The following is a 70925-nucleotide window of genomic DNA, read 5'->3' as shown; positions in this document are numbered from 1 at the left end:
CAAAACAATTTAGCTATCAAGTTCTTCTTCGGGAACTACGAAGTTTTCTACGTACCGGTATCCACAGCATGGCGCACTACGGGCACTTCTTCCAGCAACCGTCGTAGCAGCTCCCAATCAGGTTCACTGTCGGAAAGCTCCGTTCCAGCCTCTAAGTTTTCAATGGATACCATTTTTGCTTTCTCAAATCCGCTTCTAACCGTTTTGCGAGACAACGCATTCCACGAATTCTTCGTCCAACCTATTAATTGCTGCCGTGTAGGCACTTTTATCTTAAACGAAAGCGTCGAAGTTGAAGCGCGTAGTTGTTTCAAAATGTTCTCCACCCAATTTTTCCGCATTTGTCTTTTACAGAAATCTGCCTGAATAAGGAACGCCTGATATAAATTAAGAAAGAGATTGCATAAGCTGACAAGTTCGGCTCGTAGGGCTTGAAGCGAAGGAGGATCATCTACTACGCGCCATTTTTTAAATTGAAATCAAAGTCAGTGCCTGGATTGTTGTCAGTACCTTGCCCATCACTATCCCATCTCCCTAAATCTTTCCCGACTATAAAAATTGCGAGGTTATTAATTGAAACCCCGTTCCTTATTCAGGCAGATTTCTGTTTTGGCGCAGGGTATATCGGTTGGCGCCTTGGGTGTTCGGCTCGACTGAGGCGGGCGTAACGTCGTTGTGGGTCAAGTTTTCGCCGCAAAAGCCTCATGAGCGTGTCAGAAACGACGTGCTTCACGTGCGCAGTAATCGACTCCAGTTGACTTCAAAATTAGCCGTCATTCTTGCGCGGCGGATACGTGCATTTAGTCATAATTATCGCCTCTAATAATTTAGCTGGGGTAGTAAGTTGGTAAAAAGGGAGAATTGGTTGGTTTCTTGGCCTGTCGATTTGTCGGTCCGTTGGCGGTTCTTCAACGGCGTGTCTGCTTCATATCGCAGTGCAATGGGATAGGCACCCAGCGTCCCCTTATCGTCCGTCTCTTGGGTCCAAGTTAGCAGCTCTTCAGCGCTTCCAGCCACATGGACGCGTCAACGTCGTGGTCGGCGTAAACGTACAGCTCCTTGTGGTTCTCCAGGCGGATGCAGAGGCCGTTGTCGTGGCCGCTCCAACGCACTGCCGAGATGACGTCGAACGGCTTGTCAGCTTCCTGTGGGTCCGAGCTGCGCTGCGTGCGGCTTCGTCGAACAGTCAAATGTCCGTCTGTCAGTGTCATGAAGCGCTTCTTCCAGCTGGGGAGAAGCCCTCCCCGCAAATGTAGATAGCCCTGCATGTCGCAATCCTGCGTGTCGTCGCCGTCATCGCTACTCAGCACGCTCATGGCTGTGTGCATGTAAGGAGAACTGCCCTCTGCCTGGTACGAACGCTGCGTCGACAGGTCGCTCGCCATGGTCCGACGGAGTGGCATCGGTCCCATCATCTCTCCGCGAGAGAGCGGAGCTTCCTTTAGTACCTTGAGCCACTGTTCGCGCGATTCCTGGTCTCCTGCCTGCGCATAGAGCACACGTCCACTGGAGCTGGTGATTTTGAGGCCGAAGCTGGTCATGTCCGAGAGTTCGGCCTTGGCGACGCGTAAACCGCCTCGAACGGGCAGGTCGAGGCATTGGGTGCCTCCTCCCAACACGTCCGAGGCGATGACGCAGCACTGCGTGTAGTAGGTGAGCGCTGCGCCGTTAAGTAGGAAGAATCGCTTTTTCCACGTCTTAAAGGACTGGCCACGCTTCCAGAGCCAACCGTAAAAAGCGGAGCCCTTGAGTTCTTGTATTGGGATGTTCATCATGGTGAGGCGGTCGGTGAGCGAGTTCGAGGCCGTTGACGCCGCCAGCGACGACGAAGAGGACGACGAACGTGTCTGCGAGAGAGGAGACTGCGCCAGCTTGCGCTTGCTGCCCCCGTTGGGACTGAAGCGGTGCTGGCTGTTGCGCATACTTGGGTGGCCGTCGGATGTCCCGGGGGACTCGTTGTCACCCAGGATAGGGAACTCGGAAGTGTTGGTGTCTACGAAGGTGTTGCCGATGGCGCTGCTCTCGCTTTGGTCCATCATGCGATGCGATAGGCGTAACGGAGCTGAAGGGGATCTGCTACAAAGTACGGGTACGTCCGGTTTCCTCAACACGAGTTGTTCGTGAATGTAATGCGAGAAAAACGACACGGGAACTTGTAGTCGGCAGAACTGACTATGGATGAGGGGAAAAAAAGAAGACGTCTGAACGCAGCCCAACTGTTTCGAGCGGGTTTTCACCCGCACTCACTATGCTGAAATTTTGTTTTTGTTCGGAGCTTTCCCCGAAATTCCCTCAAAATGCAGCATTATTATAAAAGTACAGTAATGTAGTCAAGGTTTTTGTCAAGTTGGGCCGTGAAGACGACAAGCAACTTTGCGATTCTGGTGACACATATATGTAGGCAACGCAGAACAGTGAAGCCACTCGCACTATCCGCTAATCGCCGTTATTAGTCGACGTGACTGAACTAACGCTCGCGTCGGCTATCTAATAAACGCCACGCAGTTACACCTTAAAAGTGAAGGGCGGTTTTTGACGTTGAAGGTAGTGGCAACAAGAGGAAATGGAATGAGGCAAACTGTGAAAGCAATAAAAACCGACGGCCATGATAACTGCGGGGGCTCTATGCGGGTCTGTTGGTTGTCGATTATCGACTTGATACGTCGACATTGAAGACCTCGTTTCCCGCTCGTACGCTTGTTGGCCTACCAGACTGGTATGGAGCCGTACCAAGTCACACAAAGTCCACTTAACTTGGAGTGAGCCATTCTGGATTTGGTCCAGACAAGATCTGGGCACTGTGGCAGAGGCAAGTTACGAAAGCTGCCGACAAGCGCAAAAAAAAGAGCGCAAAATATCACGTGATGTCGAAAAATCGCAATACGGTAATCGTCTCGTATTTGGTATGGCAATTAATTATGTTCCGGTATTATTAATAATACTTGTAATAAAACATTGCAACCAGTTACTGAAAGAACACTCGCCACACCTTATTGTGTGCTGGCTGCTCAGGCTCGGCGTCATGGATTACTGTATTCGTTTGTTCGGCGTTGCCAGCGACGACCATTTTGCAGGATTTCCCCTCATTCATCTCGGCGTCATGTCGCCATGAACCTCAACGCAGACGCGACGAAAGACCGCCAAAAAGGATTGCAGAGACAGGAAGCACAAACAAGTTGAGACTATAATTTAAAGTCTCAACTTATAATCTAAATACTGTACACGCCGCTGCCTGCGACGCGACACCGACTGATCTCCCACCGAGGAGAGGAGCGGTGGCGTCAACAGGGTTCAGCGAAGCCGGCCGGGTGGGTGGGTGTCTTCAAATTGAACTCCAAATTGGAGACGCTCCATTGTTGTGTACACGTGAATTCTAGTACAGTAATGCAGAAAATACCTTTGGTCCAAAGGTATAGTTGCATGTTTAATTGACAGCTGTGGGTAGCTCCTGGTCCCCCGCTTCAAGGGACACATCGGAGATGTTATAATAAGTGTGGTGAGATCTAACGAGGGCCCTCACACAAAACGTGCAGCGGCTAATACCGGTATATGAGCACGACAGTGCGTTGCCACTGTTGGTGACTTTTCTAGGTGACTTTTGTTAAATCACCCTTTAGTTTTTTTTCCGCCTTCGCTTTGCTCCAGCGGGTGGGGGGGGCAAACAATGAATTATATTTCTAAGTCGAGAAAAGCAGCATTACTATATCGGAAAATCTACTGACCAGGTTGTTTTTACATAGCCGTGCGACAAATGACCAGGGTATTGACCAGGTAATCAGTACGGTATTGACCAGAATGTAATTAAAAAGTAAATTACAATGATGTGCAAAGATTCCCCTTACCCTATCAAATCTTAAGATTTTGTACAACGGTGGGCGGTGAAACGTTCTCCTGGCCTCTCATTTCTCAATTTGCGCCGAAAGCCCACAATGAAGCGGAAACTGTGTAATGTGGAAGACGTCGACTCCGACGAAGACGACGAAGCTGTGTCAACGTTCAGTGGAGGAGGAGATAGTTCAGGCGACGACAATGAAGACACGGACCGGACGCAGCTAGCCCACGGCACGCAGTTAGTTCGGGAGGGCAGCGAAGACTCACTCGACGATCTCTTACTCCAGGAAGATTCATTTGAAGGGAAGGAGCTGAAGCGGCTCCACGCCAGTTGAGACGCTTGGGAGAGGTATCGAGTTAATTACTGCGAGAAGGAGAACGCGCATCTAGTCGTTCAAGAAGCAGAGAGTGTGTCGAAGCGCAACAAGCAGCTGCGTGAGTCCAAACGTGCGAAGAGTGGCCGGGGCGTCCGCTACTTACCTGACGACTTACCGCGGTGGCGACGCAGGTATATTTGCACCCATGGAGCGAAATCTCGGCGCCGTGGTATGGGAAAGCGGCAACAGTACCGACTTCGTGGTACTGGCGGTCCGTTTCGATTCACAGTCGAAAGTATTTTCGTCAAGGGCAAGTGGATTGTAGAGGTGAAGAACCCTATATATACGCACAACCACGCGCTATCCGAAATGGTGTTCGAAAACTATTCACATAATCGGCAGATACCGATGTGTGAGCCTATTGTTGAAGACCTCCGGCTGATGGTTCGAGTGGGCGGTAAAAGTTTGCGCATTTACGATTACATTCGTGACTATTCAAGCTACAAGGTGACGCGCAATGACGTGGCTAACCTCCTAGTCAAGATTCGCAATGAAATGCGTGGAGAAGCAGACGACGATTTGGCTGTTGCAGAGTTTCTTATAGCGTTTTGTGAAAAGGACAAAGACGATGTGGTTAGTGTGGACGATACATCTTCCGGAGAGACCGGTGCTATTTCTCTGACTACGAGACGTATGCGAGCCACGTTCGCCAGGTTTCCAGAGCTCTTGTTGGTAGACTGTACCCACAAAACCAACAGGTAAGGTTTTCATAGGGAATTTGCCAGGTTTCATTCCAGGTTTATGCCGGGTTAGACACCAGGCTTTCACATAGGTGATTGGCCAGGTTGAGTATCAGTTATAAACCAGGTTTTAATCCTTACTAATTCAGTTCACGTTTGTACCTTCAGATATGACTACCAACTTTGCAGTTTAATGGTTATGGATGCGTTCGGTCGAGGGCAATTCGTGCAGCATTCGTTAATTGAAACGAATTCCGACTGGCACATGCGCAAAGCTCTTATTCACTTCAAGACTGCCAACGTCGGTTGGGACGCACTCCGTGTCGTGATGGTCGATAAAGACATGACGGAGATCTCTGTGATCCGTGAAGCTTTTCCTGAAGCGACAGTTTTGCTCTGCCATTTCCATGTGTTGAAGTTTTTACGTGGAGTTGTCCGTGAGGCGCGCTTCGGGCGTTATTCGCCAAGTGAATACGATGCCATGGGTCATCTCTTCGCTAACTTGGTGGACGCTACTTCAGAAGAGGTCTACGCTAAGAATTTTTCTCTTTTAGAGACGTTTTCTTGCGCTCAAGGCAACGTGTCGTTTTGGAAGTACTTTTGTCAAAACTGGGATCAAAGCAAGGATATGGGGACACACTACAAACGTCAAACATTGCCGCATTTTCGTAACAATACGAACAACCGTATCGAGTCGAACTTTGGAAAGATCAAACTCGATCTTGACGGTAGTTGCTCAATGAAGGAGTGTCTGGAGTCTCTTCTTCGAACTCAGCGTCGATGCGATAACGAAAGTCTGGCAAGGGTGGCGTTTGAGGGGGCGTGGACACATTACGGCTACGATCAAGAGCTTAATTTGGTATTACGTCTGTGTACACCTTGGGTAGCATCTACGCTGCAGCCTGAGTATGAGCTCGCTATCTCCGACGTCGCGGTCCGGCTGTACACATTTAACGCAACCTCTGACAACACAGTGGAAGTGGAGCGGGGTTTGAAACGATACTCATTTAGCAAGGTTGACTGGATTGGTGATTGTGATTTTTCGACAACTCTCAAGCTTCCATGCCGCCATGTGATATGCTTTCGCCGCTTTGCTGGACTTGTTCCGTGTATTCCAGTGTCCTACATTCACTCGAGATGGTTAATTAAGGATTCGTTGTCTTTGACAAGCTTGCCACACGTGGATGTTTTCAATTACTCAAAGACTACCAAACCTATCGGGGAGTACAACGTGGATTCGGTGCTGGATAGTAGACAAAAATACAGCATATCAAGGAATCTGCTAAACCGTGTAGCACAGGAGCTAGCTGACTTGCCGATGCGACTTTTCAGCAAAGAGATGGAGTACCTGAAAGACTACCTGGGCCGACTGCGCACTGGTTTGCAACCTGTGGAGATACCTGCAGGTGAACCTGTGAAAAAACCTGTAGTTCAATGTGTGGAAAAACCTGGTACGCAACCTGCAGAGAAGCTATGTCATCAATCTGCCGAGCATTCTTTAAACGAGTTGGATGGAGTTGAGAATGGAGACGACGAAAAAGAAGATGAAGGCGAGGTCACGAATGACGCAGTTGTAGAACCTCCAGAACAAAATTTGGAGGTTCAACCTGATGAAAAACCTGGAAGTGAGCATGAAGAAAAACCTGTAATGAACCCGGGTGAGGTGTCTGTAAAGAAACCTGAGGAAGAACCTGTATTGTCATCTGGCAGTAAACATGTTACAGATCGTGTAGTAGATCCTGTTACGAATCCTGTGGGTACACCTGATGTGCTAGATGAGAATCCACCCAAGCCCATCAATTTGAGCAAGAAGGTGCGGCGGGCTGGGCGACCGAAAACAACTGCAGCGCAAAACTCCAAGAAACGAGCCACAGCGCGTAAGAAATTCAATACACGACTGGAGAAAGGCGGAGCGCTATCATTTGAGGACGTCGGGGTTGTTGCGCGCGTCCTTGGCGACATAAACATCAGTTTTACTGATATTTCCAAATTGCTGGATGTTTATCCAGTACAGTATGAGAGTGCTGCCCGTAAGCATCCAAAAGTTGGTGGAGATAAGAAGCCGATTCTGAGCGCTGCTCTACCGTTCCTACTGCCTGCTCCATTAGTGAAGAAATCCTTAGATGTAATCTACGAGTCTGGCGCAGCTCCGTTGCCAAGCCAAACCGATGAAGAACCCCGTCAAGATTACCGGTATTGGCAATTTTTCGCTGTATCAAGTCGACTGCATGCAGAGGGTATGGACAATGAAAGAGGCTGTTGTGATGGGCACGAGACTAGTGGAGTGGTTGAAGTGTGTACGCGTCCGAAAGAAACAAGCAGAAGAAGTTCTTAAGCGCGTTCTACAAGCGCATCCATTTGAAATCGTGGAGGGTAATATCGGTGATTTCGATTACTCTACGCTGTACAGACTCCAACCGAAGGACTGGATAAGCTCAAAGATATTTGAAGCAATGGGAGAGATTTGGAAAAGAAATCATAGCGTGACCGTGGTTACAACTGCAGGGTTTAAGCTCAGCAGAAAGGTCAAGGAGGTCGACGTGCCGGCTGGTTTGTTGGACAAACTTACGTCTATCACTTCCAGATTGGTGTTTATACCTGTTAACTTTGCGCAAGTGCATTGGACTGCGATTATTGTCAACACGACGACGAAGAGCATTTTTGTCTACGATCCGCTGGGGGACCAGGACTACATCACGTTTCTCACCAAGCTTCAGAGCAGCATCACTAAAGATCAAGCGTTCAGTAGCTTCAAACTGGTTTTGGTCGCGTCGCCGACGCAAGACGATGGAAACAGCTGCGGAAAATACATTCTGAACTTCATGTGGAGACTGCTTGACGAAAATGTGAAGAGTGCGCATGAGGACTCTGGACTCAATATCTTCCGGCTACGTGTGCTAGCAGCCCTGCTTAATCTGTAATACATTTGTTTACTCTGTGTAATTGATGTGTACGTATTCCCGTTATAGCGTAAGTACCTGTGCAAAAGACGCACCAGACATGAAAAGAAACTCGTCCATGAAAGACAGAGAGAAAACGTGAAGAAGCTATCGACGCCTTGAATAAACACAAAGTGCTCAAACCTGGTAAGCGACCGGCATCAACCTGGTTTCCAGCCTAAAACCAAAGCATTATTGGAAAAAAAAAACAAGTTCGAAAACCTGGCAGAAACCTGTTTGAAAAACCTGGTGTAAATCCTGACACCAAAATAAAAGGAAAGGATACAATCCATCTTATCACACCTGCACTTACACCTGGTGCGCAACCTGGTATGTAACCGGACACGCAACGAAGACGGAGCTACAGCTCAGCTTGCAGCCGGATGTCGTCCAAGCACCATGATTACTTTGGAGCCCGACTTCGATATAAAATGGACGCGCAGATCTCTTTATGAATCATTTAGTGAGTATTCAAGAGCTGCAGAAAACCAAAGAACATCCATTTATTTATATTACGGTTTTATTACAGGTCAATTTTATCTTACAGCCTGTTTTTACCCTGCCAAATTCAAATCAGGAGATAAAACAGGTTAAATTCGCGCGGCCATGCAAAAAAAAACTGGGCAGTATACTCGTTCTTACTATATAATTATATTGTTTAAGAATGTAACGAAGTAAAATGTAAAAGAATATGTTTACTTGTCAAACATTTGTCGGAAGAACGATATTGCTTGTGTAGACTCCATCTTCCTTCTCCTGTTCCGGATATTCAATGAGTGGTCGAAAATTCGAGCGTGATGTAACCCTTGATAGGGCGACGTACAGCTGGCCATGTGAGAATCACGGTGTAGCAAGATATAGCCCTAGATTCATAAGGGTTTGACCTTGGGCCTTGTTGATAGCCATTGCAAACGCTGGCTATACAGGGAACTACTTTCGACGTAGGCGAAAAGGAAACTCTCGAGCATCATCGTCACTAACAAAAATAATCCGCGGAATTAGAACATGCGGACTCCGCCGCTCCCCCGTCATGATTATTGCGCGTATAACGTGTGGCTTTAGGTCAACGATCCTCAGGCGCGTACCGCTACAAAGCCCCAAATCCGGGTTCATCATCATGACAGGAATACCTTTCTTGAGTATGAGTCTGTGGGGCGGGATCCCGTTAATGTTGACGGAAAAAAAATCCTCTTGTTCAAAGAAACCTCAATCATCGTGTGGTGTAGTGATTTCTCCGTAGTTGCGGATTATCACCCGTCGACAAAGACGTGACACCGCCCAAGATGTTCAAGCGACGAACCCTCGGTCATGTGAAGTACGGAGACGCCAAGGTGCAAGGGACTCAACGGCGTCACTTCCGTGCTCTCGGATGCAGTCCATTTGTCACTGAATCCAGGCTGTCCTTATTATTAATAATGAACTGGCCGGATTCGCATTCAGCGGACCATCTACGGTACGAACCCTCGGTGGCGGTTGGGATGAGTTCGCAGAAGACTCAACGACCCTTAGAAGACACATTCACCGTCTGGGACAGGGCGCGGGCCATTAAAGATACTCATGCGACGGTGCAGACGACGCTTGGCGTGCAAGAAGATCCATAACGGATCATTGCTCACTTGATATTTGTATACTTGACTAGGACTTCTTATTAGGAATAGACCCGAAAGGGTAAGCTTAAATACAGAACAGAATTTCCACTCAAGCACACAGAGCGACGTCCGGCTTCAAGGTAAGCGTCAGGTCAAGCTTGTTTGAGTGTGTTATGCCTGTCGGTGAGCTCGAAGCTATGTAGCGAGGGTTCATCCGGCAAGGCCAAGAGACTTTGTGTATTGGCCGATTACTATCGGGTGGGGGGGGGGTTACGTGACGGCTTATTGCTGCCTATTTGCACGACTGGGAGTGTTTGGATTGCCTCCCTTTTATTCTTCCAACCGAGTGTTGAACACTCGGTGATCTCGTAAAAGGCTTACCCGTGCCTGGTACCCTTCCGCTGTTGGGACCACGAGTATTCATAACACCTGCTAGCTTTGCTCGTGCTAGTAGCGTGTTCTTATATTTACTGGTTGGCCTATATAAGTAGTTTACAAGGTCCAGTTTGTCCCGGTGCAAGGGCAGAACTGGGGTCTTCAGGTCCGCCCGAACGATCGTTTACTATCCTAGTAGACGTATTGTTGTGGGAACGTCCTAACTACATTTGTAGCTAGAGTTCACGTGGGAATTCCAACACCACAACTGACGCGGGAACAGATTGTGACCATTGTGAACTGTTTGTATGGCCTTCCAGTTTACGAGCTGCCAAGAGAAGAGGAACATGAAGAAAAAGAAAACAAGAAACATGGCAAAAGGACAGCCGACGGTACCAGTTACGCCTGCCAAGTTTGGCGGGGCTCGCAACGAGAGTTCAAGCCCGGCTGCGCGCTTTGCAGCCGCCACCGAGCTTTCAGTGAGCTTCGACGACGAAGCGGACATCGGTCCTGACGCCCACGATATTGAAGATTACGAAGAACAGACGCCGGCTCCAGATCCAGGCACAGCGACGCCGGAGACGGCCACGCTATCGTCGGGGCTGAGTGGGGCAACCAGGTCCTTTGCGAGGAACCTCGCCGACGAGCTCGATGATGTCGCGGGACCGGAACCGGCCTACGAAGATTATGACGATGGGACCGAGGGTTCTAAACCTTCGGTGGCAAGTGCAAAGCATTCAGCACTGCTGAAGGCACCTCGCCCACCTATCAACGGTGATACACCAGCCGTCAAGCGTGTTTTCGACCGCGTACAAGCGCTGATGCAGAATGATGAGTGGATGCAGCTGTTCAAGCCCATCCCCAAGAGAAAGACCGACTGGCCTGCGCTTGCGCAGGAACTTCAATACCCGGTCAACTCGGTATCAACTAGCCAAGTTGCCGAGGATTCAGTTTCGCTACTGTTGTCGCTGGGCTTCGCGAACGAGACGTACCCATCGACGATGTCGCTCCAAAAGATTGGAGTCCACATGAAGCCGGAGCTGCTCTCCAGAAATGGAAGAAGAAGCTTCGGAAGGCGTTTGGCGCTGTTGGCATCAACGTCGGAAAGCAGCCTGTGAGTCGAACGATCATTCAAGATGAAGATCCGTCCACGATTCCACTGCCGCCGACACCCCAACGACTCGTTCGTACTCCTCCGACCAAGCGTGGAGCTGAGCGTGGTGCCTTTGGCACTACCGAAGCTTCACCGTACTTTCAAGACTCGCACATGGTTACGCCACGTTCGGAGAGCCGTATGCAGCGTGCTTACGCTTGCAACGAGGGTTCTGAACTGCCAAATCGTACAGTACAACAGAAGCTGGTCGTAAGAACTGGCCGTAAGAACGACGATGAGCTAATACAGACAACGACGGTAAAATCCGCCATACCATACAAATCCGAGAGGTGCACTTAAACGTTGTCACTTGATCCATAAACCCTTTCACTACCAGAGATTTTTTAAGATGGATAGTTTTAAATTGAACAAAAGAACTCATATGTGTAACTGCTGTAAATGTGGTGTAGGGATTTCCAGATTCGACCATACGCCAACCTACTTTAGGTCAAGAATCGGCTCAGTTTGATAGCCCAGAGCTTAGGAGCAAAGGATCACGGTAAGTACTCGGCGATCGGTCCGGATATGCAATCCGGATAGCCGCTGAGCTCAACGGTCGCCGGAACTCAGCTGAAGGGTCGGTAGAGATCCGAAACGACTACATTTCACTAGATATTTGTATGAAAAGCATAGGATTAAATAGAGGGAGCCGAAGGGGCTCCCAGAAGATAACAGGGCAGAATATTCCTAGTCCAAGACACGTATACACTTTTCCGGTAAGTCCCTGCATAGGGCTGGATTATGCCTGCCGTCAATACTCGAGAGACATAGCTTGTAGGGTATTGATTGGTAGCGCCAAGAGATTAGGTCGGTCCGGATAGGACAAAGTCTCGCTACGCGCGAAAGAAAGTCCCGCATACTCAGCGGGCCGGTACGTCGGATAGCCCGGGAGCCGTAACACTTCTAGCTGAGCAGCCTCTGCGCTCGGTGACCTGTAAAAGCGCTCGCGCGCCGTCGTCCATCCTTTGGTGGAGGACACAGGGTTGTGAACGAGCTCAGCCGAACCAAACTCGGCGGAGCCTCGGAAGTGATCTGAATTGGTTAGTCGGAACCGAGTGAAAGCGAGCCACTCGTCTGTCCCGGAAGGGCCGGACCGCGAGGGGACCACCCTCTGCGCAGGCCATACAACCGCCGACCTAACTCGGCGATTCGTTGTGGTTTGTGTAAGGAATCCACATCTGACGGTATTTGTGTGTTCTACTACACCACAACTGGTGCCGCGACCCGGGAACAGGAGTGTGTGCTTGTTTTTATAGGTGCCAGCTAACCAAGTTAAGAGCAAGAGAAGAGAATGAGAAGAGTGAAGATGGTCAAGAAATCAGCAACTCCGAGCGACGGAAGCCCAGCGACGGCTGGAGGATCGCCTCTCGCGGGGTCGGACCCGGCGGATCAACGACTCATCGCCATGACGATGGAGGTGGGACGAACCGTTCAGTTCGACGAGGATAGCCAAGACCAGGAGAGCGAGAACGGAGATGCAAGTGAAGGAGAGTATGAAGAGAAGGCCGAGACCGCTGAGCTCGGAGGCACGAAGACTACCGCCGAGCTACTTGGCGAGGTGGAAGAGTTGACGCTGCAGGTGGGACGCATGGGAGCCCCACGTCCTGTCGAGCGCAACTTATCCGCCGAGCTCGACGAAGGTGCGGACGATGAAGAAGATGAAGAAGAACATGGCGTTGCTCAAGGGGACCGTCCGCCCCTTATTCCGAAAGCGACGAGGAACGCCGATACGCCGAGCGCCAATTAAGTGTTGGCTCGACTCGGCGAGGAGATGAGAACGAGATCGGAAAGGATGATGATGTTCGCGCCTGTGGCGATGGCGCAGGCGAAGTGGCCGATGTTGGGTCCCGAGTTAACTCAACCGGTGCGTGCAGCCAACATAAATCAGTTGGTGGAAGAAACAGTGTTGCTGTTGAAGGCGATGGGCAATCGGTGCAACAGTCGACCAAACAGCCTCATCCTGTCCGACTGGAGTTTGACCCGTGGCGGAGCTGAGCTCTGGCAATGAAAGAAGAAGTTGAGAGTGACGTTTGGATTGGAGAAGGCCCCTGGTGGAACGAAGGAGGTGTATAGCCGAGTAGCCGAGCTCAAACCACTCGGCGAAGACCCAAGCAAAATTCCTTTGCCGAAGACCCCGGAGACGAAGAGACGTGAAGTGTTCCGCGCTACGCAAGGGACTCCGTACTTCGAAGATTCCCACATGCTGACTCCAATGAAGCTAAACCCGACTCAGCGAGCGCCGAGTCGTGGGCAGCGGAATGTTGGTCGTTACCGTGAATTGTATGACGCTGCAGACGAGGCTGAGGCTTACGAGGAGGAGGATGAAGACGACGACGCCTTCGACGTGAGAGGTAACCGTGAAGAAACCGTGAAGGACTACATCCGAAACTTGAGCTTTGACGCGGCTGAAGAGGACTCGACGCAGTACCTAGAAGTCCGAACCCACGCCTCGCTCGACAAAATCGCCGAGTTCGAAGGAAAGCGCTACCGCTCTGACGCGTCGCTCCAGTGGCTCAAGCGTTTCATCTACGAGATGAAGAGCACCAGGATGCCCCAAAGTGCCTGGTGCGAACCTTTCTCGCTATGCTTGGGACGCGCGGCGAAGAGTTGGTACAGGCAGCTGCCGAAGAAGACTCAGCGACGTTGGAAACTACTCAGCGAGGCGTTCCTGGATTATTATTGCTCACAGTTCGACCAATCCGCCCGCACGCGTTACTACTCGATGAGACGTAAAGTCAACGAACCGATCTGCGACTTCCTGATCCGACTCAACAGGTATGCTCGGACAGCCAAGATCCAGTACGAGAAGGGTGGCGCCGACGCGGCTGACCATGTCGAACACTTCTTGCTGCATTGTGGTGATGACGATGTGATGGATTCAATGTACCCCTTGCAGTTGGAGGACATCAGTAAGGTGGAACAGATAATCAATCGTCGGATCATCGGCGAGAAGCGCAAGAAGCAACGCGACCGACTCGTGATCGCACGAGGCCAAGATGACAAGCGGAAGGATCAGAGCCGCCGAGATGAACGCCGAGATGGACGTCGAGATGAGAAGCGTAGTCGCAAGGAAGAAAACCGCGACCGCCGAGTCACTGTCGTTGACGCTGACTCCGACGGGGAGGAACTCATCGATCAGAACCCGCCGAGTCCGTACAACTCCGAAGACGAATGGGATGATGAGGACCAGTCCGGAGGACACGACTCAGCGGAAGACGACGACTACATAGACGCCGGCGTTTCCAATGATAAAGGAAATACACCGGACCGCCGAGAGAACTCGGCGGGAGACCAGAACGGCTCAAATCGAAGTTGGGGAAACTCAGCGAACCGACCTCCGCGACCGTACAACCAACGAGAACAGTCGAACCGTGGAGATGGATCACGCGACAACTCTCAGCGTGGCCCTTGTGCAGCTTGTGGAAGAATGGGGCACTCGGCTCACTACTGTCGACGACGCTGCAAATTCTGCAGACAAGTCCATGAAGGCGGCCAGTGTGAGCTGTTTCGCCAATATGAGAAGCTGGCTGCGTTCGTAAAAAACTCTGTCGACAAGTCGCAAGTGCCAGAAGACCTGCAAAACCTTTACGCGCCGAGTGATTTAAACTCGGCGGCCCGCCAACACTGACTGGGTTGGAATATGCCGGGCTGCCACAGTCAGCTGAGCCTGCAGTTGAGGCGAACTTCTTGTTTGCCTTCGTAGGCGAAGCAGGACGGCCCGAGGGAAGAATAGGGGATGGCAATTGGATGTGTGAAATCGACGGAATTGAACGTGAGCTCGGTGAGTTAGATGACGACCACCGAGCGATTGCAAGTGTAACTCGGCAGTCAGACCAGGCTGTGCATCGTACCAGAATCATGAAGCTGCTTCCGGGAGAACGGCTGGGATGGTGGTCAGCACAGACGTTTGATCGCCGAGTTAGAATGAGAGCTCTCGTATTGGGTGCAGTGAACGACCGAAGGACCAAGATATTATTGGATACCGGAGCAAATGTCTCGGCGATTAGTGAGTACTTCGCGAGGAAGCTGCGTCTCAAGAGAGTGGCCAGCCGAGATAAGCGAGTCGACATACAAGGAATAAGTAAAGGCAGAATGGTGACAACGTCGCGAGCAGTCGTGAAGGTAACACTCGGCTGGGAAGTGGCATACGAGTTTGAAGTATGGATAATGCCTCATCATGCCGAAGTCGATTTGATTCTCGGCACCGACTTCATGATCCCAGCTGGGATCCGTCTGGATCTGTACAACTCGGCGGTCAAGCTACCCGATGAGATGGTGATCCCACTCATCCGATCAAGTAATGCGCCGACCAAGACCGAGTTCGGACCAAATGTCCCATGCGGGCCACCAGACGGGTTAACAATCGAAAGTCGAATGACCGCTGAGTTCAAATTGCCCAGGCGACAACCCAGTGAGTCGACGCATGACTTGTGGGTGCGACGGACGAAGGGTTGGATTCCAACAGTTGTTTTTAATCGCCGAGGAAGACCAACCCATGTCCTAATTACAAACGTACGACCCAAGTCAGTCTGGTGCCCACCTCAATTTTATGTGATAAAATGGCAACCACACGGAGTACTAGCCAATGAGGATTATGTCCGCGTGAGCTCGGCGAAGTATCGTGACTGGCAGATATTGGCATTTGAGTCAGCGATGGATAAAGATTTGCTGCCGAAAGAACAACGACTGTACGAAGACTGGTTGTCACACCAGCCGCCAGCTGTGGAAAGACGAAAATACCCAACTCCGACGGCGGTGGAAAAACGACCCCCTCCAGGGGAAAATGGACCCGAATTAACATGCGCCGAACACTGGAGAAGGGTCGAAGCTGATACAGTAGCCGACGAAGACGAGAGGCGTCGCGGTAACGCCGACGCCATATCGATTTCAGGGGTGACAAGGGGTGACCCGGCTATAAACTCAGCGTTCAAGCTGGAAGACGTCCGAGCGGATCGTACGCCGGTGCTACACGATTGCCAAGATGTCTCCTATCAGCTGTCCAAGTTTGATGGAGATGGCGCCATTTCTGACGTCAACACGAACTCAGCGGTTGAAGAAACAAGTGCAGTAAGGGCCAACGAAGACGTGTCGACAACTAAAGACTCAGCTATAACGGAAGGAGACCCAGAAGAACGCTCCAAACACGTCCTGCGTGACGCCCAACCCGTTATTGACAACCGAGCCAAGTTTGGAGTTAGTTGACCAAGTATTGTGGGCGAGGTGAACTCAGCTGTGAGCACTCTGACCACTATAAGTGTTGGGAGTAACCATGTGGTGACGGCAAACTCGGCGCTCGGAGAACCAGCCGCAAGAAATGACTTGGGAGCTGTTCCGGTGTGCCATAGGACGACCGACTACGCGATGAACGAGTGTGGGCGCGTGGATGTTTTTCCAGCCGTCGTAGCAGACTCAGCGGTACAGTGCCCTAGCGTGATAACTGCGAATTCCAAGCTGGAGGTATTCCTTTCAAGAGATGCTGAGGATATCAATGAAGGACTGAGCTGGAAGGCGAATGCCAGTAGCAACAGTGATGAAGGTGAGGGTGGAGCCGAGTCTGGCGTCGATGGGTTAGGTTCTGCAGCCGTGGTGAACTCAGCGATGGGTACGCCAAAAGCCTGCATTTTTCAGTCAGCGGTGGTGGACTCAGCGTCAGCAGATTGGAACACTGAGAGTGCCTCCGGACGTGGCACAGCATGTCGTCAGGATATCAGCTATACCGAAGACGCGTTTACATGCACGGAAGTTAGTTCTGCCGTCACAACCAACTCAGCGGGTCAGCACTCCGACATGACAAAGGATTATGATAGTCGGGAGGTATTACTACCTGAAGGAATAAAGCCGAACGACGACCCAGCTACGGCGGACTCAGCGTTGAAGACTATGGAGACTGAAACCGGTTCAGAAGTGGTTAGACAGCATGACGACGATACCATCTACCTCGGAGACAAGTTGAACACGAAGGAGTCAGATCGGCCGTCGCAGTGAACTCAGCGAATACGGGCCGTGACGCGGACGACAACTATGATGTACCAGAGGTATCACTGTTGGAAAGTACTATAGCTGAGGTCGGAGTAACGAACTCAGCGGCGAGGGTGTTCGACCCCGGCGGAATTGACTACGGTTTTGGACAAGCTGAAGATGATGAGTGCAACTTGACGAGAGACCCGACTGAGACTCTAAGACAACACTACTTGGCTATCGCCGCGACCGAAGACGAGCAAGAGGATGATGTTGACGATGGTACGACCAACGCCTTTGAGCGTAGTGGGACAGATCTGGAATTGACGGACTACGCTCACGAGCTGGCTTTCCTTCCCTACCTCACTGAAGTTGAGCCTACCGAACTCGACTATGGCGCTGCAAACGTCAAGTCGAGTAGTCATACGCCAGCACAGTCGGCTAAATTGGTGGCAGAGCTACAAAAGCACGAAGGGATAATGATTTCAAGCGGTAATGCCCTGCCGCCTCCAGCGTACGAAGCATTGTGCGACATCGACGTTCAAGGACACGCACCCATTAAGCAGAGAGCTCGGCGGATACCTCTCCGCCACTTGAGCAAACTTTACGAGTTGTTGAAGGGGCTGCTTCGAGCTGGGTTGATATCATTCTCGGGCAGCCCTTGGGCCTCACCAGTGGTGATAGTACTCAAGAAAAATGGTGTGGATATTCGGCTATGCATTGACTATAAACTGGTTAATGCGGCTACGACGCCGATGGAATACGCTATGCCACTGGCTGATGACCTGCTTACCGAATTGGAGAGTTACTTGTGGTTTTGCTCGCTCGATGCTGCGAGTGGATTCTGGGCAGTCTTGATGACACGCCGAGCTCCGCAGATCTTAGCGCTCGTCTGTGCACTTGGGCACTTTGAATGGTTACGAATGCCGTTTGGATTAAAGAATACGCCTATCATTTACCAGCGACTGATCGACAACGCTTTATGGGGATACGTTCAACCAAAGGGAGGATGGCAGTTGTTTGCCGAACGAATGACTATTGCTGAAGCCGAGTCGGGAACTCGGCGAGTCGAGCTCGGCGGAGTCAGTAATTCAACAAAGAGTCAGCTGACGAAGTTTGAAGCTGACCACCAATCACAAGTTGACTGCGATCCGGTCCAAGACCTGGTCAACGGACCGGACGGCGACATGTTTGCTAATGGAGAACCAGACCAGTCTTCCTTGATTCCGGTGTTCAAGCGGAGGTCGTTTGTCGATGATATCTGTTTTGGAGGGGAGACGTTCGACGCCTGCCTGGAGACACTCGACCGATTACTAGCCCGGTTCACAGAATGTCGAATTAGCATCAGCTTTACCAAGAGTATCTTTGTCCAACCCAAGGTTGATTTCCTATCGCACGAGATTACGCCGAGTGGCATACGCGCTGATGCGAAGAAGATAGCCGCGATCGCCGAGCTCGCCTTCCCGAAATCAAAGAAGGGGATGCAAGCTTTCCTCGGTGCCCTCAACTATTACGGCCGATTCATCCAGAACTTGGCTGTTTACGGAGCAGTACTATATCAGCTCAAGGATACGGACTTTGGCCCTGGGGGTGACTTGGCGTCAGCAAAAGCGTCATTCGCCGAGCTCAAAAGACGGGTAGCAGAAGCCCCAATTCTGCGTCATTTCGACTTGGCGAAAGAAGTCCATATCATGTTGTACGCCAATGAGTGGGCACTGAGCAGTACATTGATTCAACCGCACGACGACAAGCTGCACCCAGTTCGCTTCTGCGGACGCGTACTAAAGGAGAACGAACTCGGCTATCATCCCGCTGAGAAAGAAGTAGTCGCGCTGTTGCAATTGCTGAAAGTGTGCTACACTCTCTTGGCGGGAAAGACGCTTCACGTCTACACCCGTTTCTCCACGCTGGAGTGGGTGTTTAAGTCAAAGTCGCTGTACGGTCGCGCAGTCAGTTTCGCAGTTATGTTGTCGCCCTACGATTTGAAGGTGAAACGAGTACGTGAGCGAGATGTAGACTTCGCCCAGTTGCTCCAGGCGTCGATAACCCCGTTCATCGGACTCGACGATTCCTTGAAGCACCTGGCACCTCCCTCCAAGAACTCGGCGAAAGTTCGAATGGACCCAGCGCTGTTATATGCCCGAATACCAGCTGACTTTGCAGGATGCGTGCTGTCATTTGATGGCTCAGCGAAGACAACTAAATACGGCGGGTATGGCAGTTGTTCGTGGATACTGTGGCGCCTTCCGAATTGGGACATTGAGATTGCTGCGAGTGCGTACCTGTCGTCCACCACAGTCAACATCGCCGAGTACACCGGCATGAACAATGGAGTCTTGGCGGCGATTGACCGAGGGATAACCGATCTGATTATCGTGGGTGACTCCCGGCTTGCAATCCAGCAGTCCATGGGGGTGATAGCATGCAAGAAGGAAACGTTGCAAGTGGAACTAGCTCGGCACAAGGATCTCACGAAACAACTCAACTCGGTCCGGTATCGACACATAGCGCGACACTATAACGCAGCGGCTGATTATCTCGCTACAGAAGCACTGGAAGCTAAAGCTGGACGAGTAATTCTTGGGACGGATAGGAAAGGAGAGCTGAGAATGAATAACCGCGTAGCCGAAGAACTGTACGCCACAGACAACCCAGCGGAAACACCGATTGTCACGGCAGTCACTCGTAGCCGAGTACGCCGAGTTCACTTTGAGGACGAGCTGGATGAAGACTCGGCTAGAGCAAGAGGAGGAAGTCAGGATCATGAAGCCATGTCTACCAATCCTGGAGAATCCGCGTTTGAAAGCAGTGGAGATGAATTCGAACAAGTCAGCAGGGCGTCGGCTCGGCGGATTAACCACACGACCCCGAATGTCGAAACAGGGTCGCAGATGGAGTCCGCCCAGACAGCTCAGAATGCCAACGACATTGATCCAGTGACGGTACAGACTGAGCGGAGACGACGAATCGCGAAGGCACAAGATGAAGAACTCAGGTGGGCCGATCTGAAGGCGTACCTAAGAGGAGAATTGGAGGACCTTACACACCGTCGAGCTCAGAATGCCGGCAAAGTCGCAGAAGTCTTTGTACTCAGCGAAGACGGCCTGTTATACCGCCGAGATGAAGCCCGCCGACTAGGCGAACTCAGCGAACCGAACCTCTCATTGAGATTGGTGATTCCGTCAACCATGGTCGACGAAATACTTCATAACTGCCACAACTCGATCGAAGGAGGGCATCAAGGCATCGTCAGAACGTATCACCGAGTCAAAGCCGACTACTACTGGATTGGTCTTTACGCCGACGTGGTGAAACATGTTAGGGCCTGCGAAGACTGCAATACCAGTAAGAGCAAGCCACAGTTGAGAGGTTACTCGCCGGGAAATGTGGTGTCAGACCATCCATTCCAAGTCGTGTCAATGGATTTCGTGATTCCCTTCCTCGAACTCAGCGGGGCAATACTGCACTGCTGCTGTTCCAGGACCACTTCACGGGATTCGTTATCGCTAAGGCTATGAATGACACCGGGGCACTCGAAGTAGCCAAGGTATTTGAGGAATGCGTCTTCAGGCAGTTCGGGGCTCCGTCTCTGATACGGCACGACCGAGATCTAAGGTTTATGAGTGAAGTATTCCAAAAGTTCTCCGAGATGATGCAGTCGAGATCAATTGCTACGCTGAGTTACCGACCACAAGCCAACGGCCAACAAGAGAGGTCAGTCAGGACAATGGTTCAGACTATACGGGTCTACGTGGAAGACCCACTTCAAGCCGACTGGGATGACATCGCCGAGAAGATGGTACACGCTATCAACAACTCAAGAGATTCGACTCGGCGAGAAACCCCTTTCTATCTGGTACATGGTTGGAACGCCATGTCTACACTCAAGGCTATGACGAGTTCAATACGACGTGGACAGGGACGCCCAGACAGCTCGGCGGACGCAGTCGAGTGGCGCCGAGAAGCGAACAGACGACGAGAAGTGGCACTTCGATTAGCAGCTGAGTTTCAAGTGTGAGAGAAAGCACGACGAGCTCGAGAGCACAACGAAGCGTTGAGCAAGAAGGAGAAAAGATCCATCCCCAACACAGCAGATGACGAAGATGAAGTTGCAGAACCAGGCGATGAATCCACCAAATCCTTGTTCAAAGAAGGAGATCAAGTCTGGTTGTTTATGGAGCAAGTCAAGTCGGGCCTGACCAAGAAGTTAGCCCACCGATGGGATGGACCATTCAGGGTGAAGAAGAAGGTGGAAGAATTCGCCTATGAATTGGAGTTACCCGACAAGAGTGGATATAGGTTCTACCCAGTGGTCCATGTATCACGTCTGAAGGCAGTCACCGAACCCGGCGGAAGACCAAAGACGAGACTAATCGCCGACCTCGAAGAGACTCAGCGATTTGACTTCGACGAAGAATTACTGCCTGAAGACAGCTGGGAACCAGACACAGGTACGAACCAGTATGAAGTCGAAGCAATTCTCGACGATGAGCTACCATTATCCACGAGTACGTCACGATCACAACGGAAGTTTAAAGTTAAGTGGGTCGGCTACGATGAGCCTACTTGGGAATCACTGTCAAATTTGTCATGTGGGGGTCTCCTGTTTGACTATCTACGACAGAAGAAGCGCGAAAACCGTCTGCAAATGGTGCAAGTTGCAGATGAGAATTAACAGCTATTGCACCAAAAGTCACACCAACTCAGCGGACGACACAGGCCGAGTTGAGATGGAATGCTACTGTGTCGAAACTACATATACTGAATAATTACGAAATGAAGTCCTGAACGATACCTACGGGACGCCCAGTCAAAAGAAGAAAACTAAAAGGTCGGCGATCCGGACTCCAAGTGAGTTGAACCCGACGGAGACAACTGGGAAGAGCTCAGCGGACTCGACGATTGGAGGCGTGGCGTCGTAGCAGACGTCATCCCTTGGGAAATTGCGGAAGGAGATGCAACATTCGCAGCCGTGGCAAGAGTATCATCGCCGAGCTAGCCAACGAAGCTGACGCCGAACCAGGTGCCTCAGGACCCGACTCGACTGAAGTGGGTTGAGGCGGATCCGCTCCACTGGGGAGTGGGGTGCCAAACAGAGACATACTCGGAGACGCGCCTCGGAGATTGGGAGAACCCAACCCATCGTCTGCTGAGTCGTCTTCAGACGCACTCTCGTCATCTGAGCCGAGCTCACCGATTGAAGACCCAGTGAAGATGTGGATGCCTTGACGATTCAGCCGAGTTGGAGCACCCGGGGCATAGGCAGGAGGCGCTTGTTCGGCAAGATCGAAGTCTTCTTCAATCGCGTCGTCAACAACCTGAGGGCCCATACCGCGTGAAGCGAAAACCAAGAAGTCCACGTTCCGAGCGCGGAAACAGGTGTTTATGGGTGGACCGGCGGGTCAGTTAGCCACCAAGCTCGCCAGGGCTCGGCTAGATCCACATCGTGAGCGAATTGAACCCAGTCTCTCCCGGAGGGAACCCACGAAAGGTTGACGGGAGAGTAATGGGGGACGGAGGGATTGAAATAAACCTCTGCGTCCACAAGAGGAGCAGGTTCATCGCCGAGCTTCTGAGTGACCGCCGAGTAAAGCTGGTCGTAGACAGCGACAACCAAAGATCGCAGGGTGTCACTACGACGTTTGCGCTCGCGCTTGTACACCAGCCACAGCTCATACACCCCAGCTAGCTGAGCGGGCGTGGCAGCCGGGTTGACGTCAGGATGGAGACCCATCAACACACTTGACTCGACGATCCAATGACGACGCTCATAGAGAGCTACAAAATAACGGGTCATTTGGCCATCTGTCTGGATGGGCCTCCCCGCCGAGTCCAAGGGACTGTCGCCACGAAGCTTCACCCACATATCGCCAAGAATTTGCATCAAAGTTTGAGGTCGGGTCTGAGAAGCCAAACACCGCCGAGCTTCCTCCAGTATCGACGGAGAAAAGAAGAAAGGAAGCCCAGAGAGCATCCGCCGAAGACGCTGACAAGGATGGCTCGGATCGAAAACGGCCATGAAAGCTCGAATGCCGTCAAGAGAACACGGCGTAGGTGGCACACGACTCTTGCCTCCTACGAGCTCCATCTGCACCCCTCCGCTCAGTGTATCCAATAACGCATTCCAACAACGAGCTGAGCCGAAATGCATAAATGGTACCTCGCGGAGTTGAGCCATGTGAAGAGTCAAGCGACAATCCTTGGACACCGCTTGCGAGGCTCGAGTCCGTAATGTCGCCAGCGGGAGTGTAAGAGCGCTGGGTAGTGTAACCAAAGCCGGACGTGAGGCAGTCGAGCTCGGCTGCGAGAGAATCGACACGACCGGGAGCCTACTTGGCGAAGGAGCAGCCGGAATGGATTGAGCCGGAGCCGGATCAGGAGTCGACGGAAGCTGCCGATGCTTGTGGTGTCGGTGCGCCTTGTGATGCTTCTTGTGTTTCTTGTGCTTCTTGGATCGCTTTGACCGGTGACCGGTAGGACTCGACGAGGCACGACGCTTGCGACGCTGCTGCTTCCCCGAAGCCGACGCAGAGGCAGAACTCGTCCCGTCACCAGAATCCTTCGATGAATGCCGCGAGGAGTGGCGATCTCTCGGCGGCAAGGACTCATCACTCATCTCGTCGTCAGAGCCGAAGATTGCCGCATGAAGGCTTCTCGCTTTGGCAGAACGACGAGCATCTTCGGCCGCTGAGTCAGAACCTGAGGGACTGCCAGCCGAGTTCTCGGATAAGGAAATGGGATCCAAGAGCGACCCAGCGGCAGGATTCGTCGAGCCGGTAGACAGTGCAGAACCGTCGCCAGGCCCTAACACCTCGTCGTCAGACGCGTCAAGGTCCTCAAGCAGCTGAGCAGTCACAGTGCGGGCAGTCGCAGCAGATCTCCGGATGGGGCGCCCAGACGGAGACGTCAACACTGCCGAGCTCGCAGGGAGAGACGGCCTGAGGACACTCACGGCCGGAGTCGCTAGGTCAGTCAGCGTAGTGGATACGCTCAGACCCCGAGAAGGAGAAACGTGAGAGGATCGGCCAGAAGGCGACTGGGAGCGCCCAACCACCGTTGTCACGACGCTGAGCGGTGCACTCGACTGGGGCAACTCAGCGGAGATGGACGAAGTCGAGCCTGGGGCCAAAACACTCGTAGCCGGGACAGGCAGCGAAGCCACGACATCGGATGAAGATACCGGCGGTGGGCGAGTAGCCGCGACTGACGAAGTCACCGGAGGACCGGAAGACGAAGAACCCGCCGAAGTCGTCGAAGCAACCGCAGGAACGGTGTCGACGGGCGGCTCAGGCAACTCATACTCGAATTCAGCTTCGCTCGAAGCGTCATCGTCGTCTTCAGAGCGAGCAGAGACAGCGGGCTGGGTAGCAGAACTCAGCTGAAGGTGACGAACCTTCTTCCGCCGAGTCCGACGACGGGACTTTCCAGAGCGGGGCCTTCCTCCATCGGATACAGTAGCTTGAGGAGAACTTGAGTGCAAAAGGGCACTGATAGCCTCGTGTCCATCCTCCCCGAGAAGTGGACAACCGTACAGCTGAGGCGGATGCGGCGAACGATGACGAGGACCTGCAGCAGTGGGAGACTTAGAGTTGGCATAACGTCGAAGCCGCTGAGTCGAAGGCAAGCTCGCTAAAGGTGTCCGGTGAAGCTGTGCGAGGGTCGGCTCGGGTTGGCTCGTAGCCGCCGCTGAGCTGACTGGAGTCGCAGCCGAGTCTGCCAATGAAGTCACAGAAGACGCTTGGCTAGCTGGGAGGGCCACACTAGGACCAATGGCGGAACTCGCCACTGGAGCATCTCGGCGAGGATAGATAATCAACTCCAACCGCCGAGTTTCACCAGCTGGAATGTGAAGAACCTCAGGGAAGCGAGACTCCAAGACACGACACAGCCGAGCGTTAAGGAGAAGGTCGGACGGATCAAGAGCAACTCGAAGGTGTCGTAACGACGCTTGTCACGGTTGCTAGGGAATGGTTTTTAGACCATCTTGCCTTGCTGGCAGCCGCGACACAGACTTGGTCCGCTAGGCTTGAAAGGTGCTTTCGCGTCCTTGATCATCTTGTTGTCGACCATCTTGCGAAGCACCTCGACTGGGGCGTGACCCATACGCGCATGCAGGTCGACCGTCCTTCCAGCTGTCGCCGCATTTGCTGATCGAAGAGGCGTGCGAAGCCAGTAGAGTCCATCTACGAGATCCGCCAATGCCACCACTTGATTTGAGGCCTTGCGTGCGATGTGCATCTCGGTGCCATCGAACACCACTTGGAACTTTCCGTTCTTGTTGATCTGCGGTACGGATCCAGGAACCTGCAATCCACCGCCAGCAGCAGAAGCCATGTGAGGGTCGTGCATCGGAATAATGCCATTCCGACGGATGAGCCGCTTCTGTTGCAAGATCACTGCCCGCTGCTCAGCGATCACCGACTGAGCGTGCCGCAAAGGTTGAGTGCCGGTGGAGCTGTACAACCGCACCGACTCCTGCAGCTGTTCGAAGTGCTTGGAAGCAATGCCCTGAAGGGTGACGAACGCAGCATCCCTCTCAGAAATGGATCGAAGAAGGACGTCGATCTCGGCGTCTCGATCCAAGACTTGCTGATGATGGAGCTGGGCCTGACCCAACGCAGCATCAACCTTGCTCTGCTCAGCTGCGATGGCCCGAGCAAGTTTTGCCTCACTCAGAGCTACAGCCTTTCGCAGTGACGCAAGGAGATTAGCCGACTGCGTGGCAGCAGCCTCCAATCGGGACACCTGCTGTCGTGCCGATGAGAGCTGAGTGGACAAGTCGACGTTGCTGAGAGCGAGAGAGTCCAGTCGCCGGGTCAGTGCGCGGTTCTCCTCCTGAACAGCTTGATTGTCAGCTCGGTGGTCGCCAATGATCTGTGGATAATCAAGAGCGGCAAATTGGCCTTTCAAGATATCCAACAGTTCCCCCGCGGAAGCGGCATGCAAGATCGCTCGCCGCTGCACGGGATCGGAGGGCTTCACGGAACGAGTAAATCCGTAGGCCATGAACCTCGCCAAGAAGGTCAATTCTTCTCGGCGCTCATACCCTTGCTCGTTAACTCTGGCCATGAGGGAGTCAAGACTCACTGGAGCAGCCGAGCTTGGCTGACTGGTGGCGCCCGAAGTGGTGTCGCCCGGCAAGCTCGGTGGACCAGGAGGACGCACGCGAGAAGACCCCGCCGACTCGCGTCCGACTTATGGGAAGTTGTCAGGTCGACCAACCCAGCTTCAGGCCGGTCGCTGACCCCACGAGTGCTGACGGGTCGAGGAATCGACTAAGCTGGCGCGCCCTCACCTCGACGAGGAGTTGAAAAAGAATGGTGGTGCCGCGAGCTGTGCTGGAATAGCATGCGAAGAGTAAGGAGCTGCCAAGTGAGTGACAGCGGAAGCAACGAACGTACCGAAGAAGGTGGTGGAGAGCCGCGAGACGTCATCAGCCGAGTACGGACCAACGGTGGCAGAACCAAATGAAGGATTAAGACACTCACCAGCTCGGCTCGTATCATAACCGGGGCAGTTGGGGTGTAGGGATTTCCAGATTCGACCATACGCCAACCTACTTTAGGTCAAGAATCGGCTCGGTTTGATAGCCCAGAGCTTAGGAGCAAAGGATCACGGTAAGTACTCGGCGATCTGTCCGGATATGCTATCCGGATAGCCGCTGAGCTCAACGGTAGCCGGAACTCAGCTGAAGGGTCGGTAGAGATCCGAAACGACTAAATTTCACTAGATATTTGTATGAAAAGCATATGATTAAATAGGGGGAGCCGAAGGGGCTCCCAGAAGATAATAGAGCAGAATGTTCCTAGTCCAAGACACGTGTACACTTTTCCGGTAAGTCCCTGCATAGGGCAGGATTATGCCTGCCGTCAATACTCGAGAGGCATAGCTTGTAGGGTATTGATTGGTAGCGCCAAGAGATTAGGTCGGTCCGGATAGGACAAAGTCTCGCTACGCGCGAAAGAAAGTCCCGCATACTCAGCGGGCCGGTACGTCGGATAGCCCGGGAGCCGTAACACTTCTAGCTGAGCAGCCTCTGCGCTCGGTGACCTGTAAAAGCGCTCGCGCGCCGTCGTCCATCCTTTGGTGGAGGGCACAGGGTTGTGAACGAGCTCAGCCGAACCAAACTCGGCGGAGCCTCGGAAGTGATCTGAATTGGTTAGTCGGAACCGAGTGAAAGCGAGCCACTCGTCTGTCCCGGAAGGGCCGGACCGCGAGGGGACCACCCTCTGCGCAGGCCATACAACCGCCGACCTAACTCGGCGATTCGTTGTGGTTTGTGTAAGGAATCCACATCTGACGGTATTTGTGTGTTCTACTACACCACATAAACCACTGTTTTCCAAGAGTTGGTCAGACAGCAAAAACCAATACTCCTAAATGGGCGGCATCAACAAAACACGAGAGGGGTTAATTATAGTTGGTTGAGTAGACCCCATAAAGAAACGTTAATCAACTTGGAGCCTAAATGACGTTTAACCATCCTGGAATTATCGTTAAACAACAGCAAGGCGTCTTACGACACCAAAGTGCTTTAATTATAACTGACACAGAGTCGAGCGTCTAATGACTAATTCTAAATCAGCACAAAATATCGCTACATGCAATAAAAATATTACCGTTTTTGCTTTTATTGTGATTGGTATGAGAAGTGAACAATCTTTAGTTATTATACTTACAAGCTCCAATAGGCACTACAAGCGGGTAAGTAGTGTAAGCTGGACAGGCCATTACTATCCGTTGCATTGATACGAGCTAAGTTTAATAGCAGTTCAGAAGCGGCCCATGATATCGAGCACGACGCTAAACTAAATATATTGTGTAGCGTTTGTAGACATGTTATATGAAGTGCTTGTGATTCTGGGTGGATGTCGAAGGTACAGTGATAGCCAACAATAATATAGAGACTGTGTTAAATAAATCTGTTATAAGCATGAATACTGTAGTATGATACTAGGGGCTCAGTCTTTTGTAGAAATAATATTTCTATAAAATAGAGAACTTTAGTTTCTGGAATATATCGTCACCTTGGAATAAAATGTAGCAATAAAATCGTACTTAAAACGTAACTTGCATATTTATATAAATACAGGAGGGTCGAGCTCAGCGGATTCCTGTAAAAAGCTATAACCCGATAAACTCGACGTCAGTCTAGGTGATACCGCACCAATTGCGTGCGGCAACCTTCGGCAAAGGGAATCAACCAACCCGCAAAACCTCGGTGCTGGCCACGACCCCGCGCAACTCCAGGAAAAAGCCGACAGAGGTTCCAGAGCAATGGACAAACGCGCTAATCAGCTCCTCACCTGGACACCTTCAAAGACTACAATACGTGTTCCTTCCGACGGTGCCACTGGACAAATTGTCACTAACTACTATGATTATGCAGTCAGACGTCGAGTTGGACGGTGACGAGCCACAAGTTCTGCAAGTCGTGCCAGCGCCACCCGTACGCAGTGGTGGAGGCGATGACGAGGCAGAACCTCCGCTCAAGCGACAGCGTCAAGTAAACAAGAACGAGAAAGCCCGCAAAAAAGGCATCACATACTCTGTGAAAGCAGACTGCATGCTCATGAACGAGGTGGTTGGCGATGACGGGATCTTCGAGCTTCATAACGCCTCGAAGACCGAGCGGTGTGTCGAAATCACGGAGCGCCTTGGCTCAGCGCTGAACAAGAAGCTGTCTGCTGACGGTGTACGCAAGCACGTTGATAAGTTGGAGAAGAAGTACCGATCGAAGCGCGCAAAGGAGAGAGCCATGTCAGGTATGACTTATGCTACGGAATTTCCGCTTGCTGGCTGTGTGTAAGCTACACCTGTGTATATCGCAGGCCAAGAACCACATAAGTCTATCGACGAAAACGAGCTGGAGCGTTTGATGGAGGTTTACTTTCAGAAGAAGGACGATGAAACCTTGGTACAAAGCAAGCGTATCGAATCCAAGACCAAAAAGATTGAAGAGAACCGTGCCAAAGGACTAGCCATCCGTGAGACTGCCCTATTAACCGAGAAGCACACAACGAAGAAGTCCAAGCCCGCCAAAGCTCCGTCAGCTTTTGATTTTTTGGAAAGACTGGAGAAACGTGCTGACGAGCGCAGAGAGCAAGATCTGGAGCGTCTTCGTTCTGAGTGAGCCGAACGGGAGGATTGTGACCGACGCCTCGCCGAACAATCAGCAAAACGTGCTGCTGAACAAGCCGAAGCTCAGCGCCAAATGACTGAGCTGATGGCAAAGGCTCTGATGTCCATCGCTACTATTTTCCCACAGCAAGACAACTGATCGGGTCATGATGCGCTCAAACGATTCAAATATCGTTTCTACCTTCGTTGCCAAGAAGTTATCACGCAGAAACTTTTTTTATTTGTTGTTTTAGTAGGGTCAAAACATCTACACCTTTGTGCACTCAACCTCGTAGAAAACGGCAGTCAAACTCGTAACTTAAAAATTGGCAAATAGGAAAATTACGGTAGAAGCCGCTAATCAGTATTCAATGTTGAAAAAACTGCAATCAACCTCGTACAAGATTTGCGCGACTGGTGGACAATCTCCCTCGGGGAGGCGCGAAGCACATCAAGATGACGCCTGAAGCTAAGGTCCTCCTGGAGGAGTACCTGGATGATAACTGTAGTACGACGTACATTACGTCACTTACTCAATGTCATCGATAAACCCATTGTCTTCTTCCATGTTATCATCGCTCAAATCGCTCCAATCGTCTGCTTTGTCGTCACGGTCGCTAGATTCATCTCCGCTGCTCATGTCAGACTCATCGTCGAAAAAATCTAAAATGTCATCGTCAGATGGGTAGTCGTCTTCGTCTATGGCTTCGCCCGAATTGAGATCGGCTAGGTACACGGCGAGGGTTGGAAGGCGGCAACGAAAGTACTGATTTTTGCGCCGAACGCATGACAAGCAGTTGATGAGGAAGGTGGCGATGATAAATAGCGTAGCTATCGGGCTCTTGAGCACTTTCATGTTTGTGATGAGGCTGAAAAATTTCCAGTACCTAGCGATCCAACCGAAGCTCCACTCTACAGCTATTTGAGCACGACTCAAGTCACGATTGAAGTCTCGATGAATCACTGTCCTCTGTGGATCCGAAAAAGTTGTGATCAACCAGCTTTTCAACGGGTACCCCAGGTCACCATAAAGGTGATACCCGGGATGATTCGCCATGTCATCCACGATTTCACTTTCTCGCAGTATAAATCCATCGTGACGGCGCCCTTCGATAGGTCCAAACATGGAAACGATCAGACCATTAGTCATGGTGATATTCTGGAACTTTATCCCGTGCTTTCGTTTGTGTCCACTATAAAGCTGCTCTTGAAATCGAACAGGGCGGCACGTTTGCCGAATCGTTCCATCGATGAATCCTAAGCACTTTGAAAGACGTTTGACCTTGCTAAAAATTGCATTTGCTGAACGCTCTTTGTATCGTTCAACCATACGCTGATCAAAATTCATCTTCTGTTTTACTCAGTCATAGATCAGATGTTGGTAGTCGAAGAGAGCGTTCCTGGGCTGCGCCCAAATTCACACCTCAGATCCTCTAGTCGCGCAGGGAACGTCAGTCTGCGTAAGAGAATGCAGAACGCTTCTTGCCGCGGTACTACACATCCTTGGCTCGTGTAGATTTCATTTGGTAGATTCAAGAATGGCAGAATCTGCCGGATTTCATGAGACTCAAAGCGAAAAAGCCGGCGGCAGGCCAACCTGCCTAAGCTTCAAAATGAATCTTTGGAATTTACTCGAGCAAGAAGCTGGTCCCATATTCCAGTAAAGTTTATTCCAGATACTAAAGTTCTCTAAAAGTCTCATATATAGGCTTGTTTACGACTGTTTACGAGCGGTGGATACGCGGAGACATTGGAAGGGCGGCGTGGAGCGTGAAATTCAAGAAGAAATATTGTGGATTCCGAGTATATTTGGAATTCTCGATCGATTCGTGGGCATCGCGCCCAAATCAACAGCGCGCTCTGATTGGTCAATTAGGATTGCCGTTTAGCGCGGAACGAACCGGACTGCTGCACTGCTGCACTGCTGGATGCTTCTTTTGCAGCACCTTTCCTTGCAGCCCTGGATCTCCAAGGACGCACCCGTACACTTGGTACTATTGTCAATCTTGTGTTTTGATGCTGGTAGATACGTCAACGATTTGCTAAACAACATTTGTTACTCTTTAGCACGATGGAGGCAGCAGCTACTCGGCAACATGCTAGTCCCAACACAGTTTTCCACTGCTTGTACGGCTATTACTATCTTGGCTATTCCAGGAAGGAACTGGTACACATCTACAACAAAACACAGCAGACAATAGGAAACTGGATTCGTGTGTATGAAGTTACGGGGACCTACCAACGCGCTACGTCAAAGTCAGACCGGAAATTTACGGTAGAACAGCGCTCATGGCTTCGAGTATTTTTTTGAGCAGAGACCTTTAGCATATCTGGACGAGGCACAAACTGCATTTCGCTTGAACTTTCAGCTCACCATTTCCAAAACATCTGTGTGGAGAATTATTCACGATTTTGGGCTAACTTGGAAAGTGTTGGAACGCCGAGCCATTCAAATTAAAGAGCGAGACATCTTTCGGTTTGTGGAGGAGTTGAGTCACATCAACTGGACCTACTACAATGTTGTTTTTCTGGATGAAGTTTCATTCGATAACAGGGGAATGATGCGAAAGAGAGGCTACGCACTTCGAGGTCAAAAGGTGGCTATTCGGGGTGAGTTGTAGCGAAAACCCAGAGTCTCCATGCTTGCGTTTATTGGTGTCAATGGCATTATTGACTACTATGACACTGTTGGAACATTTGACCGATTCGAGTTTGTTCGATGTTGTCAAGATTTTGCGTACTCTAAGCGTGCCAGTGTTCGACCTTACCCCAGAACTAATTCTGTTTGGATTTTAGATGGTGCATCCATCCATCGACACCCTGAAATTGTGCATTATCTAAGAAGTATCGGAATTGTACCGATTTTTCTACCTGCCTATTGCCCGTTCTTTAATCCCATCGAATTTCTCTTTGGTTACGTCAAGAAAGCCTTTTAGCGCTACTACGTGGAGTCCACGAATCGTGACTTAATGCCATTTATTGTTGACACATTTCGACGCTTTGTGAACTTTAATATGGCTCGGGTGTTTGAACATTGCGGCTGGATGGTCGATGGAACTTTCAATCCTGTGGGGCCGCTGTCAACAGAGTCACGCGCAGTACCGGATTTTTGGGAGAACGTTTCCGAGGAAGAAGAAGAATTGGACGAGGATGCATTAGGCTTTCGTACGCTTAGTTAAAAAGAAAAAAAACAAATGAATGATAGCACGCTCGCTTAAACTATCTGAATTATTGATGCTCAAAGTCCTCAAGATTTTCCATGTTCTGCAGCGGGTCGACCAACTCTCCAGGGTCTGGTAGAGGCATGTGATGGAGGAGCGACTCAATTCGGACCTTACGAGCCTGCAACATCGTCTCAAAACTCTCCAACCGGCGACCATACATCTCCCAGTCGCGACGTAACTCTGTTGACCCAGCGATAGATGCGTTCACGACGTCGAGAGCAATTTGTGTCGAGCGGTGAAGATCATTGACGTGTTCTTGGACACGAGAATCAGTAGTCCGCAAGAGTCGCAAAATAGGTGGAGGTGGTGGAGCACGTATTTTATCGTCCCATGTGGAACGATCCTGACTGCGAACCACCTCAGTAGCCCACATACGCCACACCACAGCTTCACCTGTGTATGTAACGCTCCAAAAGTCTTGTAGGCGCCCCACAACCTCGCGAAGTGTGACTTCAGCAGCTGCGCCGGCCCTGTCAGTCTCGGCTGGGAGAATGCACTCCTTTTGAAAAGCTTGGCGATCTTGTTTTCTCCCGAGACTGACGCCATATTCATAGATGAGAAGCGTGGCAGTCTTGTCATGCATTGATTGAAGCCAAGTGTTCCAGTCCTGGTTGGATTTTGAGCTGTCGACGATGTGTTTTTTCACCTTGAACCCCATGAACTTGGACCAAGAGTCAATCGCAGCTTGCTCGACAGTCCAAATCCCACCGGACTTCACTGCCCTCCCTTTAATATGAGGGCTGAATTCCGCCCATATTTTCTCCAGAATGTCCTGGAACGAAGTTCCACCTGCTACAAAGGGGTCAAGAGAGTCACCAGAGCTGTCTCGCTCGCCTACCGTCTCCTTCACAATGGGCTGCATGACCAACCGGTAAACGTGAGATGATGCTGGTTGGTATACCTCAGTTGACGCTGGACTACGGCGTCGTTTCGGGTACGGGAACGTTCGCACTCGCCCTTGAGGTGTCTGCGTTGGCGACGTCGACTCCATCTTGAACAATGATGTAAAGCGAGAAAACCACTCTCATCTGTCATTTTTTATGTTGTTTGGTAGTGGAGCGATTTTTTGCGCCTGGAGGCATGTCAATCGGCCCTGAAAATTTTGAGTAGAACCCACAATACGCAGCAGCATATTACAGCTGCCAACCGCATCTCGCACTAAAGGCAAACGCTCACGCGGACTTTGTAGGGCGTCTTATATTCAAGGAGATGGTGAGCTTTAGTCGATAGCCAGAACCGTGCACAAAACTGATAGCCTCAAATTCCATCCTCACTTTTGACTAACCATTGCACACATGTTCGTTGGTAAAAACGCAAAAATAAGCATTAGATGCGTTGGTTTTCCCTTTTTGATTTCCAAAGACCCAATTCAAATAACAATTGGTGCCTTTTTCGCTAGATGCACCTTTTGAACATGCCCAAAATCAGGCACTCAACTGCTCTTCTATAGGTTATAAGAACATACTTCAAGTACAAAACAAACTCAGTAACGGCGAAGATGAAGTTGATGAGAAACTGTGTATCAGCTGGGACATGCAACAACGTCCAGTTCAGCAGTATTGATATAGGCACGCCCCTAGTTGATTATTCTAGCCCGTTTCAATACAGTTATTAGGTCTGCTTACATCTTGGAAGGGTTCCGGAAGTGCTTGCCGGCGTATTTGGCGTCGCTGCCGAGAGCCTCTTCGATACGCAGCAGCTGGTTGTACTTGGCCAGACGCTCCGAGCGGCACGGGGCGCCCGTCTTGATCTGGCCAGTGGCCAGACCCACAGCCAGGTCGGCGATGTACGTGTCCTCGGTCTCACCACTGCGGTGCGACGTCATGACGCCCCATCCGTTCTTCTGGGCAAGTGCAACAGCGTCCACGCTCTCGGTCACGCTTCCGATCTGGTTCACCTTGAGCAAGAGGGCGTTGCAGGCCTTCTTGTCCAGAGCTGTGGCGATGCGCTTGGGGTTGGTGCACAACAGGTCATCGCCCACAATCTGCACCTTCTCCCCAATGCCAGCGGTGAAGGACGAGTAGTGCGTCCAGTCGTCCTGGTCGAACGGGTCTTCGATGCTCATGATCGGGAACTCCTTGGCCAGATCCTTGTACAGCTGGCCCAGCTCTTCACCGGTCAAAAGATCCTGGGATCCCTCAGTCTTAAAGTCCAGGTCGTACTTGCCGTCCTTGGTCAGGAACTCGGACGAGGCAACGTCCATGCCGATGCCGATCTTGCCGTCGTAACCGGCGCGGTTGATGGCAGTCATCAGCAGCTCAACACCTTCGCGGTTGCTCTGGATGTTGGGGGCGAATCCACCTTCGTCGCCGACGTTGGTGGCGTCCTGGCCGTATTTCTTCTTGATGACGCTCTTGAGCTGGTGATACACTTCGCAGCCCATGACCATGGCTTCCGAGAAGCTCTCAGCACCCGTAGGCAGAAGCATGAACTCCTGGAAAGCCAACTTGTTGCCCGCGTGCGAGCCGCCATTGATGACGTTGAAGCTGGGCACGGGTAGCACCAGGTTCTTGTTGCCAATGAGGTCAGCGAAGTGCTGGTACAGCGGGACGCCCTTGGCAGCGGCACCGGCCTTAGCCACAGCAAGCGACACGCCCAGGATGGCGTTGGCTCCAAGCTTGCCCTTGTTCTCTGTGCCGTCGATCTCGCGCATGAGGTTGTCGATGTCGCGCTGCTTGGTCGGGTCGGCGCCGATGAGCGTCGGGGTCAGCACGCTCTTGACGTTCTGCACGGCCTGCTGCACACCCTTGCCGGCGTATCGCTTGCCACCGTCGCGCAGCTCCACAGCCTCATGGATACCCGTGGAGGCTCCCGAAGGAACTGAGGCGCGGAAGATCTCGGTGCTGCCGGACAGCGTCAGATCCACCTCGACCGTGGGGTTGCCGCGGCTGTCGATGATCTCGCGCGCGTGGATGGATTGGATCGTGCTGGCGTTGCGAACAGCACTGGTGGCAGTCGAGGCCACGCGGCGCAGAGCAGACGTGCGGGCGAGCATTTCGCGATAAGAAGAGGCAACTGTGTGGAACTTGGAGCAAAACGCAGAGTGAAAACGGCTGGTTCTCCAAGCAGAAAATTTGTGCACGCACAATTCATAAAATGCGATGGTGCTTTGACTGCTAAGTATAACATTTAAAAAATAAGTTTAGCTTTTTATGCTTTTCTTTTTGAGATCACAAGAAATTGATTTAAGCAAAACCCAAAAGGAGAATCATCAATAATTAAAGGGAAGTTTCAGAAAATCGCCATGTTGTTAATTCGTTTTTCAACCAATGAGAGGAAGAAATGGTGATATTTATTACGTGTAAAAGCTCTAAATTTGAAGCGCCGAGCAAAGACGCTTGCTCATTCATTTTCTCCTGCAGGATTTGAAGCAACCAGACGTTCGATGAGAGCCTCTCATTGAAAGAGGTGGAGAGCGTTTGGGCTTGAGTCAAGCCTATAATCTCCAGAACTCGCCGTCCGTCGTCAACAAAGACGTCCATTTGCTCCCACAGCACCGCCGTACAGTGGGGCTTCGGAATTAGCTGTCAACGTCTTAGCAGCACGTTGCTACATGTATTACGCTTTGTGTTGGTTATCGAAGATCTAAAGACGCATTACCTCTAAAAAATCCGAGCAAAGAGTAATATTGTGGGTTGAATTGCCTTGAACGTGTTACACCATCGGTCTAAACAGAATTGCGCGCTGTCTAGGCTGCTGCTGAGAGAGTGTTCTCGTCGACAGCAATTTCGATTGGAGCTTTCCCGTTACAGATGACACCCTTGTGGTCCACTGCAATACCGTTTCTAAACTGTTTGGCTGCAAATGCTGCCATCCGCCCAACCCCGACGCGAGCGTACGGCAACACGTAAGCTGGGATGACCATGAAAACGTGCGGCACACCTTCGTGAATATCCACCTCCCAATTGACAAGACCGTCAGCTTTGGCTTTCGCCGCAAGCCGCACGGAATGTTGAAACAGTCGATCCAGCGTGGCGGATTGAAGGAACACGGGAGGGAGGCCTTGCAGGTTGCAATGCACCGGTGAAGCATCCGCCCACGTACTCGGGTCGTCGCGTGTCGGATGGTATGTCAGCACACTTGCAGCCGTCATGTTGAGTGGGAGGACGCAGTGTTGCCCTGCGATTTCATCCTCATCCCACGTGAGATCAGCCAGAGGGCACATGACAATTGCTGCTAGTGGTAAAGGCAGCTTCGACTTCCAACTCGACAGTCCATCGCGAACTCGTAGTAGAGTTGACATGACTAAGCCTCCTCCAGCACTATCGCCCGCCAGTATTATCTGCGACGGCTCCAGTTTCTCGTGCTGTAACAAGTACTCGTACATGGCTACAGCATCTTCTGCCGGCACGGGGAACTTGTGTTCCGGTAGTTTACGGTAGTTTGCGAGGAACACATCAACGTCCACGTCATCCGACGCCAACTGCTGTCTGATGGCGCCTGCTACTGCGCTGCAGAACGAGATATACATCCTCGGACTTAACACAGCGTAGCCTCCTCCATGGAAGAAGAGCACCACCAGTCTTTTCCTCTCACTTTTGGTCTCTGTGGTACATGTAGATGACTTTAGCCAGATGTGCTCCAGTCCATTGAGTCGCACGCTTTCGAGCCTCATCTCGTTTTGCCAGCGTGCGAACGAGCCAAGGACTGTCCCGAACATACCAGTATGATGCCGAATGACTCGCGCGTGTTGCAAGTCAACAATACGCTCGCCAAACATGGTTGCGGCAGTGCGCATGAGTCCGTGTAGAAGCTCGTAGCGCAACGTCCACTTGGCGAACTTTGGCTTGAAACCCCGCGCGACAAACTGTACCGTGATCTTGCAGAGCGTCCAGGAAATGCCCGCCAATAGCTGAGCCGTCTCCAACGGTGTGCGACAGAAGCCCCGCGTCGCCTCCAGGATCAACAGGAGAGCGATCGCTCCACTGGTGCCACCGAAAAGCCAACGCAAGAACTTCCGACGACGCTCGGGGTCTGTCCAAACACGGAGTAGCGGGGCGAGCAACGATTGCATCGTGGATGATACAATTGAGAGCTTAACCATTGCTGCAGACAAGTGCGTGCCCTGAAGAACGTTGGATAGTCGGGCATTTGAGCAGAGGTCTTACTCGTCGGATCCGTGCGGACGTTTGAAGTGTGGACGTGAGACCTCGCTGTCACGATCTTGAAAGGCTGCGATTTCTAGGTGTATCCATCTGTATTTTTGGGGAATATGTTTTGAGAATCAACGAGTGGAGCTAAATGCTGTTTTTTCAAGATGGCTACGGTATTGATGCTGACAGGTTCCGAGCTTATGATGGTTTTAACTACCCAAGTCGGGAGCAACTTCCTCGACCTTGTTGCTTGTCTGCCAGACCATGAAGGACGAGATTTGCTTGTCGATTCCGTTGAGCGCGAAATTCGTAGGGAAGTTACTCTCGACCGTTGGCCACGTGCGGACGATCCCAGTGCAGTTCCTGTCCGAGTAGAAGGCGATGAGTGCTTGGTTATCAGCGAAGTTGCCGGTCTGCGGCAAGTGTGCGGACGACACCTTGTTGTCAAAGATTCCCATGTTTATACAGAATTGCGCCTTGCTGAAGTTGTAGACCCAGTGACCGCTGGAAGTTCCGAAGTTCGAGTCCACGAAGAAGTGGCTGCTGCAACAGACAACCACGGCACGAGGAGTGTTAATATGCTTGTCAGGGGAAACGGCATACGCTATAGAAGTCGAAAGTTGTGAAATGGTCAACCCGACTCTCTTACCTTCTGGAAATGGGTAAATGCAAACGTCATCCAGGGTCTTTATCGAAACCAGACCCTGAATCCCCCTAAGCTTATGGACGATAGCAGATTTTGCCCTCGACTTTCGCCCAGATTACTTGCTTCGCACAACCGTTGGGCTAGGAAGTCAAATGCCAAAAGCTATAAGGCTGTGCTTACAGTACATCCTCGTTTTGAAGATACATGTATTATTATACATGGGTTTACCATTTCAAATTGGCCATTCGCCCATCAACACCTTTCGAGCTCTCAACAGGCACCTTATGCAGTGCGTAATGAAAGATATTCCCAAGTTAATGAGAAGGCTTGGTCATTGACCTCGCTGCCTGCCTAAGCGCGTCACTTGGTCTGACCAGACTCACAGCAACCATTAAAATGCCTAAATCAGCACACGCCTTCTCGATCGCTTGCTGTTATCGGCAACAACAGCTTCTTACAAAAGCTACGAGAAGCCAGTGACTCACTCCAGACGCAGGTGGAAGATTCACGTGGATCTCGGATCTCGGATCTCTCGCGACTGTTTGGGCAACAGTAATCTGAACAATTGCGAAGTAAAAACGACCTTATGCGTATTGCGCTTTCGTGTCCTACGTCGTACAAACAGCGACTTGCCGTCCTCTCCATCCGCCTCCCACTGATGTCTGCTTCGTAGCTGAAGCTCATAATCTAGAACCTGCCGCGCTTTTGTAGAAACCAAGCTACATACAAATAAAGCACGACGACAGAATCGACCGGCTACTGTAAGCGCAACTCAACTTGGAGCAGTCAACTATGGTCGCAGCTGTCCTATCCTCCCACTCGTCGCTGGAAAGTTATCGAACTCTGCATGGAGCAACTTATCGGAGCCCCACCGAACGGTCCTCGTTGCTCTAAAAGAAGCGGATTCAGGATGAGGCGTCGCTTTGCCACTTCGACGTGCTGGCCTCACCATCAGAGGGAAACGATAACATGTCCCTTCAGCGCTGCGAATCGCAGTGCGATCGCTAACCGTTCTACTTCTGTTCACTCTTTGGTTCGCTTCATTGTGCTAAAGACTTAATTGAACCCAACTCTGACAATGAAGAAAGTCCGCAAGCACGTTCAAGAATTTACTAGCGGTCGGGCATCGGGCTACGGAGCCGCATACACTCTCCCCGTCTTCCTCACTGTCGCTTCCATCTCGTTATGGATCAATGCGACTCACTTGCAATGGCTCGGACTCAGCCACGTCTTCATCCTGTTCAAACTCGTGCTGCTCCTCAGCGTTCATGAACTACTTCGTCCCTTCTGTCTATCGTTCGGGAACGTCTGCACCTTGACAGCTCATGTCGGTGCAGCGGCCAATGCAGCCGTCGTGCAGTTCATCAAGCGGGGGCTACACCCCAAGTTCCCAGAGTGGACGCTTTGGTACGAGTGGTTCCAGGCCATCGCGTTCGCCGCGGGTCAACGCAACGGCAGCCACATCCTGAAGTTATCTAACGCATTGGCGTTCCGCCGCAACTTCGAACTCATCGGACGGCTACTAGGAGCTTTGGCCTGTTGGCGTCACGGCCACACACTCGAGAGCATCCGATACAACGGACTCGAGCACTTGTGGCTACGTTCTAAAGGTGGGAGCGAGGATGAGAGACGGATCGTAGTGCTATACTACCACGGAGGAGGCTACGCCCTCTTCAGTCCTCGTTTCTTCGTGGAGTTCGCCAGTCGCTTACTAACTCAGGTGCGAAGCCAACTTCCAGCTGCTTGGGGTGGCACCGACCCTTCAATGAACGTCCAGATCTTGCTGGCCAACTACCGTAAACTACCCGAGGTCTGTTTCCCCACACCTCTGGATGACGCCATGGTCATGTTCGACTACCTCGTCAACCACGAGAAGATCTCACCAGAGAACATCATCCTAGCTGGTGACAGCGCCGGTGGCGGCTTGGTTCTTGCCACTCTGCTGAGACTTCGTCAAGCTCGACGAGAGATGCCTCTAGCGGCGCTATGCAAATGTCCGTATGCAGACCTGTCGGCCGACGTGGCTGTATCCGATCACTGCTTCATCTCCAAGTCCATGCTGGACGCGATTCGAGACTTCTGCGTCCAGGAAACCCCACGGGCTTCGTGGTGTGAAGGTGCCATGCTGCAGACAGATCTGCGTGGATTGCCGCCCTTATTCATCCAGGCAGCAGAATTCGACATTCTACACCAACAGTCAATGCTCTTGGCCCAGAACGCCAGATCGGATGGTGTTCAAGTCGAATTGGACATGAACGAGCACATGCCGCATGTGTTCACACTGTTTCCACACTTTATGATGCCGCAATCTTCCCTCGGCATCGAGAGATTCGCTGCGTTCATCACACGTCAAGTGACAGCGCACCGAATACTCCAGCATTCTGAAGATTTGGTCGATGTTAATATGCTAACGTAAGTTAGTAGTTGTTAATTTGTTAACGTTAGTTAGACAAAAAACTAAAGTACTTGTACCGCCCATACCGGTACTGATACTGAATAATCTTTGGATTTTTGTTTTTGCAATTCAAAGAGATTTTATTAGCATGTGAACCACTTTTCAATTTATCCTGAAATTGCAGTTAGAGCTAAAACATATTTATTCCTATTGTGAGAAAATGCCTTGTCAAAGCCGTTTTAAAAGTGGCAGTTGCTGAAATACGTAATTATCCGCCACTGGCAGAGCAGACATTATCTTGTTCGAACAAGGGCGACAAAGGTATTTACAAGCAGCCTTATTGCTAATCGTAGCTGTGCTATTAATAATTGATTCTATGGGCGATGCCATTTTGGCCAATCAAACGACGACAACTAAGAGTACTGTTATGACCTGACAGTGTAAGATTGGACGCCATAAGAAGGCTCTGTCGACTCGGCGATCGCACGTAATGCTAACGCAAGTCTCTACTAGCCGCCTGTAGCTCGTGCTACTTTTCTGTGATGTATCTTTAAAAGTGGAGATGCCGTTTAACGACTTCGAGCTATCAGGCAGAGGTTTTAAAAGGAGAGAAGTAAGGCGCACTACTTTCCAAGTACTACGAGCCATTTCCTCCCTGGGTTCAACATGAGGTGTACTATGGCCGCAGCGTGGATGCTACAACAGCCTATGTTGGCGATTGGTATCGCTCGTGCACATAATAACCGTCTATCTCCTCATAACCACGATGTAGTCTGCGTTTGACCCGGTAACTCGCATCAACGCTCAACAGTAGTCTAGGCGTCGCTGGGTGGGGTTAAAGTGATGTTCAGCTATAATACGCTCTTTGCACGGTAATTTAGCTAATTAAAAATAAACACAGGTATTGTTTTGTTGTTTCAAGTTAGGCAATGTTAATTGTGTTGGTTTCTGAGTCTTACCAGATACGTTTGTGCAGGGATATATGATGTTAATCCGCTTTGCTGGCGCTAAACCTTTCTGTGGTCCAACGTCCGATATCATCGGCAATAGATTGCGGTTTCTTTTTAGCCATTCGCCTCTATCCATGAAGTGCATTTAGTAGATACCGCAATCAACGGTATTCACTTGGTGTGGTATTGTAGATGGAAGACTCCCCGATAGATGGCGACAGTGAATTGCCGGTGTTTTGCTCTTCTTGCTCCTTTTCTTAGAGTTTCTTGTTGACGTCGAGAACGTAAGGAGAAGTGTGCGCATTATTCGAAGTGTTCACATGGTACATTCTAGTTGGGCCCTTGTAGTGGTTTCCTCGATGGAACCAGCTCTCAGCAGACACTTCGCATAGCGGTTGCAGATCACAGAGGGGTTACCGACGACAGGCGAGAAGCATAAAAGCATGTCGAGCTCTCAAGAATTGTATACTACATAGTCAAGGAGGCATTGAGCATAGCGAAACTAACAGAAACCAACACGGCAGCCGCCGTAGCACTGCATTTAATAACAGAATTCTTTTCACCTCCAAGTATACGAGTGGGTTCTCAACTAGCAAGCATTTAGGGTCGCAAGACACTACAAAGTTAACTTTAGCTGTGGACTACGTCCCAAGCACAACTGGCCAATGAGCCGGCCCCCGCAAAACCGAAGTCGCGCAAATACCGCCGGCGAAGATGGCGACGCGACTGCACCTGCAACAAAGCTATGGACAGCGATGGAGCCACCTCCGATCGTATGCTTCTCGCAAGAAGCTCTGGTCAAGTGGAGGAAACAGAGAGAACTGTATGAGGCTGCTGTCATCTCGCGATGCCAAGAGTCAGGTGAGCCGTTAGCGACGGTAATGATACCAGCAATCAACACGATTAATCGGCGTTTGTTGAAGATATTCTGTGAACTGGAGTTGAAGATACAAGTCGACGAGATGACGAACGAGAAGTTAGTCGATGCTATCTCGAAAATCCTTTCCAGTATGATAAACGATCAGCTTCCAAATGTCCTTGTGATAATGAGCCAGCAATTAAAGATGAACTTGAGGCAGAAGGATGTCAAGGCTCGCGTATTGAACTATTTCGACAGATTTGATGAATTGGTTGAGGAGAACGGATTGAACGCTGCTTCAGATGGTAACATCAAGTTGAACTGCAAGCTGTTGACTGATAGCTTGAGTCCTGAGAGTTTGAAGGAACAGGTTCTGCTCTATCAAGATATTGACCCCACAGCGAAAACCAATGTCTCTCGCCTGTTTGGTGTGATTAAAGCGGAGGCATAGAAAAATCAACAATCGTTTGATCTCTATCAGTCCAGCCGAAATAAAACCTCACCTCGAGTTGGAAAAGCTTCTCCGCGCAAGAATAATGGAGAACAAAGCAATGGCAAATCCCAAAAGGGTGAGGCAACACAATCGTCGAGTGATGATCGGCCTGGGTTCAAGAAACGCAATCCTGCACCTGCCCAAGGCTGTTTACACTGCAAGGGTGCCCATTGGGTGAACGATTGTCCTTCTGCCAGTGAGAAACAGAAGAAGACAGCTCGTCAAGCGTTCATGAACCAGCGCAAGGGATCTAAAGCGTTTAAAATGAAGCGTGTGTTGGAAGATGACGAAGATCTCGCTCCGAAGAATGTTGCATTCAATGGGGTGGTGACGATGCCCTATTTTCCGGACAATGGAAGCAAATACAATGTAATTCCTTGCCGAGTAGTGAAGGAAGCTCTTCTATTATACCCGGATGTAAAGGTGGAATGTCTCATGAAGCCGATAGATGGCAAGGCTGTAGGTGGAGCTATTATAACCTGCAAAGAATCAATTCAGCTGGATTTGGAGTTAATTACTCCAGCAGGGAGGGTCCGAATGCGCCAAGTGACCTGTATCATTTCGGAAACAGAAGAGGACGAGTTCCTGCTAGGAAGGTTGACGCTTGAGGCGCTTGGAATTGATGTTGAAGGACAATTCTCGGCATTAGCCAATAAGGAGATCGTTGATTTTGATCCATTCGAGTCAGAAACTCCGGTGAGCTTCAATCCACCTGACAAAGGTAGAATTATGGGACGGCTCTGTGAACTAATTAATGAAGCTGTCACGAATGGATTTCCTGTTGACCGCAAGCGCGATCTCTTTGATGTGGCAACACGGTATGATATGTGGCGCCTGGAAATCGGGAATGACCCGCCTTCGAAGATTGAGCCGTTTGACATTCAGTTCAAGGACGGAGCTGTGTCTATACGATGCAAACCTCGAACGTATGCACCAGCAGAGCGAGAATGGATGAGGTCATTTAATGAATCTCTTGTTTCTCTTGGGTGGGTGTACCGTAACGAGGCTAGTAGATGGGCCAGTCCTGCACGGCCTGTGAAGAAACCGGGAAAACAAGGTGGACTAAGGCAGGCTGTTGATTTCCGGCGTGTCAATGCACAAGTTGTGCCTTTGGCGGGTGGATTGCCCAATTTAGCCACACGTCTTCACCATACAAAGCAGAAGAAGCACAAGAAAAATGTGGATTTCTTGAAGAGCTTTTGGCAAATGGCGTTAGCGTCGTCCAGCCAAGAGTCACAGTCCTATATGACGGAGGATGACGTCTTCACGCCTACCCGCCTTCAGCAAGGTGGCGTCGATTCTTCGATCCACTTTCAGCAATCAATTGAGAAGATAAATGCGGAAAGCAGGACTACTATACGAGAATGTGTTGGCCTGGATATATGATGTTCTCGTCTACGCGTCCACTATTGATGAATTTTTGTCGGTACTGGACCGTGTATACAGCACTTTGGAGGAATCTGGACTATTGCTCGGGCTGAATAAAATCGGCTTGTACACAACCGAAGCAAAATGGTGTGGGCGAATTATTAAGGTAGACGGAGTTGCCTATGATCCAGATAGAATCCAAACTTTGGTCGATCTTCCTGAGCCACACACGGCAGGCGAGCTACAACAGTTCTTGTGTGCGGCTGGGTGGATGCGTAATTCTCTCGTCGATTTTGCTCGGGTATCTGCACCTCTGCAGGAATGGTTACAAGCTGCCTTAGCCGGCGCAAAAAGGACCAAACACGTTGCTGCACGACTAGTCATTGACCTCTCTGAAACTGAGCGGGATAGTTTCCAGCTAGTCAAACAATTGCTCATGAACGCAGCGACGCTGGTAACACCTGATGACGACGACGAGCTCATTTTGATGACCGATGCAAGTGATTCTGGATGGAGCATCACCCTAACGATCGTTACGGATTGGGATCCGTCGATTAACATCGCGGAACAGCATCATCAGCTAGTGCGCTGTATGAGCGGTACTTTCAAAGGGTCTTCACAGCACTGGATCGTCTCGGAAAAGGAGGCATTTCTAATTATTAAGGCTGATACGGACTTAGACTATCTGCTGATACGCTCCAAGGGTTTCCGCTTGAACTCGGACCATCGAAATTTGATTTCTATTTTCGCGCCCGGTGATGAGATTAAGAAGCATGTTAGGGGGAAACTACAACGCTGGAGTCTGAAACTGAATGAACTACAGTACAGCATTAAATATATCAGCGGTACCGACAACGTGTGGGCCGACATGGCTTCACGGTGGGCTTGTTCGACATCACCAGCTGAAACTACTACTATCAAGCGCTGGCAGTTAGAAGGAGAGCAGCAACTAGTTGAATTACGTCCTCTACGCACGAATTTTGAGTGGCCTACCATTGTGGACATCTAAAACGCTTAGACTGCAACTGAGTGCACCCGTCCAACGAATCTCAGTAAACATGACGGAGTCTGGAAAGACGAGCAACCACGTGTGGATTCCGGCGGATGCTAAAGTGTTCTTAGTGCGATTAACGGTGATCGCCCACTGTGGTACAATGGACCATCGGGGGGGGGGTAAAGGTAATGGTGAATCATCTCAAAGATCACTTCCACATTGACAAACTAGAGCAAAAGGCTCGTGCGTTTTGCAGTCGCTATCTACTGTGCTGTCATGTGAAGGGTGGTAGCATTGTACCAAGACCGTGGGGCGAGACGTATCGCTCTAAAGAACGTAACGAAGGACTGCACATGGATTACCTGTACATTGGAGAGTACAATGGCAAAAAATACTACATATTAGTAATGAAGGATGATTTCTCGCACTTCTGTGAGCTGATCGAGTGTACTAGCGCAAATGCAGCAACAGCTGCCACATCGATTCTCACCTGGAGCAGCAGATACGGAACGTCGGAGCTGCTAATAAGCGACACGGCCACGCACTTCAAAAACCAGCTTCTAGAGGAGCTTTGTCACAAGACTCAAATGAAGCAGAGCTTTACGCTCGCCTATTGCCCGTGGGCTAATGGGAGTGTCGAGCGACTGAACCGAGATATCGTGCAGGTTTTGCGAGTCATGCTTTTGGAGCTCAAGGTTGAACAAGAGAATTGGGCTGCGCTTCTACCATTGATTTAAGCAAACCTGAATCAAAGCCCAGTAACGTCACTTGCCAACCATGCACCGGCGGAAGTCTTCCTAGGGGTTAAAGCGATAACCCCGTTGCAGAAAGTCCTACTCGGTACTGATACAGCTGCGGCAAATGTATTGAATGTGGAGAACTTAGTGCCCAACGTGAGCCAAGTGTGCGCATTCTTTGAAGAGTTCACATGGTACATTCTAGTTGGGCCCTCTCGGAGAGCATTCTCGACAATGACAAGACTCCAATGATCTCACCCACTCACAGGCAGAAAACAATGTATCTTGTGATGCCAGATCGACCATTTTCACCAGTCCCTCGTAGCGTCCTGGTTTAAGCTTCGTATTACGAGCTGAAACAGCAGACTCCAAAGGGTAATCATCCTCCTTGGTCTCTGACGATTTTGGTCCCGCCCAAGAATAATCGTTTGGTCACGTGGTCTAATCAAACTTGACCTCGGCGATGGATAACACTTGGTGTTCATGTCTGTTCTACGACTGCTACCTCCGTTAGTGCAGGCCCTCCTCAGACTTATGCAATTGAGATCTAATAGTACCACGCAACCACCAGATATTTGTATTGTAAAATTATTTACTGTTTGGATAAGTGCAACTAACCCGGTAAGTATGCTGATAGCAAATATAACTGTGCCGGTAGAGATTAGTATCGTTGGTGCTTTCACTAGTTTGTTGAGTGCCTGTATAATTTCTGCCGGCAGACGTCGCTGGCGGTTCGACTACCATCTTGATAACAAGTATGTGCCTAATACTATCAAGGAAAAGTATAAATTATGTCACCCGACATCGTAGATCTTTATCAACGGGGCATAATGATTCTACGTATCGGTTCGATCGCTATATATTGTAGCGTGTGACAACCCGTGCTCAAATCGACATGTCATTAGATGCTGTAAAATCATATCTAATACATTTTATTTAAGATCCGTCTGCTTTTTCTTCTTCCTCGTAATCAAATGAGTTGTCGTATACAATAGCGAGATCTTCGTCAGACAAGTTGGGGGCCGCGTCGCTGTCATCACTACCGAGAGATGCATCGTCCTCATCCTCGCTGGGTGATTCCTCGATATTTCTGACGTTGGGCAAAGTCGCCGCTTTTGGGAAGCGCATTGGAGGTCGCACAGGAGCGGTAGCATCACCAGATATAATACTTTTGCGCAGTACCGCATACTCCCTTGCAAATTGTTCAATGACGCGGACGAAATTATTAAGTGACGGATGAGTCTTTATCCTCGCATTCAGCTCCCGGTGAAACCTCTCTAGAGGATTGTTAGTCCGATTCACGATTTGACGCTGAACGCCATATATATTCCAAAGATCGGGAGGGTAGGTTTCTAACCATGTTTTGGCAAAGTATGCCCAAAACGTTTTCCACTTTTCTCGAGAATACGTAAGACTTTTCCGATCGCAAAGCTTTTTAATCTCGCGTTTTACCCACGCAACCCCCTGTACCGAAATCTTGTCTGGGTCAATTACGGTGAGCATGTCAAATACTCCAAAAGACATCGCAATTGCAGATTCTTCTTTCGGCATACTGTACTCCTTAAGTTTCCTGCTACACGCCTGCTTGAAATGGAACAAGCAGCCAACAATGCGTGTTGACGGAAAATTATCACGTATTGCAAAAATCGAGGCTGCTTCAAAGTCACAAACCACGTTCTGGATTCATTTTTTTTTCAACGAAAACTCGATGCACTTGAACATTTTATTGTACAGTTTTCCGTTTTATTTGTTGCCAGCGTAAAAAATACAGGTTGTAGCTCCGTATACTAATCATACATCATGAGGGTCACAACTGTTGATATCCTTTGGGTGTGCACCGGAACGTGCCATCGACAAATAAATGGGCACCATCAATTCGAAGGAGATTTCGAAGTTCGGGATGCGCCCAACCGAGCAATCGCTCAATGCCAGACTTATTTTGCTTTGCTCTAATGTCATCGTGCCAAATGTAGTGAAATTGAAGGAAACCCATGTTGGTACCGAATACTTTTACTCTTTCAGGACTCTCCAACAAGGTAAAAATATTTGTTCCCGATTTTGACTTTCCCACACGTGAGATCACTTGTTTTCGTGAGAGACCACGGACAACTCCAATCGAGTTTTCGTAAAACGTTTCGTAAGCCGAAGTCCATATTTTGTTAGCTGGAACATCTTGTTCGGCTAAATTATCGACAAATGTTTTCATCTCTTCTTCCATGTCGATACAGACAGATTCGTCACTCGCAGCTCCAGATACCTTTCTGCTCCGACATGTATGGGGTACCATGTTGTCAAAGTCGTACGTCATTGTGTCAGCATAGCAAAACAGGAGGCCAGGACAGAGTTTGGGCTTCCTATAGAAGCTACATCGATACGTTATTTTGACTGCTGATACTTTTGCGCGAGTATATTCGAAGCCTTGATGGTAATTTTTTGATTTTCCTTCTCGGGGCCACTGCTCTGAGCGCACATGCAGATCTCCACCTCGAGCAGGACGTGGAGGCCGATCATTGGGGCTTGTTATAATCTCTGTAGTTTGATGCGGTGTGGCTAAGTTCGATTGACCCAGTTGCGCGGGCTGTGGGGGTAGCCTCTCTGTACGAGAAGTAGGAGCAGGTGACAAGAGCGGCGATGGTGGCATTAGCTGTATGGACGCTGCCAACTGGGTTGAGGCTGGAGGGTTGTCTAAGCTTACAATAAGCTCTTCATAAGCTTGGCGAGCGCGTATTTGGACGAGAGGTTGGTGAGTATCGGGGACTTTGACATCGCTTTTGATGTCGAGGTGATGGTGACGAGCGTCTCATGTGTAGTGTCGGTTATAGGATGCAATTCTGAAAATGAGACTCACACACAGCTAAAAGCATGCGCACCCCGTAAAAACCTGTTCGTTGGTTCAGCGAGGCTCTTGGGGGGTTATGACTTAAACACTTGAAGTGTGTAGATGTATGGTGCCCCTTCATTAATAACAGCTCGTTGGTTTCGCGAGGCCCTAGCTGGATTATTCTTACTGCTCTTCCAGTATAGATGTACCAAAATGTAACAACTCGTTGGTTTCGCGAGGATTGTCGTGTTTTCGCGAGGTAAACACTACAGCTGTGTAAATGAGCAAAACACCTTTGGTCGCGTTTGGTTTTTTGTTGTTGTTGTCTAACGTGACCAAGGGCATATTTGAACACGTGCGTATACGACACCAACCGGTTTGGTCTCGTGACCAAAGTGCTAAATTATGGCGTGACCAAATTCATCTGAGACCAAATATATATTCTACGACTCCAAAGTACGATACGTTGACGTTCCACAGAGAAGTAAAACTGTAACGGGGTACGTAGCACTAAGTGTACCCTGGTTACATGAAGTGTGACACGTCATACTTCGGGATATTTAGTACAAAGTTCCAAGGTCGTCCGAAGCCAACCATTGGTTAATGACATTGCATTTCTATAGGTGACTTATAGTTTGTATTAAACCCAAGCTTTATCTACCTATAAATATACTCAGTTTACATTCTACCTTAATTAGGTCACTTCGCTCTCTTTTGAATAAAGAGGGGACCTGTGAACTGCCGTTCACTGAGAGTTTGTATACTCTCGGAAGCTAACTTCCTCTAGCGCAAGGTGCTGTGTGACCCCGTCGCAAAAACGGTGGCACCTGAGTCATGTGCCTGTAAATACAATAATCTACTGTGGTCTCCGTCAGCTCTGAAGTAGTCAGAAGGCTGGCGAAATCATTGGGAAACACGTTAACGATCCGATGACCGTCTACATCGCTCTCGTCATTCCAAATTAGTATATGGTTGGGTTTTGGATGGCGCGCTCGAAAACAAACGACCCCCTTATTCAGTTGCACGTTATCCACATTGCACTAATTTCCTGATGAAATTTAAATTTCGCTATCATCTTCGTCAGAAATATCGTCCGACCGAACTTGGTGTTTACCATGACCACCAACTTTACCACCACCTGTACTTGCCATAGCAGCACTAATTCTGTCGTTACGGTTCTTGTTATGACCAGCAACATCTCTCGTTGTAGCAACTTCATCAGCAATGTTGCCTAATTCAGTTTCACCACCACTTACGCGCTCACCAGTGTCATCCTCATCACCACTATCCACGTTATCATACTCCTTACGCTTTCCACTATCATCATCATCACCGATAGCAGCGACATCACTGCCACTAGTAGCATCCCCATCGGCACAAACAACAACACCTTCGACACTGTAAGCATTCGCATGATCGCGTTAGCTCCACTATCACCAAGATTAGATCCCACATCTTCCTTCGTACATGTAATACCGCCATCGCTACTTACGCTAGCAGCAGTACCAGTACTTTCAATATGACTTACTTTGGGTTTGTACAGTTTTAATAAAACGATGAACCCAAAACTTTTGGCTATCAAAATTGGAAATAGTCTCTCTGAACTCGTCTACATTGTGGCAATACGAAAGAGCGCCCGAAAATGAGCACGTACCGTCCTCGCGCAAGCGTGTATCGTAGTACTCGAGAACCCGAAGCTCGTATGTGACCATCTTATGCTTTCGACCGCTTGCGTAAGCGGACCTCGCCAGTTTCCGTGTCGACTCTGTCTTAGTATAGTTTCATGTAGTTTATCAGTGTTGGCTTCGCGACTCATAACGTTTTGACTGCTTCTTCTAAGCTCTGACGTACCCGGCATGTCGAGCACCTTCAAGTACTACGCCAAGATGTTGAAGATTAACGTCATAGTCCAAATTTAGCCATAGCATAAAGTTCTCCGGCTTCAAGCCTAGAGCTCTACTGCAAGCGGCACTCGATCTCCTGTGCGCCCTTGTGGCGCCTTCATATCAAGTAGATTAGTTAGCCAGCTCTAATCTAATCTCAGTTCACAAATCGCCATCAACTACCGAGTTCCTGGGCCACCCTCACCTTCACAGGGAGGTACGGCAAGCTCTATTCTGGGGCTGATTTCAGCTTCCTCACAATGTCTATTTTTTCTTTCTCTCTCTTCTGCGTACAGGCCCGCTTCTCACTTATAATTTGCGCTCGCCCCGCCCTTGGTTTTCGGCTAACGCTCCCAATCACCCTTTGACAAATCTAAGCCCCGATGTGAGAACCCGATTCTAAACCCCGTTGCAGAATAACTTGAAATGTCCAAGTGAAAATGAAACTCGGTTTCAGCATTAGCAATGTGGTCAAGTTGAAGACACAGAGGCTGTCAATTGTCCCGTACCCGGGAATGCAGGGGTCGTTCCAGCAGCGTGCACCAGATGCGAAGAAGGTAAAGTCCGTGTTAAAGCACACGGGGTCCTATAGTATTGAGTGGGAACTGTTCAAGCGCCGACTGCGAGGTACTTTTGGTGCAGAGGGAATCGTGAAGACCTTGAGGAGAGAGTTTGCATTTGCGACGCCAGCATCAAGGACTGATGACACGAACTATATACTGTCTTGAGTGTCGAGTCAACCGGGTGTCACGTTGGGTTGGAGGTCATGTTCAGGGGTGCAGGTGAGCGTTGCAGAAGGGGTGTCATCCTCATGAGCGCGATCGACCCGCTCCCCGTTTTAGACTGGCGCATTAGTTTCTCAGTCGTCTTTTTCCACCTACTACAAGGAACAAGGAACCAAGTTTACTTTTCACCGTTTACTGCTCGTTACCGTTCTACAACTACATCCCGCTCCTCGCTCGCCCCACGCATGGCCCCGCTCTACAAACAGCGGCGGACTGCCCGACCCTGGTTAGTAGCGCGGCCGGAGGCGCCGCGCGAAGGGGAGGTGTGCGACACAATATATTATATCGATGATGTGTCTACACAAGCTATTTCTGATGTATTAGTCTTCGCTTAGTTTCTCCAAACCAATTTCTTTTGACACTTTAGAAACATGGACTGAGATCCAGTTACGCGATATTTTTGACGTGTGCGGAGGGTGTCAATTCAGTTAATTGAGCCTTCTAGTGCCTTCTCGTCTGTTAAATGCTTTTCAGAAACGTATCGATTGGCGTTGTCGCGAATGAAATCGATCATCCGTCTTCTGCGGTTAAAAAAGCTTCGTTCTTCACTAGAACACCACATTCTCAACCGCTCCAAATTTATCTTGCCCAGCTGGCCTACAGCCATGACACCTCCAATGCCACACGTCTACTCCATCAACAGTTCAGCAGCTGTCTGAATATCCCGAATCATTATAAACGTCGGAAGCGCAGTTCTTTACAGACAAGCTGGAGTCAAAGGTGAGCTGGTCCATCGATTAAGGGAGCGGTTAGCTTCATCAGATCTGACAGAGCTCCCTCGACCACATGCATGGATTGTTGAAGCTTTTTAAATGAAAGTTGTAAGTCTTAGTGGATCGCGTCTAGCTTTGACTTAAGCGCACACATTGCTTTTTAAAGTTGCTGCTCTGAAGGATTTTCGATTTGAGAAAGAGACGCTAATGCAGCAGCACGAAAGATTCGGTAATTCGCCGATTTGAAAACAGGGTCAGTCCGAATTTTATGAGATGGAAATATGTTTCCCATTTCGACAGCATATTGCAGAATTACTATTCACATGTATTCCAACAGCCTAAACCCTCCAGCTGCGATTGATTGTTCACTCTCTCCACAGTCGAGTTTCCTATTCCACATTTCTAGCTAAGTGAAAATAAGCTGCTGTAGACTTTCCGGAGGATCCAAAGTCGCACTTCCTATAAAGTAACCTCCTTTCGTAGGCTCAAATCCAGCTGACACTCTCATGCCTCACGCGAAACCAAGGTTAGAAGCCACTTTTCCATTGCTTGTGTATTCGAACAGCCAAGCCGTCTAATTTGTGCCCCACTGGCACCGCCAAGATCTGCCCGACATTAGAATTAGCTCGGCTTCATAAGTCAATGGAGATTTGTCATAGCTGCGAGATGGACTTTGTAAGGCAGCCCAACTTTAGGATTTTTACCTGTTTTTGACAGCTTGATAGGATACCAAGACTCCGACGTGGAAAAGTCTCGGGGAACTCTCCGTATCCAATTCGAGAGACCGTGGAGCTCTCGACAGAAATTGCTGGCTTTTACCGCCTTTAAATAACAAGAGCATTTCAGCCATATAGCGTGGATAAAGGCTATTTATGCGCGCTTTTCAGAGGTCCTGACGAGGCCTCGGGGTGATGTTAATTATTTATTTCAGCAACTGCCACTATTAACCCCTCCAACCCGGAGCGATTTTTGTTTTTTCTAAATTGCATATGCAACTTACCATGATTTGATGTTTGTATATAAAGGGTTGGGCCACTGGCGGGAAACGGGGTAAAGTCAGTCGTGAATGGGTATAGACCAGACTAAACTGTGCACAAGGTGCATATTGGGAGCTGAATTGACCTGAACAGTCTGCATAATGCAGCATTACAGGACTGGTAATAGACAGACGCTGTACAGATACGAGCCATCCGCATCGGTCTGTGCATTTGGTAAAGTTTTCATTTTTAAAAATTTTGAGGTGAAGACCTCCCATACAAAGTGTCATAGTGTCCGATGGGGGGTCACCCACAGAAAGTAACGCCATCAGATGATGCGGTGCTGGCAGCTCGAGGTACGTATACTCAAATCAAGTGAAAAGATCAGCTGACAAAAGAGTCAGATGGATTAGGCACAGTGTCAGATGAGCAAGCAATACCTTGTGCGGGACGTTCGCGCAAGCAATCATCCTGATTTCTTAGACTGCATATATTCTGCTCAAAGCTTTTTATTTAAGTTACACGAAGCACAACAATGCAGTTTACCAGCTAATTGTCCGTTCTACGTCCCTTTCCTCTACTAGCCGGATCCAGTGGTGTGAGAGGCGTGACAGGCGTTCCAGGCGTCGACGGAGCTCCAGTCGACGTGTCTGCAGCTCGACGCACTCTGATATTTCTACCAGTGTCGACCGGAACCAACTTGCCGTTCATCCACTCTCGGTGCCAGATATCCCAGCATGTCATAGCTACTCCGCGTATCTGTCGGCGCGGTTTCATACACAGGAACATTGGCCCCGTGCTGTTGCATTCTTGACAAAAGAACGATGTTGTTGTCGCGCGTTTGTCCGCAACACGGAGAAGCGAGCAGACTTTGCACGCGCGCTGTCGGCGCTTCGGCTGCGTCGTCGTATTGCGCCACTCATCAAGCTGGCGGACAGCGTGAGTAGTTTGCAGACCTCCAGATCCTGGAACGGAAGCGCCTTGTGAGGGTTCGTGTGTACCAAACGTGTTGCCTTCATACATGTCGGACGCGTGCAGCTGTGACAGCGGCAAATGCAGCTTCATCATGTACTTCACATGCGTCAATGGGCGAGACGACTTCTGCTTGTAGTAGGCTTTGTGGACTATGTAGCCATTCACAATTGCTAAATCAATTAATCCCAACACCAGCGACTTGTAGTATTTTTTGAACCGCACGGCCCGTTGAATAGAGTACCGCTGCAACGTAACTGGTCGTGGACATCCACGCCCCCCATGAAGGCGTGGTAGTCCTTCACGACGCGTGGGCACGGAACTTCGACTTTATCTGCGAATTCTTGGCGAGCAACACGATCCATCTCAAGACTCCCGCCAGTGCACAGGAAGTGAGCCGGCCGCGCGTCCCACCAGCTAACAGCAGTCATGTTTGGCACTAACTTTGATCTTGAAACTTTGAAAGATCCGAGAGCAATAGTAGCAGGTCTAGACTTCTTTTTTCAACGACTCCTTTGCAATATTTCAACCGGTTCGTCATAATAGTCCCAACACAGTAGAATCCCATGAGCAGCAATTGAATTGCCAATGCCACCGACGTATAGAACCGATCCACTACAACAAGTCTCATCCCATTCATCCGAGAATCTGGCCCAAACACAGCGAGAAGATTGCGGACTACTGCAGCAGGCCCTGACTTCATATCTGTCTTGTGTGCGTCACTGGAGTGCTGTTTCTTACCGCAGTAAACCTCGAACCTGCATAAATGCAGCATACACATAGCAAAATATCCAGCTTTAGTCTGCATTATTCAGCATAAGAAAAACTTAGAGCCAAAAAAAATACCTGATGCAGTAAGCGGTCACCGCACTGCACAACATAAAGAGCTTCGTGCCCCACTTGTGGGGTTTGTCTTTCATGTAGACACGCATCTTGTTGAACGACGAGCGGCTAGGAAGCATCGCTTCATCAAAAGCCAAGTGTGCTGGAGCCACATACCCTCGCTCAAATGTCCTTTGTAGAACTTCCACAACTTTGCGAATCTTCCATGCTCTATCTGTGACCGCCCTTGGATCAGAGTTTGGATTGAAATGTAGGTTTCAAGAAATCTCCATAAATATATCGCGACGCAGCACGGATCCAAACGCTCCACGTGAAATACCGCCTTCATCAGTAGTTTTCCAATGGTTTGCAAGTTTTTCGCGGTTGGGGGCAATCGTGCGTGCAATTAGGAGGCCGATAAAGCGACAAAGCTCGTGAGGTTGTATCGGTTTCGCGCCCTCTAGCTCTGTCTGGATGTCTCGCTTGGTCTTCTTTGGTAGTTGAGGATTGAGCCGGCACTTGCTACGGTAGCGTTTGTACCGTTCATCGACACGAAGGGGTGCCATTTCACGCCCATACTCGTTTGAGCACACCGCAATGTGCTGCCACAGCACTACTGGTAGAAAGAAAAAGAAAAGCGCAAGCGGAGAGCCAGCATTTGCGCAGTGCATCAGCTGTGGGGCCCGAATACCCTTGCCGTAGCCCAGGGTAGCTTCGTGTGTTGTCCACAGGCTCGTACGGCGTGTTCATGTAGGCAAACGTATCTGGTTCCTCCACATCTTCCCAACCAGTCGCAGCCATTTCACGTAGAACATCGTTCTTGAGATTTAAAGCTAACACTGCGTCCTCTCCTCCAAAACTATCCAGGAATCGCTCCGCGAACAGAACTTCAGCGGCAATCTCAGTCTCAGAAGCTTTACTTCTGCTTATATCAGGTGGAATGTACGGTTCAGCGCATTCGTTATCATCGCCACTGTCTTCATCCCAAACTAAATCGTCTTTTGCAGCATCATCACCAGATTCCATGGCAGCATACTCGGCAGCGTCGTCTCCATCACACACCGTATTGAGCGAGTCGTCTTTGTCAACAAGTAGCTCACTGCTCACTCCTCCATCTTCATCTTCATCGTCAACTCCATCTCCAACACTACCATCTATAATGCAACGAGCCATATACAAATCAGTGAAATGCACCACAAGATGCAGTACTATATGCAGCACAAGATGCAGCATAATATAAAACGTACCAGGCTGGCAATCGCTTCCTTCCTCGACCGATTCCACCGACACATCGTCCACAGCCTCCCCGGCTTCAAACTCGGAGTCGTCGCCGAAGTTGTCCAGACTACCAACGCTGACATGGGGTGACGAAGCAATTAGTGTCGTGTGTGGCGGAGGTGTAGCCGCCATAAGACTCTCAGTATCAGCCAATGAGCGCCTCGTAGGCCGCGAAGACCGTCGCCCAGCTCCAGGACTAGACGGTGGGGTTGTTGGGGCACTTGCAGGGGCATTTGGAGGTGCACTTCGAGGCGGTGAAAGCGTTTGAGATGGCTGCGAAGGAAGTGGCACGCTCTCAGCTTCGTTGTGACCACTTGTCCCTTCAAATAGGTGTCCGTAGGTTTCGCGAGCGACTTGAGCAGCGCGCTCTAGCTCAGCATCACCACGGGTAGGTAGACTGGATGTTCGCGCTCGAGTACGTAGCTCTGTGTACGCAAACATGTAACGTTAGCTACCAATTGATAATAACATCACTAAAGTACCTTACCGTTCGCATAATACTCCAACACTGCTTTTTATCCCAGGAAAACGTCGTCTCCTTCGATTCCGTCGGGGCTTCATCCGGGATGGACGTAGCGATATCTGTCGTCAAGGCCACGGCTTGACGGACGCTTGTTAGTCCAGCCTTGGGCTCTCAGCTCACGCCACACCGACCGCCAGGAAAGGTCACTCGACGTCACGTCGACGTCACGAACTTGTTTGTGTCGGGCTCGCACCATCTTGGGTCTCTACTTGTGTCCTAGGCGCGCAAAATCTCGAATGAAAAAAATATCCCCCCGTCGGCGAGTGGCTGTCAGCCGTTACCTGTCAAATTTGCTGATGAGAAAGTCGCTCATATTTTAGAAAATTTGTCTTAATTTTCTAAAATATGAGCGACTTTCTCTTGCCAGAAGACTGATCGGGTTTTGGTTATGTAACAGAAAAAGATCATTTTGCCAAGATCGCTTATCTTAAAGTTTATATACCCGCTGGCGAGGGAGAATACGCTCAATACAAATTTCAAGTCTAAATTCCTCTTATGTAGCATAATGCAGTTTATGAAAAAAAATAAACTGCATTATGCAGCACGTCGGGTTGGAGGGGTTAACACGGCTTTGACAGAGCATTTCTCGCTATAAGAACTAGATCGTCTTCGACTTAGCTGGGAATACCAGTGTTTTTCACGTAGCATTTCCTATTGTTTTATTAGTGTTCCAAGCCAGAGGCGAATAGATACGAGCAAAAAACATCTCTATAACGCCATTGAGTAAAGTATAAATGGATTACGTTATTCAATGATGGGTAAACATGTATTTCAAGTACTGGCATTGATTTATACTATACGCAATGACATACTGCTAGCTTTTGCAATACTGCAATACTGCTGGAGCGCACGATACTGTAATTAGTGCTGGAGTCCTCACACCAAACGTAACCTCTAACCGCCCTCGGGCGCTGAAGTGGAGTGTCTGCACTCGATCCGAAAGTGCTTACCCCCCCCCCTCAACTTCGAGAAGTCGCTGGTTTTGAAGCATGACAGGCATGCTGACATGGTTGCGCAGGCTCTGCTAGGTATTCCAATCAATATTGCTAGCTCGGTGAGTATTGCAGTTCTTACTGCTACGTGATGGCTTATTAATACTCAAATACATATTACATAGTGTTGTCTTCTTTGCAATGCCCTCCCGTAAGAATACCCACCACTGCCATTATTAATAAAAAAAAATAAAAAAAAATAGAGGCATTGAAAAGTGGTTGGTTCAATTTCACATGCTAATAAAATCTCTTCAAATTGCAAAAACGAAAACCCAAAGAGAAAATCAGTACCGGTATGGGCAGTACAAATACTTCAGGTTTTTTGGTACCAACGACCTAACTAACGCTAACAAACTACTACTAACATCGACCAGCAACTACCGGTACCTAACTTACGTTAACATTTCTACATCGACCAAATCTTCAGAATGCTGGAGCAGCACCTGGAAGTTGCACTGGTATTCGGTGCGCTGTCACTTGACGTGTGATGAACGCAGCGAATCTCTCGATGCCGACGGAAGATTGCGGCATCATAAAGTGTGGAAACAGTGTGAACACATGCGGCATGTGCTCGTTCATGTCCAATTCGACTTGAACACCATCCGATCTGGCGTTCTGGGCCAAGAGCATTGACTGTTGGTGTAGAATGTCGAATTCTGCTGCCTGGATGAATAAGGGCGGCAATCCACGCAGATCTGTCTGCAGCATGGCACCTTCACACCACGAAGCCTGTGGGGTTTCCTGGACGCAGAAGTCTCGAATCGCGTCCAGCATGGACTTGGAGATGAAGCAGTGATCGGATACAGCCACGTCGGCCGACAGGTCTGCATACGGACAGTTGCATAGCGCCGCTAGAGGCATCTCTCGTTGAGCTTGACGAAGTCTCAGCAGAGTGGCAAGAACCAAGCCGCCACCGGCGCTGTCACCAGCTAGGATGATGTTCTCTGGTGAGATCTTCTCGTGGTTGACGAGGTAGTCGAACATGACCATGGCGTCATCCAGAGGTGTGGGGAAACAGACCTCGGGTAGTTTACGGTAGTTGGCCAGCAAGATCTGGACGCTCATTGAAGGGTCGGTGCCACCCCAAGCAGCTGGAAGTTGGCTTCGCACCTGAGTTAGTAAGCGACTGGCGAACTCCACGAAGAAACGAGGACTGAAGAGGGCGTAGCCTCCTCCATGGTAGTATAGCACTACGATCCGTCTCTCATCCTCGCTCCCACCTTTAGAACGTAGCCACAAGTGCTCGAGTCCGTTGTATCGGATGCTCTCGAGTGTGTGGCCGTGACGCCAACAGGCCAAAGCTCCTAGTAGCCGTCCGATGAGTTCGAAGTTGCGGCGGAACGCCAATGCGTTAGATAACTTCAGGATGTGGCTGCCGTTGCGTTGACCCGCGGCGAACGCGATGGCCTGGAACCACTCGTACCATAGCGTCCACTCTGGGAACTTGGGGTGTAGCCCCCGCTTGATGAACTGCACGACGGCTGCATTGGCCGCTGCACCGACATGAGCTGTCAAGGTGCAGACGTTCCCGAACGATAGACAGAAGGGACGAAGTAGTTCATGAACGCTGAGGAGCAGCACGAGTTTGAACAGGATGAAGACGTGGCTGAGTCCGAGCCATTGCAAGTGAGTCGCATTGATCCATAACGAGATGGAAGCGACAGTGAGGAAGACGGGGAGAGTGTATGCGGCTCCGTAGCCCGATGCCCGACCGCTAGTAAATTCTTGAACGTGCTTGCGGGCTTTCTTCATTGTCAGAGTTGGGTTCAATTAAGTCTTGAGCACAATGAAGCGAACCAAAGAGTGAGCAGAAGTAGAACGGTTAGCGATCGCACTGCGATTCGCAGCGCTGAAGGGACATGTGATCGTTTCCCTCTGATGGTGAGGCCAGCACGTCGAAGTGGCAGAGCGACGCCTCATCCTGAATCCGCTTCTTTTAGAGCAACGAGGACCGTTCGATGGGGCTCCGATAAGTTGCTCCATGCAGAGTTCGATAACTTTCCAGCGACGAGTGGGAGGATAGGACAGCTGCGACCATAGTTGACTGCTCCAAGTTGAGTTGCGCGCACAGTAGCCGGTCGATTCTGTCGTCGTGCTTTATTTATATGTAGCTTGGCTTCTACAGAAGCGCGGCAGGTTCTAGATTATGAACTTGAGCTACGAAGCAGACATCAGTGGGATGCGGATGGAGATGACGGCAAGTCGATGTTTGCACGACGTAGGACACGAAAGCGCAATACGCAAAGGTGGCACTATTCGATGCAATTGATGACCCTAGTTTCGAGTGTTTTGATTCAGCTTCTGTAGTTGCCCATTAGAAGTCATTGTAATCCTAGCTACCACGGTTGCTCTTTGGCGACGTCGAGGTTGTTCGCTTAAGCTCTTGAGGGAGGTAGGCGGTGAAAAAGCATTGACTTGGTACAAGATGACAAAAAATGCGAGTTTAGGGCTGGAGCTGGTGCTTCTTCTTGGGCTTATTGGAACGAGTTCAACTAGGAACGCAGTAAAAGAAATGATGAATTCAGGAGGCGCAAAACACTTGTGGTCGTCTTCAGATGCGGATATCTCTGAATCTAGGTAAACGTCAATGTACTCTACGTGGTATCGCTGTAACGAGAACTTATCGCCTCAATGAAGGTAGCCAATGGTGTCTGGAGACAATGAAGTCAACTAGAAGAGACGGCGATTGAGTTTCTTGCGCGCGCTGGAGCGAGTCACCGGCTTGTCGTAGGTTTTGGCAGTTGCTGCAGCCGTTGCAAGTAAGTTGTGGTGTCTGGGAGGACGACAGGCTTGCGACTTGCGAGGAGTTGTCGCTGCATTGCGGGAAGGCTGGAGCTGAAGGTCACGCTTCGCTGCCGCCTGTGCCTCCTTCAACAGATCACAAAACGAAATCGACGGTACTGGCGCCGGTGCTTCTTGCACGTCGGGTTTCGTCGACGAGGCTGGGAGATCTACGATCACACTCAAGACGGACGGAGTGAGTTGGAGGGGCGATCTACGATGGTCGTGGGGGGATTGGGCGCCTAGTAGAACGTCCACGTTGTCGAAGAAGTTGTCGCTGTCAACCTCCAGCTCAAGATCAGACAAGTGGCCATCATTTGATGACAGGAAGGTGGAGATCCACTCGTAGCAGTCGTCATCGCTGGGCTGTCCACGCCAGCTCATCCTTCGTACGTACTGAGGGCGCGAGATGTCGGTGACTGCGCGCTGGATAAGGGAAAGCTTGACTTGACTAGGTTACTACACTACTGCTAGTCGGAAAGGCCACCCTGAAAAACTTAGAAAGGATGATCTTGTTTGAGAAAGTGTCATGGAGAACTGGGTATCGGACCAACGCGTCTAGTCCAGGAGTCTGTAAGAGTCTGTAAGAGCAGCCTACTCGTCGTCCTCCTCTTCGACTTCGTCCTGTTCCCCGCCGATGTCCTCAATTTGCTCGGGTGGTTGGGTCAGGCGCTTAAACCACATCTTCTCGTGCATCGTAGTGAACTCCTGCACGTCGAATTCATCCTCTAAAGCCCCGTAGCTATCCGCCGTCTCCAGCCACGTCCGACATTGCTGCAAACAAATTGCGTCAGTACATTCTGCGGTAGCTATTTCATTGCATCCAACACATCACCGTACTCACCTCTTCATCTTCGAACGCAGGCGAGGCATACAGACATGCCAGAAAATACCCACCGAGCTTGTCGTGGAAGTGGTGAGCTGATCGTAGCACCTCCACTGCGTGAGTGAAGCGTGCGTCACCGGTCGATTTCTTCTTCTTCTGCTCCTTCAGCGTCTTCGTCTGGCTTTCGTCCAGCGTCGGGAAGGCTCGCACAAACGCAGCCAGTCCCTTACCCAGTGTGTTGAGCAGATGAGGCACTCGTTCATCGATGTCCTCTTCTTCCGGCTCCTCCTGGTCATTTGTGTCCTTCCGCTTGCAGATCTCATGACACTCTTGCAGATCGAACCCAGCTTCGGCCAGCAAACTCTTGAACTTCTCTTCCAGATCATAAAACAGCGTCTTCCACTCCTCAATACTGACCTTCCCTCCCAGACTAGCACTCGCCGAGCATCTCGCAGCCAGGTAGTTGGTCATCTCCATCAGCGCCTCGGCACTCCCGGGACTCAACGCTGCGCACAATAAGCCCACGTTAGATCGAAGGCCTCTCTCTTTTACAAACGAGAAGCCACGTACAGATCGCTTCCTTGTACAGACCAAGGGTACGACGGAAGTCCTCGACACTGCTCAAGTCCTCCAGCAGACCTCGCACTACAGCTTCCAGTAGCTTCGCCTCCGCATAGTCCTCGGTCGTCACCTTGTCGTCCTCTTCGTCCTCTTCGCTGTCTTCTTCCTCCTCAACCTTCTCTTCGTCCATCGAATTCTTCTTGTAGATCTCTTCCAGCTTCTCACACACGGCCAGTGCTCTGTTATAGTAATCCTGCTTAGCTTTATCGTCGTCTTCCTCCAAGAACGCGACTAAGTCTCCACCTTCCTTTAAGGCCTTTGCAAACTGGAATTTCGTCTCGAACGTCGTCCCTCCATCCACCTCAACCGCTCGCTGGAACTTAGAAAGTGCCTGGTCCAGCACTTCTCGACTCTGCATCTCTGTGGCTACAGTAAGCAGCGATGAGCCCCAGAGAGAGAAGCCCACAGGTCCCAGAGCTGCGTCTGCGGCGTCTTCGTCCGCCTCGTCCTGGCTCAGCTGCAGCATCTGCTGGAACTTGTCCGCGGCAGCGTCCGCCAGCGTCGGGTCCTCGTTTAACGAGGCCAAACGGGCAAGCGCTGTGCCCCATAGGAAATAGGCGTCCAGCTGCTTAGAAACGGGCAGTTTGTCGTTGTCTTCTAGCAGTTTCTTGACGCGCTTGCCGATCTGCCAGGTCTCTGATTTGGACAAACCGGAATTACATTAAAAAAAAATGAAAACTGCGGAACCCGTTTTAGTTTTTTTACGCACGTTTTTGAGACGTTTCCTCCTCTTGCAGCAATTCGTTGATGCTGGACAGCTCGGCATCTACTGCTGATAGATCGGTGGTCTCGTTGCTGCTTTGAACAGTGGCTGAGCGCTTGCTAGGGACAGCGGCATCGCCGCTAGAAGAGCGTCGTCGCTTGCGGTCGGTAGTTGCCATCGGTTGATTGGAAATGGCGTGGCAGACATAGTTTTTGTAATGATAAATAAAATGGATTGTGATGTTGAAGTCACAGTATTTTATGATTTCTTAAAAATATTTCAGAGCTAGTTGGTTTGTAATGTAGGATTTCACGTGTTCAATGCTTTGTGTTTGATGTATGCACTGTACCCGTGCCATTAGTGGCGGTAGTGACTGGTTTGGTAGCAAAATTTATTTTCTCCTAATTTGAAGTGGGCACAACACTTCTCACAGATACAGTAGTTTTCTTTGCGTGTGTTTAGTGCGATCGAATTGACAGGTGTGCCGTTGGCTAGCTTCGTGCTCGATGCATATTTTACCTGCATAAATCTGGAGAACGCCTTACTTTTCGCTGTAACGACAAGAAGATTCCGATATAAACTTATTAGCGTAGCATAGCTTTATACGTTTTGACTACGAAACAAGAATATGATCAGCTTCAAGGCTAAAATAGAGCTATCAAAGATATATAGGGCCTTCGAAAAGCTACTTAGAAGACTCGCATTTAAGTTTAATCGCGACGAATTGTACCTAAAATGCTTTTCTTATATATAAATAGAATTGTACCCACAGGGTGCCTCCCAAAACCCGTATAAAACGGTTTAATCTGTTTAATCAGTAGCTTAAAATAAATTAGGGACTGTTTCATTTGGGAATATCTAGAATAAAACTAGCATGAGATATTCTTACCCTAGCCGCCGGGCTAAACCCGTGAACACTATTGGTTAAGAAGTTATTCTTGGCGTAAAGTTATTCTGACCTTCAGAGTCAGAATAAACTTAGTCCTCGAGATTATCCTGTGTAAGGTGATATTCAGTGGTTGGTCACAACGTAGACACTTTCGCTATTTGACATCAGTCATGGAGCACGAGCTAGCTGTTGGTGTCGCATGTGTCTTGCTGTGTGCATTCGGCCTACTACTCAATGTGGATGGTAGAAGCGTGCGAGCTGACAACACGGACATCTACACGGTAAGAACCAATTTCTTTAGACAAAATGATGACCAGCGGCAAGACGAAGCCAGCTTTAGAAGTGCTTTCCGCGTAGGGCGTGGGTGCTTCGACGCTATTGTGGCATTCGTCGAATCTAAATGGTCTATATATTACAAAGGCAATCATAACTCTGTCGGGAAGAATCGGAAGGTTTTCCGAAGGGAGAAGGTAGCTCTAGTGATGTTCTATCTCGGATCGCGCGGAGGTATGAAGGATGCGTGCCAAACATTTGGTGTCAGCAAGTCTACAGGTTCACGAGCACTAACTCAAATCGTACACATTTTCTTCAGTGAGCGCGAGCGCTTTATATTTTACCCAAGACATGCATGTGAGTGGTCTGAGGTAGCTTCTGGATTTGAAGGCGTATGCGGAATCGAAGGTGTTGCCGGGACCATTGACGGAACGCTAATCAAGCGGTCTCGCCCAGCAGCATTTTGGGGTTGGTATTGTAGGAAAGGGTTTCCCGCCTATAACGTAATGGCATTTGTTGATGCCCATCAGCGATTCATGGCGTTTTCGGTCCGCCCAGGAAGCTGCAACGATCAGTCTGTGTGGAAACGCAGCCTCATGGGTACATACGTGAAGCAACGACTACCGTTCGGTATGCACTTCACAGGAGATGCTGGGTACGCTTTAAGGTCGTACATGCTAACGCCCTTCGCACACAGCCAGCGAGATAATCCTGTAATTAACAAGTTCAACAAAGCGCACTCAAGAACACGCATCCCGGTAGAAATGGCGTTTGGGACCCTTAAAGGCCGTTTCCAGATACTACGAAGAGAACTAGACATGAACAGCGATGTCGAAGATGGGAAAGTGATTGCAAGCTGCTTCGTGCTACATAATTTTTCGCTTACATACGAGCGCAACACTTTAGAGGAGCTGGCTACAGTTATCCGAGGCGATTACAACAACAGCATGCATGACGAAATGCTTCTACACAACGAAAACAGTGGCGGCGACCTGGAAGTGTTTCAGGTCGAGGAGGACGCAGAGGAGGAATTGCTGGAAGGACAAAGGAAACGCAATAACATCGTTAGCGAGTTAGTAGAGTCAGTGAGCGTTTAATATCATAAAAACAACTTACATTTGCGTGAGCTGTGATGTAGTACTTCCTAGTACCGCTTTCGTCACGGCGGCGGCAATATTGTCAGCAACAGCGTTGAATTTGGCCTCCATTTCCACCACACGACCACTAACTTGAAGAATATCATTGCGCATCGATGCTAAGTCTGCCTGGACCGACGTAACTTCTGTTCGCTCTTGTCCCGAAGGTTTGCCCACTATATGGCTCACCAGAGTTGACATCGATGATGCCAATGTTGATAGGACCGCATCCTTTTTTGTCTTCTTGGATGGGGTCGCTTTAGCCGGAGAGAACACGGAGCGTCTTTTACGGGACCCTTCCACGGAAGTAGCAGCTCCGCGATCGTGTCCAACGCCGGAGCTCCCTTGGTCTTCGTCCTCGCTATCAGACTCGGCAGCGCTTTCCTCGACTGCTGCGCCGACTGCTGTTCGGGTACAAACCGTCGTAAGGTGCCTCTCACTGTCGGCTATAGCGGTGCCGTTCAAACCACTGTACGGCCCCAAACATTCAAGCAGTATTTCCCAATACGCAGGGTAAGATATAGGGTCTTCCGTATTATCACCAGTCCTGGTATCTTCCTTCACAAGCTTCTACAACAGCAAAAAAGTCAATGAGATTTAGTAGTTTGAAGTTAATACTCGTTTTGTTAACGTACTTTATATGTGCGGTGAGTGTCTTCAGTCGCCCACGACACGATTTCCAGTCCCTTTTCTAGCCGCCACCGCCGTCCAATTGTTCTTTTCGTCGTCTTTATTGCCCTGCTTAAGAAAGCCTGCAAAGAGGTCCTCTGTCTGGAACCGAAGTCGCAGCAGCTCAACTGTCTGTCGCGTAATAGCTAACTTAGGCAACGCTCATGTTGCTGCGTAAATATTAAAAGAAGACGTACCTCGTCTGTTGTCCAGTTGCTAGCGCGCTGCTTGCGTTGTCGGGAAGGTTGAAAATCGAGCAGACTAGTCATACCTCAGCCTAGTAAGCACAGCAGTCAGTCCCACGCTGGACGAGATCGTTTCGCAGCATGACACCGAAGCAAGCTGCATCATTACCCACCTTTTCTTTGTAAAACCGATGTCAGCAAGGCCCCCTGCTGGATGCCGAGCGGCAGTGTCTTGTGTCCTGCACTCAAGGCCCAGGAGAGGAGAGACAACAGATCAGCAACATCTTAGTATTAGCAGCACTCGAATATTCTTCCTGTAGTGACGACGAACCTGCACGCGGCGAAGAAGTTGTTTGGCTGTCCGTCCACAAACGTCGCCCGTTCAATTGACGGCTTGGGTTTGATGAGTGGTTGGACTGTGACTTTTCTTCTCTTGAAACTGATATCGTGCTGCAAGGTGTTAAAGTTAATCCGTGCACTGTTTCGTTTGGATGTCATTTTCTGGTCTACGCTATTCAAAAGTTAATCTTAAAAGAAACAGGGCCTTACAGACCGGTTTAATGCGCACCAAAACGGTTGCTGGTACAAGACTTTTGAGCATAGTGAAGAACAGTCATATGTCACGTTGATTGTTAAAAAGTAGTTTATAATTGTTGTAACTGGTCAACTCAACTGATGACGCAAAAAGGAGAAATCACGGTAGTGCCTTTGATGACGCTAGATAGGTACCCACTCCCTCTGGATCGCGCAGATAAAACATTTATTTATTCTTTGATTTTCCTGGAAACTAACAGGTTAACAGCCGCAAGACTCGACTATCCTTTTACCATGTCTTCAAACGATGATTCAGACTTTGAACAAGTGGAAGATGAGCCTGCGCCAGCGACTAAAAGTGGAGCAGTGGGGACACGCGCGACAAGAACGAAGATAGACCTCAAATTGCTCACTATTGAGCCCTTTGATGGATCGACCAAGGATGGATTCATAGACCCTGGCGCTTATGATTGGTTGGAGCGACTCAAAGTACAGATACACCTGGCAGAGACACTCACGGAGTGAAAGTGGCCGGAAACGGTGAAGTGCGGTGTTCTTGCCCTCCCGACTCACGAGTGAAGCTGGTACCTGGTACTACCGCAACAGCTCTAACCATCCGAAGGACTCTTTCTGTGACCTCGCGAACAAGTTCATGGAGAACTTCCGGTGCAAGCTCCCGGTGCAGACGATTGCAGTCACTCTGGCGAACACACGCAAATTTCCCCAGGAAACATATGCTACCTATGCTCACCGACTCCCCCAGATTGCAGCAGGGCTAAATCGTGGCAAAGTCAACTCGTAATCTGAGCAGCAGGCGCTGAGTACTTTCATCAACCATGCTTACCCTCGCTTCCGCGTTGATCTGGAAGCCAAACTTGACCAAGAAGCAGAGGACGCTACCGGAGAACTTGAACGCGCAGTGGTGATACTGACCAAACTAGCCAAAAGTGATGGAAAAATTAACCCCAACAAGCGATGCAGCGAAGATTTTAGCCGAGATGGCAGTGACAAGAAACCCCAAATTAGTGGAAGCGCTTCAGCTACTACTGCCAAGGACCCTAGGCCCCGTTGGGACTTCTCAGACGCTTTGTGCAAGACATGCAATGAACGAGGTCACACGACAAACTACCACGATCGTCATGTCGCCCAGCAAGCCCGTAGCCGTGAAGTTCAAGGCGAACAAAACGAGAACCATGATTGAAGACATGGGGTGTTGACGGACACCGAGTTATTTCCGTTTGACCCTGGAACTCAAACCTTTCCGCTGTACATTGACTCGGCAGCTTCTCACCACATGACTGGGAAAGCGAAGCTGCTGACTAATCTACAGCAATGTGCAACTCACGAGGTGGAACTTTCGGATGGGCATGTTATGAAAGGTGATCAATGGGGCTCACTGGTCTTGTTTGGGACCAAAGGGACCAAAATTGACGAAGTAGTATTTATACCAGGTCTAGAGAAGACCCTACTTTCAGTATCGAAACTTTCTCAGCGTGGTTTCAGGTGTGACTTTACTGAGGATGGGTGTGTAGTCTACGGCCCTCCGCTCCTGCGAGGAAAGATACTTAATGGAGTTTATGGCTACCAAGTAGAAAGTCATACCAGATTGAGTGCAGAAGATGGTGTGGCAGCGGCAACGACGGCTTCAGCGACTATGATCCCTCCAAACTCACTTGAGGACTGGCCCAGACGACTTGGACATTTGCGCTACCAAGGTGTTATTGAGATTGAAAGGAGTGGGTTAGTAAAAGGTCTGAAGATTATTGGCTCCAGACAAATCCCGGACCATCCATGTGAAGACTGTACATTCGGCAAGATATCCAGTCGCCCGGCACCTCGTCGAAGTACAAGATCTCAAGAAGAGAAGGATCTAGTTTGTCATGCAGACCTTGCAGGGAAGCACCAGCGAAGTATCCATGGGAACCACTACATGCTGGTAATCAAGTGGCTGAACTATACTCACGTGTACTTTATAAAGACGAAGGATGAAGCTGTGAAGTGCTTTAGAAAGTTCCTACTTATGATTAAAAACCGTGAAGACTCAAGGAAAATCCGTGTTCTGCGAACGGACAATGGAGGGGAATTCGAGTTTAATACTCTATGTGATGAAGCAGGCCTGGAACGACCATTTTCTGAGCCTGACGTATACTACCAGAATGGTGTGGTGGAAAGAACGAACCGAACACTTTTCGAGGCGGCACGGACAATGCTGATCCAAGCTGGTTTACCCCACAACCTATGGGAGTACGCTGTTCGAGCTGCTGCATACATAAGAAACCGAGTAACTTCACGCAGCGAAATATCGACAACGCCCTACGCTAAGTACCATGGACAAATGCCGGACCTGTCGGACTCTCACACCTTTGGAGAAAGTGTTACAGTGAATCTACCGCCCGGTAAGCGCAGCACTTTGTTCAAGTTTAGACCAGTAGGCCAAAGAGGAGTATTCGTGGAACATGATGAACAACGCAAGGGTTAATTTGTATACGTGAGAGAAGGTGGAGCAAGAATTGTGAATACGTGCGACGTTAAGTTCCTGGGTTCACCGCTGAAGCGCCCAAGCGCACAGTACCCAGGTGTTCCAATGATCCCTCTACAAGAACAATTCTCAACCACAACCAGCGGCGACTCAATGCGGGGAAGACCAACGGATAGGACATCCGCTCCAACCGAGGACGACCGAACACGGGAAAGAAAAGCAGCCTCATTTTCAACGGCACTTGTCGAGGAACTCAATGGGGCTACAGATTTAACCAGGCGGAGGCGATCGGAGCGGATATCCAGCCGTAGCATTGGAGCCGCTTTCTTAGCCATGACTGAAGTGATCCAAGAACCACTGACATTGAAGAAAGCGAGGCGCTCCCCTCAGTGGTCGGAATGGGAAAACGCCATACGGGTTGAGATCGAAGCACTTCGATCAAATGGTACGTTCACACTGGTGACTCCCTCTGCAGGTGCTCATGTTATCGGGACAGCCATGACCTTTAGAGTTAAGCGCCATGCAGATGGAAAAGTCGAACGACTACGGGCCCGGATCTGCGCGCAAGGCTTCCAAGAAATATACATGATTGACGATATTGATACGTACGCGTTCGTTGCGCGACTCGTTTCAATTCGGGTCTTCTTGGCCGAGTGTAACCACTCTGGACTCCTCATCAGACAAGGTGATGTCTCAACTGCATTTGTTAAAGCTAACCTTCGTGAGTTGATTTATGTTAAACAGCCCCGAGGCTTTGAAGAAGGAGAACCTGGTCAGGTTTGGCTACTTCGTAAAGCTCTGTATGGATTAAAACAAGCCGGTCGAGAATGGTACATCGAACTCGACAACTTTTTGCGATCTACCGGTTTAAAACCTACTCGAGAGGATCCGTGTGTCTACAAGCACCAAACCAAAGTCCTGATCGTACTTGTCTATGTAGATGACATCCTGGTGGGCTACAAGAACATCGAAGATATGCAGCAACTGGTAAATGCATTGGAAGAGAAATATCAAATCAAGGACTTGGGAGAATTATCGTGGTTCCTTGGAATGCGTATAACCCGGGACATGGACTCTGGTGTGATGACTATCGACCAAGAACAGTATGCCACTGAAGTTTGTGAACGTTTCGCCATGGACAATTGCCGTACTTCGGAAATTCCTATGGATCAGAGCACTATACTAAACCCTGGCGAAGAAAAAGACGCTCTTGCCACCAAAGTTCCTTACAAACAAGCTGTAGGTGCTCTCTTGTACCTCAGCCAAGTAACGAGGCCGGATATTGCGTATGCAGTCAGCCAAGTTGCCGCAGGAGCTGCAAAACCCACAGTGAATCACAGGAATGCTGTGAAGAAGATTCTACGCCATGTCGGGGGAACAAGATCAGCAGCACTTACTTATCGCCGAAACCGTCAAGTCCCCAGAATCAAAGCGTTCACTGATGCAGACTGGGCGAACAGCATCACCGACAGAAAATCGATCTCTGGAGTTCTTGTCCAAGTGTATGGATGCACAGTACGTTGGATCTGCAAACGGCAATCTGTGGTGGCGAAGTCTTCTACTGCAGCCGAATTCATCGTATGTTCAATGGGAGTCGAGGAGGTCACGTGGATTCAACTCTTCATGAACGCCATTGGACAAAGTCACGAAGAAGATCAACTCCTCGTGCTCGTAGACGACAAGTCTACCATTCACCGAATTACGAGCAACAAGACATCGGAAGCTCAAAAGACTATTGACGTCATGTACCATTCGAGCGTACAAGAATGGCAGCGTCAAACTAGAGTATTGCCCTACAACTACAATGCTTGCCGACGGACTCACAAAAGCACTCGGAGCGAAACGATTTCTGGACCATCGCACAAGGATCGGACTCGCCCTTCATCTGACTCCAGCTGAGTTGCGGGGAAGTGTTGTAACTGGTCAACTCAACTGATGACACAAAAAGGAGAAATCACGATAGTGCCTTTGATGACGCTAGATAGGTACCCACTCCCTCTGGATAGCGCAGATAAAACATCTAATTCATTCTTTGATTTTCCTGGAAACTAACAATAATTGTTTGAATCTGTAATCTATTTTAAATTACCGATTAAATTGATTTAACTGTTTTAAAATGGATTTTGGGTGCCTTTAAAACCAAATAGGGTCTTATGTATGGCCAACAAATTCTCTAGGCGATCAAACTTTCCGCTCAAACTAGGTTTCCAGTAGCTGTAATGTAAAAAAGTGAAACATCTCCCATCGGTCTTAACGGTTGATCGGTGTGATGAATTGAGCAC

General features: G+C 49.9%; 8 protein-coding genes across 8 annotated transcripts; 2 read left to right on the top strand and 6 right to left on the bottom strand.

Moving 5' to 3' along the window:
* Positions 1-989: 989 nt before the first annotated feature.
* Positions 990-2149, bottom strand: PITG_14197 (uncharacterized protein; the record flags this gene model as incomplete). Its single annotated transcript, XM_002899256.1, has 1 exon — positions 990-2149. The coding sequence occupies one exon, from the start codon at positions 2037-2039 to the stop codon at positions 990-992; it is 1050 nt and encodes a 349-aa protein (XP_002899302.1).
* Positions 2150-27770: 25621 nt separating this feature from the next.
* On the top strand, positions 27771-29035 carry PITG_14196 (uncharacterized protein; the record flags this gene model as incomplete). The annotated part of the gene is made up of 3 exons (XM_002899255.1): positions 27771-27779; positions 28058-28667; positions 28713-29035. The coding sequence occupies 3 exons, from the start codon at positions 27771-27773 to the stop codon at positions 29033-29035; spliced, it is 942 nt and encodes a 313-aa protein (XP_002899301.1).
* Positions 29036-33837: 4802 nt separating this feature from the next.
* Positions 33838-35322, bottom strand: PITG_14195 (enolase; the record flags this gene model as incomplete). The annotated part of the gene is made up of 1 exon (XM_002899254.1): positions 33838-35322. The coding sequence occupies one exon, from the start codon at positions 35239-35241 to the stop codon at positions 33868-33870; it is 1374 nt and encodes a 457-aa protein (XP_002899300.1).
* Positions 35323-35934: 612 nt separating this feature from the next.
* On the bottom strand, positions 35935-37290 carry PITG_14194 (carbohydrate esterase, putative; the record flags this gene model as incomplete). Its single annotated transcript, XM_002899253.1, has 1 exon — positions 35935-37290. The coding sequence occupies one exon, from the start codon at positions 37288-37290 to the stop codon at positions 35935-35937; it is 1356 nt and encodes a 451-aa protein (XP_002899299.1).
* Positions 37291-37548: 258 nt separating this feature from the next.
* Positions 37549-38230, bottom strand: PITG_14193 (uncharacterized protein; the record flags this gene model as incomplete). Its single annotated transcript, XM_002899252.1, has 2 exons — positions 37549-37882; positions 38214-38230. The coding sequence occupies 2 exons, from the start codon at positions 38228-38230 to the stop codon at positions 37549-37551; spliced, it is 351 nt and encodes a 116-aa protein (XP_002899298.1).
* Positions 38231-41995: 3765 nt separating this feature from the next.
* On the top strand, positions 41996-42936 carry PITG_14192 (uncharacterized protein; the record flags this gene model as incomplete). The annotated part of the gene is made up of 4 exons (XM_002899251.1): positions 41996-42460; positions 42554-42612; positions 42781-42878; positions 42923-42936. 4 exons carry the CDS (start codon positions 41996-41998, stop codon positions 42934-42936), a joined length of 636 nt encoding a protein of 211 aa, XP_002899297.1.
* A 15034-nt stretch (positions 42937-57970) lies between these two features.
* PITG_14190 (carbohydrate esterase, putative) lies at positions 57971-59299 on the bottom strand (the record flags this gene model as incomplete). The annotated part of the gene is made up of 1 exon (XM_002899250.1): positions 57971-59299. One exon carries the CDS (start codon positions 59297-59299, stop codon positions 57971-57973), a length of 1329 nt encoding a protein of 442 aa, XP_002899296.1.
* A 1628-nt stretch (positions 59300-60927) lies between these two features.
* Positions 60928-62656, bottom strand: PITG_14189 (uncharacterized protein; the record flags this gene model as incomplete). Its single annotated transcript, XM_002899249.1, has 4 exons — positions 60928-61102; positions 61169-61644; positions 61721-62411; positions 62485-62656. The coding sequence occupies 4 exons, from the start codon at positions 62654-62656 to the stop codon at positions 61071-61073; spliced, it is 1371 nt and encodes a 456-aa protein (XP_002899295.1).
* Between the last annotated feature and the right edge of the window lie 8269 nt (positions 62657-70925).

The sequence above is a fragment of the Phytophthora infestans genome, genomic scaffold, assembly GCF_000142945.1.
Source record: "Phytophthora infestans T30-4 supercont1.32 genomic scaffold, whole genome shotgun sequence".
Lineage (NCBI taxonomy): Eukaryota > Oomycota > Peronosporomycetes > Peronosporales > Peronosporaceae > Phytophthora > Phytophthora infestans.
Note: the sequence above shows the minus strand (reverse complement) of the source record. Positions and strands in the feature narration are given on the sequence as shown.